Source organism: Raphanus sativus, chromosome 5, assembly GCF_000801105.2.
Source record: "Raphanus sativus cultivar WK10039 chromosome 5, ASM80110v3, whole genome shotgun sequence".
Lineage (NCBI taxonomy): Eukaryota > Viridiplantae > Streptophyta > Magnoliopsida > Brassicales > Brassicaceae > Raphanus > Raphanus sativus.
Genome location: NC_079515.1, coordinates 39,180,658 through 39,247,052, shown reverse-complemented (window position 1 = coordinate 39,247,052; position 66,395 = coordinate 39,180,658). Strand labels below are relative to the sequence as shown.

General features: G+C 34.6%; 13 protein-coding genes, 2 long non-coding RNA genes and 2 pseudogenes across 21 annotated transcripts in view; 10 read left to right on the top strand and 7 right to left on the bottom strand.

Moving 5' to 3' along the window:
• Positions 1 to 1,843, top strand: part of LOC108863062 (serine/threonine-protein kinase WNK1) — a gene marked incomplete at its 5' end in the record, with an annotated part of 2,810 nt that extends 967 nt beyond the window's left edge. The window contains 4 exon segments of the mRNA XM_057011270.1: positions 61 to 218; positions 300 to 444; positions 447 to 755; positions 836 to 1,843. Of these exon segments, the coding sequence (XP_056867250.1) occupies positions 61 to 218; positions 300 to 444; positions 447 to 755; positions 836 to 1,638 (1,415 nt within the window). The 3' untranslated portion in view covers positions 1,639 to 1,843.
• An 8,110-nt stretch (positions 1,844 to 9,953) lies between these two features.
• On the top strand, positions 9,954 to 12,440 carry LOC108835881 (bifunctional L-3-cyanoalanine synthase/cysteine synthase D1). Of its 2 annotated transcripts, none has more exons than XM_018609103.2 (11): positions 9,954 to 10,048; positions 10,445 to 10,500; positions 10,587 to 10,696; positions 10,786 to 10,843; positions 10,919 to 11,182; positions 11,263 to 11,400; positions 11,488 to 11,539; positions 11,668 to 11,747; positions 11,847 to 11,906; positions 11,982 to 12,062; positions 12,185 to 12,440. In XM_018609103.2, exons 2-11 carry the CDS (start codon positions 10,468 to 10,470, stop codon positions 12,272 to 12,274), a joined length of 966 nt encoding a protein of 321 aa, XP_018464605.1. In that variant the 5' UTR covers positions 9,954 to 10,048; positions 10,445 to 10,467; the 3' UTR covers positions 12,275 to 12,440. The 2 variants fall into 2 exon arrangements, with proteins under 2 accessions (XP_018464605.1, XP_018464606.1); XM_018609104.2 differs by having other exon boundaries at positions 10,019 to 10,110.
• Positions 12,441 to 12,463: 23 nt separating this feature from the next.
• On the bottom strand, positions 12,464 to 13,597 carry LOC108835882 (uncharacterized). The gene is made up of 3 exons (XM_056985912.1): positions 13,579 to 13,597; positions 13,237 to 13,510; positions 12,464 to 12,760 (listed from the first exon to the last, which is right to left on the bottom strand). The coding sequence occupies exons 1-3, from the start codon at positions 13,595 to 13,597 to the stop codon at positions 12,478 to 12,480; spliced, it is 576 nt and encodes a 191-aa protein (XP_056841892.1). The 3' UTR covers positions 12,464 to 12,477.
• Positions 13,598 to 18,659: 5,062 nt separating this feature from the next.
• Positions 18,660 to 18,988, bottom strand: LOC108860976 (putative defensin-like protein 184; annotated as a pseudogene).
• Positions 18,989 to 23,524: 4,536 nt separating this feature from the next.
• Positions 23,525 to 25,384, top strand: LOC108834600 (uncharacterized). The gene is made up of 5 exons (XM_018607926.2): positions 23,525 to 23,955; positions 24,194 to 24,342; positions 24,459 to 24,620; positions 24,869 to 24,984; positions 25,112 to 25,384. Exons 1-5 carry the CDS (start codon positions 23,721 to 23,723, stop codon positions 25,128 to 25,130), a joined length of 681 nt encoding a protein of 226 aa, XP_018463428.1. The 5' UTR covers positions 23,525 to 23,720; the 3' UTR covers positions 25,131 to 25,384.
• An 884-nt stretch (positions 25,385 to 26,268) lies between these two features.
• On the bottom strand, positions 26,269 to 27,281 carry LOC108834603 (uncharacterized). Its single transcript, XR_001946856.2, has 3 exons — positions 26,906 to 27,281; positions 26,729 to 26,794; positions 26,269 to 26,527 (listed from the first exon to the last, which is right to left on the bottom strand). It is a non-coding gene; the product is annotated as an uncharacterized LOC108834603 (long non-coding RNA).
• Positions 27,282 to 27,380: 99 nt separating this feature from the next.
• Positions 27,381 to 29,489, top strand: LOC108834601 (protein CANDIDATE G-PROTEIN COUPLED RECEPTOR 2). Its single transcript, XM_018607928.2, has 6 exons — positions 27,381 to 27,805; positions 28,265 to 28,456; positions 28,589 to 28,751; positions 28,855 to 28,957; positions 29,042 to 29,123; positions 29,235 to 29,489. Exons 1-6 carry the CDS (start codon positions 27,518 to 27,520, stop codon positions 29,310 to 29,312), a joined length of 906 nt encoding a protein of 301 aa, XP_018463430.1. The 5' UTR covers positions 27,381 to 27,517; the 3' UTR covers positions 29,313 to 29,489.
• LOC108834602 (acyl carrier protein, chloroplastic) lies at positions 29,477 to 30,727 on the bottom strand. Its single transcript, XM_056986622.1, has 4 exons — positions 30,573 to 30,727; positions 30,121 to 30,225; positions 29,919 to 30,041; positions 29,477 to 29,833 (listed from the first exon to the last, which is right to left on the bottom strand). The coding sequence occupies exons 1-4, from the start codon at positions 30,618 to 30,620 to the stop codon at positions 29,708 to 29,710; spliced, it is 402 nt and encodes a 133-aa protein (XP_056842602.1). The 5' UTR covers positions 30,621 to 30,727; the 3' UTR covers positions 29,477 to 29,707.
• Positions 30,728 to 30,878: 151 nt separating this feature from the next.
• LOC108863376 (uncharacterized) lies at positions 30,879 to 32,273 on the top strand. 3 transcript variants are annotated; one of them, XM_018637779.2, is made up of 5 exons: positions 30,879 to 30,962; positions 31,146 to 31,291; positions 31,525 to 31,657; positions 31,743 to 31,854; positions 32,092 to 32,273. In XM_018637779.2, the coding sequence occupies exons 2-5, from the start codon at positions 31,164 to 31,166 to the stop codon at positions 32,139 to 32,141; spliced, it is 423 nt and encodes a 140-aa protein (XP_018493281.1). In that variant the 5' UTR covers positions 30,879 to 30,962; positions 31,146 to 31,163; the 3' UTR covers positions 32,142 to 32,273. The 3 variants fall into 3 exon arrangements, with proteins under 3 accessions (XP_018493281.1, XP_018493280.1, XP_018493282.1); XM_018637778.2 differs by having other exon boundaries at positions 30,951 to 31,008; XM_018637780.2 differs by lacking the exon at positions 30,879 to 30,962 and adding an exon at positions 30,987 to 31,037.
• A 143-nt stretch (positions 32,274 to 32,416) lies between these two features.
• LOC108863375 (uncharacterized) lies at positions 32,417 to 37,447 on the bottom strand. 2 transcript variants are annotated; one of them, XM_018637773.2, is made up of 19 exons: positions 37,143 to 37,447; positions 36,845 to 36,944; positions 36,558 to 36,719; positions 36,351 to 36,416; positions 36,148 to 36,237; positions 35,724 to 36,029; positions 35,516 to 35,613; positions 35,351 to 35,386; positions 35,133 to 35,253; positions 34,817 to 35,053; positions 34,637 to 34,732; positions 34,477 to 34,542; positions 34,344 to 34,382; positions 34,119 to 34,253; positions 33,657 to 34,009; positions 33,439 to 33,532; positions 33,178 to 33,357; positions 32,991 to 33,097; positions 32,417 to 32,679 (listed from the first exon to the last, which is right to left on the bottom strand). In XM_018637773.2, exons 2-18 carry the CDS (start codon positions 36,941 to 36,943, stop codon positions 32,999 to 33,001), a joined length of 2,277 nt encoding a protein of 758 aa, XP_018493275.1. In that variant the 5' UTR covers position 36,944; positions 37,143 to 37,447; the 3' UTR covers positions 32,417 to 32,679; positions 32,991 to 32,998. The 2 variants fall into 2 exon arrangements, with proteins under 2 accessions (XP_018493275.1, XP_018493279.1); XM_018637777.2 differs by having other exon boundaries at positions 36,558 to 36,716.
• Positions 37,448 to 38,081: 634 nt separating this feature from the next.
• Positions 38,082 to 40,134, top strand: LOC108856537 (uncharacterized). Its single transcript, XM_018630365.2, has 2 exons — positions 38,082 to 38,459; positions 39,213 to 40,134. The coding sequence occupies exons 1-2, from the start codon at positions 38,140 to 38,142 to the stop codon at positions 39,865 to 39,867; spliced, it is 975 nt and encodes a 324-aa protein (XP_018485867.1). The 5' UTR covers positions 38,082 to 38,139; the 3' UTR covers positions 39,868 to 40,134.
• A 1,127-nt stretch (positions 40,135 to 41,261) lies between these two features.
• On the top strand, positions 41,262 to 44,273 carry LOC108860651 (uncharacterized). Of its 2 annotated transcripts, XR_008945926.1 has the most exons (10): positions 41,262 to 41,717; positions 41,834 to 41,910; positions 41,992 to 42,109; positions 42,270 to 42,295; positions 42,383 to 42,459; positions 42,537 to 42,647; positions 42,747 to 42,868; positions 42,938 to 43,054; positions 43,159 to 43,242; positions 43,591 to 44,273. It is a non-coding gene; the product is annotated as an uncharacterized LOC108860651 (long non-coding RNA). The 2 variants fall into 2 exon arrangements; XR_001950725.2 differs by having other exon boundaries at positions 41,263 to 41,717; positions 42,270 to 42,459.
• A 1,964-nt stretch (positions 44,274 to 46,237) lies between these two features.
• On the top strand, positions 46,238 to 49,009 carry LOC108862612 (ABC transporter F family member 1). The gene is made up of 5 exons (XM_018636799.2): positions 46,238 to 46,393; positions 46,462 to 46,681; positions 46,775 to 47,059; positions 47,131 to 47,365; positions 47,642 to 49,009. The coding sequence occupies exons 2-5, from the start codon at positions 46,475 to 46,477 to the stop codon at positions 48,697 to 48,699; spliced, it is 1,785 nt and encodes a 594-aa protein (XP_018492301.1). The 5' UTR covers positions 46,238 to 46,393; positions 46,462 to 46,474; the 3' UTR covers positions 48,700 to 49,009.
• A 142-nt stretch (positions 49,010 to 49,151) lies between these two features.
• Positions 49,152 to 52,071, top strand: LOC108862613 (ABC transporter G family member 28-like; annotated as a pseudogene).
• A 300-nt stretch (positions 52,072 to 52,371) lies between these two features.
• LOC108860245 (probable pre-mRNA-splicing factor ATP-dependent RNA helicase DEAH2) lies at positions 52,372 to 56,077 on the bottom strand. The gene has a single exon (XM_057011430.1). It carries the CDS (start codon positions 54,546 to 54,548, stop codon positions 53,298 to 53,300), a length of 1,251 nt encoding a protein of 416 aa, XP_056867410.1. The 5' UTR covers positions 54,549 to 56,077; the 3' UTR covers positions 52,372 to 53,297.
• Positions 56,078 to 57,847: 1,770 nt separating this feature from the next.
• LOC108856623 (uncharacterized) lies at positions 57,848 to 59,130 on the top strand. 2 transcript variants are annotated; one of them, XM_018630472.2, is made up of 2 exons: positions 57,848 to 58,039; positions 58,464 to 59,130. In XM_018630472.2, exons 1-2 carry the CDS (start codon positions 57,925 to 57,927, stop codon positions 58,922 to 58,924), a joined length of 576 nt encoding a protein of 191 aa, XP_018485974.1. In that variant the 5' UTR covers positions 57,848 to 57,924; the 3' UTR covers positions 58,925 to 59,130. The 2 variants fall into 2 exon arrangements, with proteins under 2 accessions (XP_018485974.1, XP_018485975.1); XM_018630473.2 differs by having other exon boundaries at positions 57,877 to 58,039; positions 58,467 to 59,130.
• Positions 59,131 to 62,376: 3,246 nt separating this feature from the next.
• Positions 62,377 to 65,206, bottom strand: LOC108860206 (receptor-like cytosolic serine/threonine-protein kinase RBK2). The gene is made up of 8 exons (XM_018634108.2): positions 64,907 to 65,206; positions 64,716 to 64,828; positions 64,238 to 64,630; positions 63,811 to 64,062; positions 63,353 to 63,590; positions 63,136 to 63,271; positions 62,876 to 63,025; positions 62,377 to 62,785 (listed from the first exon to the last, which is right to left on the bottom strand). Exons 1-8 carry the CDS (start codon positions 64,957 to 64,959, stop codon positions 62,615 to 62,617), a joined length of 1,506 nt encoding a protein of 501 aa, XP_018489610.1. The 5' UTR covers positions 64,960 to 65,206; the 3' UTR covers positions 62,377 to 62,614.
• Between the last annotated feature and the right edge of the window lie 1,189 nt (positions 65,207 to 66,395).

Here is a 66,395-nt window from a genome sequence, read left to right as displayed (position 1 = left end):
AATCAAAACCTTTCTTCTCAGTTAATTTGTTTTGTTACTGATGGTGAAAGTGTTTTGTAGGGACGCCTGAGTTCATGGCTCCTGAAGTATACGAAGAAGCTTATAACGAACTAGTTGATATATACTCGTTTGGTATGTGCATTTTGGAGATGGTTACGTTTGATTACCCTTACAGCGAGTGTACACATCCTGCTCAGATCTACAAGAAAGTTATGTCGGTGAGACTCCATCTCCTCTCCCATTACTACTACATCTCTTTGCTGTTTCAAAAAGGCTTTCAATAAGATTGTTGGTTTCAGGGGAAGAAACCAGATGCATTGTACAAGGTGAAAGACCCTGAAGTTAAATACTTCATAGAGAAGTGTTTAGCCACTGTTTCGCTTAGAGTCTCTGCTCGTGAGTTACTAGATGACCCTTTTCTACGTATAGACGATGGTGAGTTTGATTGAGATCGGTTGATATGGATGGACCACTAGTTAGGCAGCAGCAGCAGCATCATCATCATCTCGGTGACTACTACAACTACCCTAGTAGCTCTTTGAACCGTCAGTATTCAAATGGTTACGAAGGTCACCATGAGTATCAGAACAGATGGGCTGAGACAGAGGAGAGTCATGGTATCGAGCTCTTTGAGTGTCGAAATGGAAATGATCAGGAAGAAGATAAGAGCTCTGCTAATGTTGATATAACCATTAAAGGCAAGAGGAGAGATGATGGTGGCTTGTTCTTGCGTCTTAGGATCACTGACAAAGAAGGTAAACAACAAGAAACTTTACTAGTACTACTCTTTACATGACCTATGAACAAAGAGTGTAAGAAAATGATTTGTTTGCAGGTCGTGTCCGGAACATTTACTTCCCGTTTGACATCGAGACAGACACAGCACTGAGCGTTGCAACAGAGATGGTAGCTGAGCTGGACATGGACGATCATGGAGTCACAAAGATAGCCAACATGATAGACGGTGAGATATCTAGGCTTGTGCCTAGTTGGAGACCAGGCCCTGAGTTTGAAGAATCTCTTGCGGCTGCTGCAGCAGCGGCTGCAAATGCAAACATCTGCAGCAACTGCGTGTCGAACCGCACCTCGATGGGGTCCGTGATGGATTTCTTGAGGACAAACCCTGGAGCAAACGTTGCGCAATGTTGCAGAAACGGGTGCGGTGAGACACACGGTAGGTTTGAGGAGATTACAATAAGAGAAACTGAGGTTCGTCTTAGAGAGATATGGAGGCTGCAGCAACAGCAGGAAAGCAGAGAGCTTAGCTCGATAGATTCAGGACAAAACCATTCAGAAGAAGAGGAGGAAGAAGAAGTGTATGAAAACCCTGAAATCACGTTTCCGTGTGAAGCAAGTAACACGCTAAACCATTTGACTGGCTCTGGATCGTTCTCGTTTTTGCCTTCTTTATACTGTGATGAGGTAGCTGAGAAGACTGAACATCAGGTTCAGCAAGAGTTGAGATGGCTTAAAGCCAAGTGCCAAATCGAGGTCAGAGATGAGCAGTTAAAATCTAGGTGGCGGCCGGGACAAAACCACTCGGAAGATGAGGTGAAAGAGAAGATGTGTGGAGAGAGATTGCTACCAAAATGTCTTAAAAGGACAACTTCACTTAGTGTTGATGACATTGAATCTTAAATTACGTTGTGTTTTTGTCTACGTATACATATTGTTTCGTGTTACAAGACTGTTACAGGGTAACCAGATGAGTATACTTAAGAGAGAGCCTCGTTAATTCTGTTGGGGTTATTCTTGCAACAATATACCACTCTGTCCACTCGAGAATTTAGTTTGTGAAAAAAATTGATAAGTTTTACGAAAATATTTGAATTTATTTAATTAATTCATTTCTAAGAGATAAATCATTGGTCATGCGCATAAGAGTTTATTAACTATAATTTTTCACGATAAATATTTTCTCAAAACAAAAGAAATTCACCACAAATACTATTATCTGAATAAAATTTTGAAAAAAAAAATTAAAGAGACAGCCAAAGTTTCTCATATTGAAAATTCTATTTTAGAAATTCCAGATGATATGTGTTCAAAAAAAAATTCCAGATAATAATATTTGAAGTTTCATATCTAGCAAGTTGTTTTAAAATACTTTTTAGAGCATAAATCAGTATAATACTCATACCAAGTGACTCACCAACAAAAAATTGTTCCTTAAAATTAATTGAAGTATTGCTATGATTTAAAATTAGTTTCATTACATTTGATAATATATATTTAGTTATGATCATTTTGTTTTCAAGGTTCCATTAAATGCATGTGGGGAGAGAAACAGGTTGGATATGAGTTGATTTTTTAGGTAAAAGGATATGAATTGATCACAACAGATAATAGAACTAATTATTGATTAATGTAGTTAAGCAAATTTACTAATTTAGTTTTCAAATAAAACTCGGGATGGAAAAATCAAATTGCTATAGTAATTTTAATAAAAGAATGAAAATAAATAAAATATATTTACAACTTTTTTACAACTTGTGTGTACAATTTCTTTAGGACGTTCGGATAATGTAAATCGAAATCGAAGGAATAAGACAGACAAGGCCAAAATAGTCAATTAAGAGGGCAACCCCACCGCAGCATATGGCCGGGACATGACCATGTTCTAATGCCGACCAGTCTACTAGAAAATTGGGTTCATCCACATGCGTCTGTATTTTTCACTTTATGTCTTTCTTGTTCAAGTATCTTTCAGTTTATTTTAACCCAAATCTTATGTGTGTATAAATATACACATAACATGGTTGGTCTGTCGTTACTATATGATTATAGTGTAAATTGTTGGACCTTTTCAATAAGACTTTTATTTGTTTGCCAATATCTACACTACAACACGAGATTCTAAATTAAATTCCACGCCTGATTTAAACTTTCAATAGCGACTCAAAGTAAAGTCTCAACTCTCAATCTCTATGACAAAACTATTACTATCAGCCTATAGATATTTTTTACATCAACTTCTTATACTAATTAAAGGTTCAAAAGACTTAATTGATTACAATCTAAAATACATGCAACGGTAAGACGATAAAAGAACTACAATATGAGAAAAAGATATATGTGACAATGGAGAGAAGATACCTGTATCGAAAAGTTCAATTGAATTCTTAATCATATATAAGTTATAGATATATGTATATACAAACATCCAAAAAAAAAACCTCACACGCATCAATTATTTTACAATATGTGACGCTGATCATGTGGCAAGCCTATATAAACTATAGGTTTTATTCTACCAAAAAGTTCGGAAGGTCATCAGATCATATATTGGAGATGTAAGATACATGTAGACGATGAAATATCTTCCAAGATATGTTAGGTGATATCATTGTGACCGTTATGATTAGTATTATTCAAATAATTTACGTAGATGGGTGGTTTCATGTTTCTTGTGCCCTTCCCATGCAATCACAAGCCATCAATTATCATTTTGATAGAAAGCTAACTATTACAAGCTCTTTTCTGGCAGTAGTTAAAAACACTCGAAGGAAAAATGGTGAAACTAATAATATTTATGTAAAAACTAAAGTGGATATATTCATTTTAATTCCACAACTCTAGTTTTTTTGGCGATATTGATTTGTGAAATATATTTTCAGAAAATAAATATTTCATATACTATTTCTGCCAAAGATAATGTAAGATTTTGATTAGTCACATAGAACAATACCAAACAAAAACTATTAAACGACCCTTCAATTAATGTTGAATGCCAAACTAAACATATTTCATGATGTACATACCATGTCCAAATTCAAAAAATAGAGTGAGCGAATAAAAGAGATATGAAAAATGATAGGGACATAGGCCGAATTGAATAAGGTTGACCACCCCTCATTTAAAGAAGATAGTAATAATTGATCTTAAAGGAGCCTTATGAAGAAAAATCTTATAAATGATCGTTCTATGGATGACATGTGGTATTGAATATGTACAGATCAAACGTACCCTTTTCGTACCCAGCTCCACTTCAGTGCCAACCATTTTTCTCGCATCTCCCTCCACTTATTTTTCTTGTCGGTCCCTTAAATCTTCTTCCTTCCATATTAATTGTTACTTATTGAAATTTCACCATTTGATACATACTATCATATAAAGTCGTCCATTATTATGCAACATAATGCAAAGAGGGTCGTCACCGGCAAGCAACTAACTAATAGTTAAGTAGATGCTGTTGTTTTTGTCCTAATATAGATACGACACTACTTGTTCTGTCGATCTTAAACTTGTGGTCGAATCGGAATACAGCCTTCAATTATCTTTTGGGTGGAAAGCCATCTCATCTAAACATTCGTGTGTTTGTGGCTAATAAAAGACCAACAAACATATTTACTAATTAATAGTTTGATCTATAATTAGTTACTCACTTACTCTTCTTCCCAAAAGTTTGAACTTTTTCAGTATGTCAAGTACAAAATTCTAGGATTGTAAATAGCTAGGATAGCTACAAAAAAGAATTACCGGGTTGACAGAAAAAAACAAATATCAAGCTGTAAATAAATAGGCCTATTAGAAAAATGCTTAGACCCACTGGGCATATTTTGTCATCTTCCATGTTTTGTTTATAGATATGACAAATGAAACTCGAAGTGTGCTTCTTCGTTTAATTAATAAAAACATGTAAACCCACTGGGCTTTTCTTTTGCTACGAAATCAAAACATTTTTCGTTTTGTAGACTTAGGATGTACCGTAAGCCCAGTAAAGTTACGGCCCATTTAAAAACCCTTATTAAAAGGATCTTTACTGGCCGAGCTTTAGCACGAGACCGTTTGATCCCGGAGGGAATCGCAACAATGGCGGAAAAGGCAGTAACCATCTAAACACGAAAGTTCATGACCAACAGACTTCTCTCAAGGAAGCGGTTCGTATGTAGTTTCCATTCTTTTAACTCTTGCCTACTTGTCTATCACGCTACTCAGTATCATTGTATTTTAGTAACGAACACATTGCAAAGAGAATGTTTCACTACGTATATACAAGTTTCGTTCATTACAAGTTAACTGAATTTTTGGTTCGGACGGAGATACGTCAGGACACAACTGACCGCAATAATAAGCAGCAAGTGCTTGTATGAGTGGTTTACCACTTGCCTGTTCGTAACCGTCTCTGACCTATGAAATACCAAAAAAACAGATTAGAGTTGGTTGAAGAGCAGATTAAGCTACAATGCACGAGTTCAAGACGATGCGAACTGGTATATGGTGAAGCAAGAAAGAAGAATAAGACGAATAACCAGTTAGGTCGATATTTGATATCTCTGAGTGATAATCTTTTGGGGTTATGATATGATAGGTTTGAATCTTTTGAGCTAATGTATTGTGATCATTCTCTAGGTTCTTCATATTGTTTATTGTTTTTCTTATATTATTTGTCGATAGGGATGAATGATGGGAAATTAGGTTGTACAACATTGAAAAAAACATAATTCACTAGGTAGTCAATTTACCTAATGCACCAATACATATGATATTGCGACAATACCTTTTCATTCCACCGGTGAAAAACGTGGTTTTAGTTACTCTTACATATGCATCAAAGAAAATTTCCATTGGTAAAAATGGAAAAGTCTATTAGACTATCTTCTCCCAAAATCTTAATCCTCGATAAATTAATAAATCCTATAAATTAATAATTTTTTTCGTTCTGAGTTTGATTAGTTCAAAATATAATATCAATCGATAAAATAATAAGATAATATTTTTTAGAAAACTCTATATGAAATATATGATTCCATTAAAATTATAAATTAATAATTTTATATACAAATCAAACATTATTACTTTATATTCATAATGGTTTTATCTCTATTTTTCCTAATAATTTAATACATTTTGATAATATTTAGTAAAATTACATCTAAAACCACATTTAAATTCTAAAAAAAATATATTTATATACACAAAAATGTGAAATTCAAATTTCTAAAACTTATTTAATGTATACACAGCAAAATTAATTAATTTTCTTATTTTATATAAAATATATATTTTGAAATAGAAAAATCCAAAAAAGAAAAGAAATTTTCTATAAATTAATCTATCTATCTATCTATACTATTATTTGCGAAGTGATTTTTCGTAATGGAGCTCTCACGTTAAAAGTTAGAGCGGTTAATATCGATATTACCCTTAATGAATGATTAAATTTATTTATTAGATTAGATTAATGATTATAAATTAATATTATAAAAATTAGCCATACATTAAAACGAATTTTAATTTTTTTAAACAAGATAATTCAATAAACTGTCATACTAAAAGTTATTCAGAAATTAAAATATATTTTAAAAGTAAAAAGATAATTCTTATATATTCTGTGTTGTTATCAGAAAATAATATATTTTATCTATACTATTATTTACGAAGTGATTTTTCGCAACAGAGCTCTCACGTTAAAAGTTAGAGCGGTTAATATTGATATTACCTTTAATGAATGATTAAATTTATTTATTAGATTAGATTAATGATTATAAATTAATATTATAAAAATTAGCCATACATAAAAACGAATTTTAAATTTGTTAAACAAGATAATTCAATAAACTGTCATACTAAAAGTTATTCAGAAATTAAAATATATTTTAAAAGTAAAAAGATAATTCTTATATATTCTGTGTTGTTATCAGAAAATAATATATTTTAATGTATTTTGAAAATAAAAAATTAAGATCTAATATTTCTGGAGAACTTAAAAAATAACTTACTTGAAAAAATATCTCAAATTATATTATAAATATTATCTCAAAAAATTATATGAAAACGTGTTTGAAAAAAAAAACAATTCCATGTATTTATTTTTATGTTTATCTATATTTTTCTTTCTTATTTGTTAATTTTTATAATTATTAATATATATACACATATAATAATTGGATTTATCATTAAACTAAAATATTAAAATAGTTTAATAAAAAATATATTTCTATTTTTATAAATGTAATCTGTCATGGGACATTTTTTTAAGTTATTAAATTTATTAACGAGTTATATAAGCAATAACAATACATTTATTTATATTTGTTTGTTAAAGTGATTTTTGGGGTATTTTCTTTTTATTATTCAGTCGCAAAAAAAATTATTAGTTATTTAAGTAGAAAATTTAACATTTATTTGTCTTTATTTTTTCAAAATATTTTATTAGGAATGAAAATTATATTTTAAATATATTTTCAAAATATCTACCTTCAAAAGAAAATATTTTGAAATTATTAATTTTTTATTTACGACAAGTACCAAATATTTGTATTTTCTTTTCCAAACACATTTTCAAGAGTTCTACAAAATTATGATTTTGTTTAAATTAAAATTCTTTTAAAGACTATTATGTAAAGAAAAATGTGATTCTACTTTTATATAAAAAAGTATTTCCACAAGTGCTTTTTATCTATAATTATTAAAGTTAAAAGACCATTATAATTATGATTTTATAATAAAAAATAATATTTTATAGGAAAACAGAAATTTCTGCATTTAGAAATGAAAATAACAATAGAAAAATAGATAAAAAATGTTCTTATCTTATACATTATACATTAATGTTTTGTTTGTCAACAAATTTTTTCTGTTTGAATATTATCTTTAATGAATTTGTATATATAATTAAAAACAAATTTATATTAATCATATTATTTTTTAAATAAAATAAGATAACTTATATACTGTATTGTTATCTTAAAATAATTATTTCTATTATAAAAGTTTTAAAATAAGATATAAAATAGTTTTAAATAAGATAATTCTTATATATTGTGTTGTTATCTAAAAATAATTATTTCGCTCTCACATTTAAATTTAGAGTGTTGAAATTTTGTATTATTATTAATAAATAATTAGGTTATATTAGTTAATATATAATTACCCATAAATTAAAAAATAATTAGTTTGGTATTCATCATTATCCACAAGATTTTATATTATATTATCCAAAATATTTAACATCATATATTTTAAAAATAAATATAATTTATTTATATATAGATATTTTAAGTTTATTTTACGTAACAAAAGATATTTTATTGGAATAAAAGATATTGAATATTAAATTACTATTTAGTTAGTTATTAAATATTTTAAAACATGAGAAATTTTTTTTAAGATTTTTGAATTTATAGTATATTTTTATATTTTTAAGACTATTGAGCCCGCAAGTGCGGGCAAAACACCTAGTAATCCTATGAATTAATAAAATTTATTAATTTCAATATTATTATTTATAGAGCTTTTAATGTACACACGAGCTCCAGTTGTCATTTTCACTTTGTTTAAAGCAATTACTAGCCCTTGACCCGTGCGACCGCACGAGTATTAATTATCTATTTTAGTTTTTATACTAAATAATATTTGACCGTTTTACATTGATTAAGTTAAGAATGGATATTTGATACTCACTCGGATTTGGTTCAAATATATTTGCGTTTCTGGTTTCCGCGACCGCACATGTGCTTATATTTGTTTAAAAACAATTATTAGATGAAGTTTAAAAAATGATTATAGTACATTTATTATTTGTTTTGTGTCATCAATTTAACATGTAACTGATATTTAGTATCATAAACAATCCAATATATATATATATATATATATATATAATTAGAGTCATGTTTATCCTATGTATAATTTTATATTTTTCAATTTGACAATATGAAAGAGAATATTAGTTAGTAAGGTATACAAAGTTGATAAATTAATTTTTTTATTTATATTACAAATATTAATACACTATGAAAAATTTGTAAAATTACTTTTATTGGAAAAATAGTTGTGAATCTAAAAAAAATCTATTGGATTAGCATATTTACATTTATAATATTAGCTAACATACATAATTCTCTGAGTTATTTTTAAGAATAACTCGTGTCCCTAATATCAACCCAAGATTTTCTTAGTAACGAAATGTATTTAATTTTAATGTACTTAAATTTAGATAGGTAGAGTTAATCATGGCGATATATTTTAGGTAATTAAAATCGACACTGATTTTTTGTTTGGAAAAATAAAGAAGATTCGCTTGTGATTTGGTTTGTTGACAAAACTTAGGTGGATTTTGTATTTGGTTATTGTCTTATTGATTTCGTAGTTTGATTTGAAGTTTATAATTTTTTAAAATGTGGTATTTTTTATACTAATGACCTCCATAGATTTTTTTTAAGGTATATCTTTATGTCTTATACAGTAATATTTCAATGTGATTTTATATAGATGAAGTGAATTTTATTTTGTAACATAGAACTATTAGTTCAATCACATAGAGCTATTCGTAAGAATCTTCCATTTAATTCCATAAATTTGGTAATTAAGATTTTATTCTGGTCAAAATTTGAATATATTATGTACTTAAATGTGATAGTTTGCGATATTTATGCCACTATATTTATAGTTAACATTCGTTTATAGATTATGAAAGACCATTAAAGTTAATTTCTTTTAATTTTAAATAAAAATTGATTTGGGAAAGCTTAGGTCTGATTTGAAGATTGTGAAGTTGGTTCGAAGTTTATACATAAAAGTATTTATGTAGATTTTTATATTAGTGACGTGCAATGATTTTTGGAGAGGTATGTCTTCAATTCTTCGTGGCCCAAAGATTCATACGAACAGCTCAATGTGAATTAAAGAGGGATTAAGTAAAAGTTTTGATTTAATATAGAAGTGAAGTTAAAATGAAGTGAGGCATAACTCAAGCCAAGGCAAAACAACATACGATACCTTTTGGGATTTTATGGCATTAATCGTGTACTTGCGATATTGTTTCAATTAGTCGAGGTTGTTAAATCTATTTTAGGACAGTATTAATCCATCCAAAAAAGACAAAAAGACAACCATTAAATTAGTTAATTTAATTAAATTCTCAGTGGCATTTGCTTGTAAATAATAGAAAAAACTAAGAGTATTTCTATATGTGTACTTCTATTTTAATAAAGTAGATTGCTCTGTACTTTAATAATTGATCCCGTTTATCTGTTTCCCTGGAGTCTTTTTTTTTTTCGAGAAAAGGCATTCTCTTCTCGTTTCCGTAGAGTCTTTGTCTAAGGCAAGTACCTTTTCACTCATTCGATCTTCAACTTCTTCTTCTCAGATTAGATCTCGTACTTGGTAAAGAGCTCTCCAGTCTCTTTGTACCTCTTCTTCCTTTGTTCCCTCGTAATTTTTCCAACTTGAATAGTTAGTTTCACCTCCTCATGTATAATTTCAGTTCAAGAACGCGAGCGTTTTGCATTACTCAGTCACTGAGAAACTCATTTGTTACATCTTGATATTAGTTCTATCTATAGTCATGTTTTCCAATGTTCAAATCTGTTTCTTAATCTTGGTTTGCTATCGAGTTTGACAGAATAATTCATAGACCTTTTGCTCTTAAAATTGTACTTACAGAATGTGTCTTTAATTCTTCAATTTTAATTTTTGTGGGGAAATTATATTCTTGTAGAAATATCAAAGACCATTATTAGCATGGAGTGCTCTATCAAGGATGACGTTACTCAAGTAAATCCAAATCTTTTGCTCCATTGAGAAAAAAAGGAAGAACATTGTCTTAGTTAGTCTCATGTGTTTTTGCAATTCTTTGACAGTTGATAGGTAACACTCCAATGGTGTATCTGAACAACATCGTAGATGGTTGTGTTGCCCGTATCGCCGCTAAGCTTGAGATGATGGAGCCTTGCTCTAGTGTCAAGGAACGGTATATCTCACTTGCAAAACACTCTCTCTTGTTTAACTCTATACATTTGTTTTCTGATATTATTTTTTGTTTTTTCTTGGAATGAGCAGAATTGCATATGGCATGATTAAAGATGCAGAAGACAAGGGACTTATTACTCCCGGCAAGGTAACAACAATCCGTTTTCTACTAAAATCATCCCTTATTGCTAAAATCTTGGTGATATTACTACTACTACTTCAGAGCACATTGATTGAGCCAACTTCTGGCAACACTGGGATCGGTTTAGCATTTGTTGGGGCAGCTAGAGGCTACAAGGTTGTGCTCACAATGCCTGAAACAATGAGCCTTGAAAGAAAGGTCATTCTATTAGCATTAGGTGCAGAGGTTCACCTCACAGACACGAAAACTGGCGTTCCAGGATTACTCGACAAAGCCGAGGAGATATTAAGCAAGACTCCAGATGGTATCATACTACACCAGTTCAAGAATCCTTCAAACCCTCAAGTACGTACATATAGATTCTCTTCTCCAGTTATGTTTTCCTTTGATCTTCTTTTTGTTATACTAAAATGGTATTTATGCAGACTCATTATCGAACCACGGGTCCAGAGATATGGAGAGACTCTGCAGGGGAAGTAGATATATTGGTGGCCGGTGTTGGGACCGGTGGAACCATTTCCGGATCAGGAAAGTTTCTCAAGGAGAAGAATAAAGACTTAAAGGTACACAAATTAAAAGTCAAAAGTCATATATCAAGAGAAACATTTTAGTTTATTTTTCTTTCTTGAGCACTTGTTGTTTATCAACAGGTTTATGGAGTGGAACCTACCGAGAGTGCAGTACTCAGTGGAGGCCAACCTGGTAAAGAGTTTGTTTTTGATCTTTGAGTTTAATGTAAATACCTAAGTAGACCATCATTAGTTGGTGGATTTCCTTGCTGTTCAAGTCTCTTTCGTGGTCACTTAAACAACACGGTTCGTGGTTTCTAGGTCCACATTTGATCCAAGGTATTGGAGCTGGTATCGTACCGGACAATTTGGATTTCAACGTTGTTGATGAAATCATTCAAGTAATGTAGCTGAGATTTTATTTTTTAATCTCTTTTTTTCTTTTTGAGATGAGATGTCAGAGACTGAGATCTTTGTAATCTTCAAATTGTTTTCTTCAGGTTACAAGCGTGGAAGCTATTGAAACAGCCAGACTTCTTGCCCTAAAAGAAGGATTACTGGTACAATCTATGGTTAAATCGGTTTAAATAGTTATGTTTTGTTTAGCGTTTCTGATAAATGTCATCATCTGGTAGGTGGGTATATCTTCCGGAGCTGCTGCAGCCGCTGCTATTAAGGTGGCAAAACGGCCAGAAAACGCCGGGAAGCTTATAGTTGTAAGTGATAGAGTTTTATTACTTGCAACACAAATTACATTAGTCATATAGCTTTTTGTCATAATTGGTCTTCCTTAACCAAAAGTCAGACCGGTTTTTAAAGATTAGTGTCCGGTTTTCAGGTAGTTTTCCCTAGCGGTGGGGAACGTTACTTATCGACTCAATTGTTCGACTCAGTGAGACGTGAAGCAGAGAGTTTAACATTTGAATGAGGCTTACACACAACAAACATGACCTGGCTTGGTTCAGTTTGGTATTTATTTCCTCGCTGGTTTAGTTTCCCTTTAAACCATTGTTTCTTGATATTTCAAACGATTATCACCCAAACCATATTCGTTTTCAAATATATATTGAATTACAACATTATTAGTTATATAACGACTACCTATAATCTTAAATCCATATTACTTGAGGATTATGGAAGAGGGAGTAGATCAGAGGACAAGAGACTATAAACAAACACATCATGGATTTCACCTTTGACATTACTGTACTTCCTGAGCAAACCTTCTTTCTGAAACCCAACCTTCTCGAGAACTCTTCGAGATGCTTTGTTTTGTGTTTGCACAAAAGCTTGAAGCCTCAAAACATGAGGCAAGTCATTGAACACCTGTGGTACTGCAACTGACACTGCTCTTGTTGCTATTCCTTTTCCCCAATATTCATGAGATAATCCATATCCAATATGTGCTTTGAATCTTCAAATATGCAATTGTAAGAAGATATTTACATGTGCTCAAATAATGAAAATATACAACTTAAAAGCAATTGTTAGTGAATGTTTGATATAACTTTTACTCTTATGCTATATGTTTTCTCTTACATAGATCTGAAATTTTGTTGAGTCTGAAATGATATAATTCAGTTCATTTGGATCAGTGTTATAAGAATCGATTTAGTAGGAACTTAAGAATTTCTGTCTTAGTTGGTAAATATATTATAAACGAAATAATTTTTCAAAAACTATTTTTAAGAAATCGGTTTAAATGGCACCTAAACACCTACTTTTATTCACTAATTTTTTAAATAAAACGTCTAACTAACACTAACAGTTTCTTGAACATTGATATGGACCAAGGTCACATATGCCATAAAATGAAATCATATAGTATATCGGACTATATGTTTTAGAGAATATTAATAATCCAGTGGCTATAACTATAAGTAACTGTACCTATCATCGCCGGCCTCGGGGAAGATTGAGATGAATCCGATCGAACGGTCATCGATGCAGATGGAACGCCTCCATGGATGTGGCATGCATACGTCTCGTATAAAGACTAGAGCTTCCTCTTCCGATGTCAAAGTCTGCCAACGTAGATTCCCGGTCACTCGAACATCGCCGGCCCATCTCAAGAAATCGTGAGCATCCGTTAGAGCGAACGGCCGGAGAGTAATTCTTGAGAGATCAATATGTGAAAATAATACTTTTATTAAGATTGGACAATCTTACATCAATGGAGTGGAGGCTCATTATATAGAGACACTCCGAAGGATCTACACAAACCCTATTTACAGCTGTAAAGATAAAGCATCACACAACAACCTTATCCTACATCACTACACGTTAGAAGAGGATCAAAGGCGTTGTGCGTATGAACCAGCTGTGAAGCCGTACCGAGTTGCTCTGTTCTGCAATACGACAAAGGTGAAGAGGATGACCGTTGAATCAGAAGCGCTGTGGGCTTTGCTTCATCTGAGTCCATTGATGTCGTATGGGCCTTAGACTGGGCCTTATCTCCAATACCCCCCCTCAAACTTGGCGTAGGAGTTTCTTCTACTCCAAGTTTGCTTCGAAGATGTTCAAAAACTTTCCGCGGCAGAGCTTTCGTGAAGATATCTGCTACCTGCAATGCCGCCGGAATGTGCTTCGTCTCGATCAATCCTAGTGCAACTCTCTCCCTTATGTAATGCCAGTCGCGCTCAAAATGCTTAGACTTCTTGTGTAGAGCGGGGTTAGTACTCAGATACACCGCCGACAGGTTATCACATAAGAGAAGAGTGGCCTTGTCCTGAGGTATCTGCAGATCACGGAGGAGTTGAGAAATCCATGTGATCTCCTGAGCCGTTTCTGCCATGGCTCTGTATTCAGCCTCCGTTGAAGATCGAGACACTGTCTCTTGTCTTTTCGCTGACCAAGACACCAAGTTAGAGCCGAAGATAGTGCAGAATCCTGTTGTGGAGCGCCTTGTCTCAGGGCAACCAGACCAATCGCTGTCACAGTACGCCATGAGGGAGAAATCGGAGCTCTTCTTGATACGCAACCCAAACCCAACAGTACCTTTTATATACCGCAAAATTCTCTTCAGAAGCGTAAAGTCTGTAACTGTGGGGGCATGCATCCGTTGACACACAAGATTCACCGCAAACTGAATGTCAGGTCTTGTGATAGTAAGATACTGCAGCTTCCCTGCCAAACTTCTGAAGTAAGTTGGCTCCTCAAACAGTCGTGAGTCAACCTCTTCAATTCGCTGTGGCAGAGGGGTAGGCATAGGGTTGCATTCAGACATCGCCGCCATGTGTAAAATCTCCTTGATATATGCAGTCTGATGCAGGAAAATTCCGTCTGACACTGTCTGCATTTCAATTCCAAGAAAATACGTTGGAACTCCCATATCTTTCATGCTGAAACGGGAAGATAGAGCATCCACTAGAGCTTGAAGAAGAGCCTCAGTACTTCCCGTGAGTAAGATGTCATCCACATATAAGAGAAGAACCATAAAGTTGTTGTCTCTACTATATGTGAACAACGATGGATCAGACATACTGCACACAAAGCCAAAGTCAATCAAAAAGTTGCTGAATGTGTCAAACCAGGCTCTCGGGGCCTGTTTTAAACCATATAACGCCTTGGTAAGCTTGCATACGTAATCTGGCTTTTCTGCATCAACAAAGCCAGCCGGTTGCTCCATGTAAACAGGTTCTTGTAAATCACCATGGAGAAACGCACTTGACACATCTAGTTGTCTGATTTTCCAGCCTGTTGATACGACAATATTAAGCAACAAGCGAATGGTCGCTGTCCTCACCACCGGACTGAATGTCTCCAGATAATCCAGACCTTCCTCCTGATGACAACCCTTAGCAACAAGACGAGACCGTAGCTTCTTCACAGTGCCATCAGGATTATACTTGATGGTGTGCACCCATCTGTTACTTAGGATGTTCATGTCGTCTGTAGGTGGCACTAGAGTCCAAGTGTTCAACATATGAATCACCTGCATCTCATGTGAAACCGCAGCATTCCAGCCTGGATGTCTTAAAGCTTCTTCTATATTTTTTGGAGTGGTAACAGAATAGTGAGGAGCAAGCAAGGCATAGCGAGTGTTTGGTTTATGAATGCCAGCCTTCCTTCTTGTCTGCATCGGATGAATGTTGGACTCTTGAGGTGCCAAAACAGGAGGGATCTCTACTGGTGGTGGAGGTGACTGAGCTACCGGAGGTTGTTCTTCTACTGGAACCACAGGAGGAGTGGGAATCAGAAGCTGAGGCTGAGGCTTGGGGAACATCTGCATCCGCTGAGGTTCCAAGGCCGGAGACATATCCTCTTGAGTAGCCATCTGCCATGCTTTCAACAATCTTGAATCATACTTGAGGACTAGGTGCTTGTACTGAGCTTTGAAGGGAAATAATTCTTCATCAAAGATGGCATGTCTAGAGATGTAGACTTTGCCTGTTGGGGGATACAAGCACCTGTAACCTTTATACGTTGTACTATAGCCAAGGCACACACACTGCAGAGACTTCGGCTCAAATTTGTGTTCTTGCAGAGGCCGTAGACAGGGATAGCAAGCTGAGCCAAAAACGCGGAGAGCAGAGTAGTTTGGCTTCTCTTTATACAACATCTCATGTGGGCTGTTATTGTCGAGAACAGATGATGGAAGAAGATTGCTAATGTAGCTTGCGGTGACAAACGCTTCTACCCATAGATTTAATGGAAGGTGGCTGTGAAACATCATTGCCATTCCCAACTCTGTAAACTGACGATGTCTCCTCTCAGCAAGACCATTCTGCTCTGGTGTATATGGACAAGACACACGATGAATAATGCCATTGTTTTGCAAAAACTGCTTCATCTGACTGTTAATGAACTCTCCTCCCCCATCAGACTGAAACTCCTTGATGCTGCCACCAAATTGGTTCTCAACCATCTTTTTAAACACAGTAAAGACTTGAAAGAATTCAGATTTATTACGAAGTGGATAAAGCCACGAGTAACGAGTACAATCATCCACTAGAACAACATAGAACCGGAATCCTTGACTAGACATAATTGGAGAGGGACCCCATAGGTCACAATGAATCCTCTCCAAGGGTTTAACTACATGAGACTGAGACTTAAAAAACTGAAGTTTACTACTCTTCCCCATCTGGCAAGGCTGACAAACGAGGGTGGTTCTGCTCTTATTGACTTGAATTTCCTTGCAGGTTTTGAGATGCTGAAGAACTTTGAAGTTGGCGTGACCTAATCGCAGATGCCAGAGATCTTCTGAGGTTGCTTTCTGACGATCTGAGAAGAGTGCTTCAACTCCTCCATCCTTCAACACATACAATCCTTTATTTCTGGTTCCCTTTGCCACCACTTTCTCCTTGAGGAGATCAATCAGATACACACTTTTAGCATCAAAGAATACACCACAAGGATAATCCTCACATAATTTTGAGACTGAGAGTAAAGATTTTTGTATGGAAGGGCAAACCAACACTTCATTCAATGAGATCGTACCTGCCGAAGAGGAAACAGTGGCTGACCCAACATGAGTGATAGGCAGGTAAGCTCCATCGCCTACCATTACAGCATCAGAACCCTCATACGGATGAACACCTTGAAGATTGGTTGCAGAGGAGGTGATATGGGCTGTAGCTCCAGAGTCAGGGTGCCAATCACGATCATCAGAGACACGCAAAGCATTGAAGGCTGCAGCAGGAGGTTGATAGTTGTTGTCAAACCTGTTGTAACACTTCAGAGCTGTGTGTCCCACTCTTCCGCATATCTGACACAGTGGCCTCTCAGACTGGTTTGTATTCGTAGTAGGCTGATGCTGAGAGAACCCACGGCCTCGACTGGAGTAACCACCTCGACCACGATAGAAGCCACGCCCCCTTCCTCTGTGATAAGGATTCTGCACTTGACCGGTTTGTTGAGCTGCAAAAGCCATATTAGGATTCACCGTAGAGTGGTCTTCATATGACTTGAGCTTAGCATCGAACCCTTGAACTTCAGAAATGACATCATTGAATGTAGGAGCAGGGAACTTTGTGAGCGAACTCTGGATGACCGTTGTGATTGGATCAAACTCTCTTCCCAGGCCATTAAGAAACCCAAAGATCTTCATCGAGTCGTCCACCGGTTTCCCAATAGCACTGAGCGAGTCACAGATCGATTTGAAATCTCTGCAGTACACCGACAAGGACTTATCTTTCTTCGTCAAAAGTTGAAGACTCCTGCGCAAAGTGAACTCGCGTGAAACAGAGCTTTTGTTGAAGTTGTCAGCCAACGAGATCCACACTTCCCTTGACGTAGGAAGCGTATGGACAGAGCCCAACACTTCCTCCGATAGAGTACCAAACAACCAGGAGCGAATCAGCTGGTCCGTACAGAACCACGCTTCAAACTGAGGATTGGGTTCTTCAACTTCCTCTGTTCCTCGAACCACCATACGCATCGCCGGAGGGGACACCACCGCACCATTAACGAACCCCAACAGTTTCTGACTAGACAAAAGAGACTCAAACTGAGTTTTCCAGAGTAGATAGTTGCTGTCATTGAGCTTAAGCGTAACGCAGCTCAAGACATGAACTTTACTCGGAAATGGGTAGGTAGCCGGATCTGCCATACCTGTTAAGGTTTAGACAGCTCTGATACCATGTGAAAATAATACTTTTATTAAGATTGGACAATCTTACATCAATGGAGTGGAGGCTCATTATATAGAGACACTCCGAAGGATCTACACAAACCCTATTTACAGCTGTAAAGATAAAGCATCACACAACAACCTTATCCTACATCACTACACGTTAGAAGAGGATCAAAGGCGTTGTGCGTATGAACCAGCTGTGAAGCCGTACCGAGTTGCTCTGTTCTGCAATACGACAAAGGTGAAGAGGATGACCGTTGAATCAGAAGCGCTGTGGGCTTTGCTTCATCTGAGTCCATTGATGTCGTATGGGCCTTAGACTGGGCCTTATCTCCAATACAATATCCATGTTCTCTCTGCTTCAGTGCTTTGGTTGGTGGGACTTTGACTTTGAAGGACTATTATACTACTATATATGATTCACATATCTTTATGTCCTAGTATCATATTTTACTCATTATTCTTATCATATATAGCGCATTAATTTAATTAAATGATGGTAATATATTTAAGACTTTCTTTTTGATAAAAAATAACATATATCTCTCGATTTGTGCGTGTTATCGTTTCAATTTTATCGAATGTCGGAACGATATACCCTTAAAATTTAGATGAGTTTAGTCTTCTTTTTTTGACTAAAGATGAGTTTAGTCTTTTGATCACATAGATGTGGAACGGAATAAAGGTTTACCCATTACAATATAAGAAGCATTATTTTGTATAACATAGAGAGAAACTAGCAATCATATTGGCAAAGACATTGCTTAGGAACCGGAAAAGCAGTGAACAAATCACATATTCCGTTTCATTTGTGATCAGCAATGCACTTTTCTCTGCACTTGTCTTCTCCTTCACATGTCCACCTAACAAAACACTTCTTTGCTTCTCCTACCATTTTGTTATTTCCTATTCATATAATCAGAAACAAAATCACGTTGTTTTGAGTTTCGGTTATTCTCAGTTTAGCCCCAAAAAATAATCAAACTATAACTAATAATTTACCTGAAGAAGTGATGAAAATGACAATTTTAGTATGAGGAGAATAGTAGAGAAAGAGATCTTCATATTTTTTTTCCTGGTGTTGGGAAGATTGAAAGTAGGCTTTAGAGTTTGGGCTTACAATATCTATCTTATTAAAGTAGAAGTACTTTAAGCTTTTGTTTGGTAACATGGATAGTAGTCTTTAAAAAAATTAAATTTTGTTTGGTAACAAAGATAGTAGAGAATTTTGTCTTTTCTTTATTTAAATGATAGATTTAAGTATTTAATATCTTTTCCTAATTTAAATAATAGATTTTTTAAATAGAATGAATCTTAAACAAAATAAATTTCCTAATAGATTTTTTTGTTAACATTTAATAGTTTTCAATATTTATTAATAAAAATAATAAAATAAAAATCACACATCAAAATCAATTTATATATCATATAGATAAAATATAAAATATTTTATTTATAAATTTTTAGTATAACAGTTTTATAATATAAGTCCAATTAGTTATAAATATTAGATTTTTATATGATACACTGTGATATAATAGACGATTAAAATCACATAATATAATTATTTAAAGTAATATATAAATTTTTTGTTTTAAAATGTTATAGCAACAATTATGTAAAACATATTAATTTGCACGCACACACACACACACATATATATATATATATATATACGGCCACGGGTAAAACTACAGAAATAAACAAAAACTAGATTTTGACCCGCACACCCGTGCGGGTGTATATTTTTATAAAATATGTTATTTTTCATGTCAATATTAGAATTGAGCAAAAATCCGAATCCAAAAAATCGATCTGATCCCGATCCAAAAAAAGTTCCAAACCCGGATCAAAATTGATTTAATATCAAAATTTTGGTATTTAGAGAATTAAAACCAAATATGATCTAATACCAAAGTATTTTCAGATACCTGAATGTATTCGAAATAGATTTATATACTGATATATATATTATTTTTTAGATTTAATGTATATAAAAACATTCAGAATATATATAGTCCTTATAAGTTGGTTTAAATAATTGAAAATATTTACAAATAGTCAAATGTAAATATCTAAAAAGTTAAAGTATACTCAAATCACCAAAAATATTTAAAATAATTATTGATTGCCTATCCAAATATTTAAATGAAACTAATTTATATGTTAAGTTCATGTATTCTGATAAATGTTATTCAAATTTATATGTAATATATTATTTTGTTTATATATTTTGAGAAATTTAAAATATATAATAAATTTTAAAATAACTTAAATGAGTTATCCGAACCCGAACAAACACGCAAAGATCAAAATCATATAAACAATCAACGTTGCCGTATATAATTTTATTTTTAGTTTAATCTGAAAATAAAAGACTGTCAATATGATTTGTTGTTTTTATTTTGTGGTTATCTGGAACTGGCTCATTCCAGAAAAAAAGTTATCTAGAGCTGATTAATTAATAAAAAGTTCATGTTACACCTAGAATAAGGATTTCGTACAAACACTTATAAACGTAGATGAGTTTTAAAGCAAGGTGATATTACCCTAATCCTAAACATGAAATTATTTTCACAAAAATGAAAATCCCGATAGCATATCTGACCCTGATTATAACAAAGTGATATATTTCCAATTTCCTAATTCTGGCGTATTTGCTATGTGAATAAGAAAAAACAATGTGACTAAAAGAATGATAAACAAAGCTTCAGTATGTTGCTAGAGTATATAGACGGCTCTTAGAATCTATCTTATTAAAACAGAAACATTCGGTTGGACCTAACATTTATTTTGTAAGTTTTTAAATTAAATACACCTTTATACTTTATAGTTAAACATACATTAAATCACTAATGTTCCTTTCTTTATACTACTATCTATGTTTCCAAACAATATATTTATTTCTTTATACTACTATCAACGTTTCCAAACAATATATTTATTTCTTTATACTACTATCAATGTTTCCAAACAATATATTTTTTGTACTACTATCAATGTTTCCAAATAATACAATAATTAATCTTAATTATTTTATATCTATCATTTTCTCTTTAAAATTTTGTAGAAACGTCATAATTTCATAAATTGCAAAATAGTGAACTTTAAAATTTCGATTATAAGACTACAAATTATGAAACTATTACAATTTAAATCCAATTAGATTACATATCGGTCATCCATCAGTTCAATCGGTTAGTCTCGGGTTTTAGTGATTTTTTAATATGAATATTCTAAAAACATAAATTGAATTGTCAGATCTCCGGATTAACCGGTATAATCACAATCGGGTTGAATTTAAAAATACTGATTTAAATGCAAAAATATTTTAAATACACACTCTTTAAAAATTACCAAAATATTTATTAAATTATTAGTGAAATTTTTCATGTTAAAATATCCCGCGCTTCAAAAGCGCGGGTCAAAATCTAGTCTATATTATTAAAGTTGAAGTACAAAACAGAGTTGTTTGGAAACATGTATAGAAATTAAAAAAAAAGTGTTTGGTAACATAGATAGCCTGTAATTAATACTATTACTCTTTTTTGTTAAGAATATGCACGCCATAAATTTACTAACAAGCTAATCTAATTAAATTCTTACGTATACAAAAATTGACTCTGATACCTCACTCTACTTGGTCGTCTTAAAATTAAAAAAAAAACAGAATTTCATAACATGATAGCCAAAAGACAGAGCTTAAACAATCGTGTTTGTCATCAGAGTACTGTTTCAAATACTTTGGTTTGTGTTTTATATATGATGTATAAGTGCTTGAATAATCCTGCTTGATCACGAAAATGCCATGTCAATCCGAAATAATTAAAGATGAACCAATTTGATAATCAGAGTGCATCAACAAACATCTCTGCTCCGCAAATGTGTAATTAATAATCCAGATAAAAATCTATAATTGTTCAGATGATGTTTACACCAAATTATCAATTGATTATAGTGAAGTTTTATCAACACCATTAAAACATGATCATTCCTAAATTATACCCTTAATGAATATTTTAAGTTTTCCAAAATACCCTTATTTTTACAAAGGATTAATAAAATTCATTAATGGCATTTGAGTCTTTTAGTTTTGGGCCTGCAGAAATATATTTTAATGGATCAACAAAAATGGGTTTACACATATTTATAAAATATGTTACTTTTATTTAATATAAATATTTTATGTTCAAATATTAGACATATATATTCTGAAACTAAATGAATAAAAAAACATAATGACACTATAATGTTATTTTCTTAAATCTATGAATCATAAATTTAATTTTAAATCTAAAATAAAAAATAGAAAAATACAAACTTATAATAGGTCATTAATAACAAAAATAAACTAATATTGTCATATTAATAAGTTTTTATATTATCTTTTTTATTTGGATGACATAATAAAAATATCATCAAAGTTTAAAGACCACAAATTTATGTATTATTAAAAAGTATATGATTAATTTAATAAAAAAAACAAAATACTATAAGATATTTTATGTTTTATTTGATCATTTGGTATTAGATCACAGGTTAATAATGAATTTTTGGGTTTTACCGGGTTTTATCGGATTTTTAATTAACGATTTTTTCATTAAATCCGAACTAGATTATATACATGGTACGGGTCTTCCAGTTCAACAGATCTAGGTCGAATATGAAAACACTTCTTAAAACTCAACATTATTTTCAAAAAAAACTTTTAAATTATATGTTCTTTAATAAAAAATTATAAATTCATTCGAATCACTCTTGACCAAATATTTGTTTTATTTATTTTTATTTTGAAGAGAAAAAACAAATAATAAAAATATAAAAATTCAATTGTTATGATTTGAAACAAAAATAATAGTAATTTGTAAATTAATTTTCGGTTAATAAGTGAAAACAACCCGCGCTTTTTAGCAATATTTTATATAATTATAAATCTTTAAAATTATATAATAGACCAAGTAGAATTTCGGATAAAACATTGTTTAATTTATTACAAACACAAAACGGTTGTATGACGCATTTTAAATTTCGCCATACTGTACACACTATTACAAACCCGCATAATTGAAATTTGATCATGTTACGGTTTATATAATTAAAACGAATAATAGTTAATCTTTATACTGAAAAACAACAAAAAGAAAACCCCGTCCTTTCAAGGGCGGGTCAAAATCTAGTTATGTTTATAGACAAATTGCAAATATGTCATTCCTATACATATATTCCTTACCTATTTGATGAGTGAGTTTCTTTTTCTCAATCATTTGATGAGTGTTTATCTTCTTGTTTCTTATCTAGAAAAATATCTTCAATTTGACTAGGAACATTAGATTTTCTGCAAAAACTACAACTCTACTTTTTATTAGGCCTACTTTTTATCAGTGAAAATATATACTTATTCTGTTTTACAAAAAATGCCAATGTGATATATTTCACAAAACTTAAAAAATGATAAAATATAGTAATATATTTGTATCCAGTGATTAATTAAATAAATGATAATAATTTATATAAATTTTTATCAATTATTTAATAGGAAAAAATGTAGAATAACATTCTTTTTTTTTAAATATATGAATGCCAATTTACAAAAAAACACTATTTTTAAAACAAAAAATAATAATTTCAAAATGACATTGACAAAATATAAAGAATAACTTTATCTAATCCTCAAAACGCTGCGTTTTACATTCCGATACGGTGAGGGTTTTTCTCCATCTTCATTCTTCATCCTCTCGACACCTGAGAGAAACTCTAAAACCCTAATTGTTCAGAAATCAACCTCCATAGACACCAAATGTCATCGTATTCGAGAGCCCTCAAGTACATTTTCGGGTTAAGATCCGATCCAATTTTCTCTTCGAATTCTCTCTACTTCTCCGGCGGTCCTCCGATCCCGTCTCAGCACCGATCAATCACCTCCACAGCGACGCGTCACGGATGGATGGATTCGATCAAAGGCGTCTTTACAGGAAACAAGGATACTCCCGTGGAACAATCCAATCTACCCGTTGAAGACTTCACTCTTCTCCGTAAGTTAGTTATTACATTTTGAGTTAAAACTGATTGTACTCATCAAAGGTTGTCTCTTTTGGATGCAAAAGATAATCAAAGGTTGTCTCTTTCGATGCAAAAAAATGATTCTAAGATTCGCCAATGAATCGAAGAATGCTAAAGTTATTACATTTTCTCTAAAAGTTGGAACTGTGTGTTGGTTTGAGTATGGACTCATATCAAAGGTTGTCTCTTTGGATACAAAACTGATTCTAGGGTTCGCCGATGAACTGAAGAATGCTAAGAGGTTAGGGAAGTTCAAGCAGTACATTGTGGGTCGAAGCAGTGAGGCCACTTTTGCAGATGCGTTCGAGAAACAAGAAACCATTATGAGGTACCTTGGAGCTCGTGATGCTACAGGAGAGGTTGGTTTCTTTCTTTCTTTCTTTTAACATCAAATGTCCTTTACAAAAAGGCAAAAAGATCATCTTTTTAGTCGAGTCTATTGACTCTGGCAACTAGGTTTTCTCTTGATGTGTAGAATCTGCAACCGAGTCACAAGCAAGATGCGGCTAAGCATTGTAACTGCACCATAGCGGATGTGGAGAATACCCTGTCTAAGTTTACTTGGGCTAGGCAAGCTCACAAGAAGATGACGGAGTTGAAAGATGGAGGCAAACCATTACCAAAGAATATGGGAGAGGTACTTTTTTAGCTCCATACCCTTTTTTATAATAAGAGTTGGTTTGCTTTGTTGTAGCTTGGTTGTTTTGCATGATCTGTTGGATTTGATGTTCATTGGTTAGAAACTGGAGTATCTTCTTGCATTATCTCGGTTGTTAAGATATTCGTTTACAATCAGACAGATCATTGTTTGGTTAAATATGCTGTTTACCTTTCTGTTACACCTATTTAGCTGATACTGAATTTGATATCTTGGGTATATTGAAGCTGCAAAAAATGATGGGGTCAACCCCAATGGATATGGCGAGATCAAACTTAGCCAAGAGTGGGCAGATCAGCAGGAATGCACTTTGTCCCTGTGGTTCCAAAAAGAGATATAAAAGGTAAACAATTTTGAAGGAGCTTTCCCCTTTTTCTTTTCCAATACGCAAAAAAACTGTTAATGAAGAGCTGCATAATTAGCACCTAAATGCAATTCATCATCTTGCTTTTCTTTCTTCTTCCTTGAAGATGCTGCGGAAAGGATTGAGGAAGCAGTAAGTTGAACTCAAAACATCCAGAGATCGAGTTTGATCGATCATCTATTGGAGTTTGTTTGTTTGATTAAGCCACAGAATCTTTATGAGTTTTTTACTTTTAGCTCTTTCTTGACTTCATTTGCTTGTTATGGTGTTTACAGCTTCTGCTGTTAATTGGATTCTAGACCATTCTTAGTGTTGTATGCAGACTTATTTATTTTTGTTTCGGAGCCTAAATAAAATCTACAAATACAGTTTCTGTGTTCTTTTTTTTGTTGCTTTAGTGACTGTTTATCTCTAAAGCTACCTTATTTATTATCCTAATTGTTGAAAATTCAGTAGTCATTTAGATGAAAAAAAGAGAACAAATGCATACAAATGAGAAGAATAGAAGGGTTGGATTCAATGGTCATCATCAAGCCCTTTTCTTGATCTTTGCCACAAAGCTGTGACTCTTTATGTTTAGCTTCCTCAGCTCCATTGAGTCCTCTAATTTCTACGGCATTTCACTTTCGCTTGCATTAGATCTTATTGACAGTGAGAGTGGTGAGAGCGTCCCATCAACAGCGTCTTGTGTATGAGTTTGAAGAGGAAACTTTAATTTCATAGCAGCGAAAATTTCGCAGGAACGATCAGTTCGTTAAGGCAGAAATGGCGCGTGGCTTTCAACGGTCTGACTAGAGAAGGGTTTCTTCTACTTATTTATTTATACTTTGTCTCCCCAATATTAAACTATATTTACGAAAACTGCCTTTAAGTTATTTATTTCTACATTCCTTCCCCAGTATTTATTTTATTGATTACACTCAAAACACTTTTTGTCTTTCCTTTACATTGAGAGTCACTTCTCACATGTGAGATACTTTTTGGTGGAACCTACAAGTGTTTTTGACAAATTTATCCTTTGTGAGAAACAAATTGTGGACGACTAATTATGGATGACCAACTAGTGATGCATGATGATTTACTTCCACTATTACAAATGTGAAACTTTTTTAAAAAAAATTGATATGATATCATTAACACCATGTGGACACTAATTTAAATGAGTGATGCAGTCCACAAAACTTGCAACCACAATGCTTCGGTACACAATAATACGAGTCTTTGCGAAGATTAAGTATGGACATGGACTAAGGCTCATGTGGATGGGTGTAACTAAGGCTTAAGAACATTATACATGAAGCTTGGTAACTGTCAAAGAGGTTAATGATTTGAACAGAAAAGACAAACAAGAACGTGAAGATTCACCTAAAAACAAACAAATGAAAACAGCACAAGAGCAAACATTTGTCGGGAGATTGTAGAATAAAGACAAAATTTACATGAGAGAAACTGAGATGATAATATTTGGCTAATCATCTGTATACCACCTTACTCTGCTCCTCCTCTGTTTCTCGTTCTAGCTCTGTACACAAAAACCACATCACAGAACCAAATCTTAGCTAAAAAACAGGAATCAAAACACAAAGGACAAAACGAAGGATTCTATTTTCCATAATTATCCACTGTCAGAAAGTTTATATGCACAATTAAGCTAAAATCTTGAAATCCACAAGAGCCACCCAACGAAATGAAACTAACATATACAAAAAGCTCCAAACTTTACCCAGAGTATCGTACGGGGACTTCTCGTCGCTCTAATTCGATGAGATGCCCTGACGAGATTCTTCCTCTGACTCACACCAAACCAAAAGTTCAAATCTTTAGACGTGATCCATGATGAAGATGGAAACGAATTCAGTACCCGATTTCTAAATCTGACGTTTTGAATCATAACCCTAACCTTTGAAGAAACGAAAATGGCGTTTGACTTGATTTCATGTGTAAGTGTGTCGGAATGCTTCATAGAGACGATTTAATTCGGCTTGAGACATGTGTTTTCGACGACAAACGCCTTCTCTAGATATTTTCGGGAATTTGAGATTTAAAATTAAAGCATAGAGAGAGAGTAGCACACGAGATGATGAAAGTATGGATGCATATTGGATTAGCACACGAGATGATGAATAGAATCGAAGGAATGTTGTTCAATCGAGTGAGATGAAATTGGAGATTTCTGGGTTTTTTTACGGCGTCTGAAGGTTTCGAAGGAAAAAGGAAGATGATTCAGTTGGGCTTTGTTTTGTTAAGGGGTATTAGAGTCTTTTTGATATGATAATGTGTGTCTCGAGCCCAATGTGGCTTAGAATGAAATAGGAAAGTGGAAAAGTGTGTCTGGATGTAATAATTTCTTTTATTATCTATTGTACCTGTAACTTTTGTATGATTAATATTCGCCTCACTGTATCCGACTTGGTCGTTAGCGTCTTAGCGAGGACGATCATACGTATTCGCCAAACAAATCTCGAACCGTTTGTCCTTTTTCTGGAATTAGGATTCCATACAATCGAGCCAGATGCGAATTCTCGGCGAGATCGCGGAGTCGCCTTTCGTGCCTTCACGGCTAAGCCCTAATCCGACGGCCGCCGCCGGAGGTTTTATCGGCGGATGGGTCGGAAAGTGCCATGGGTTTCTCCACAACACGGTACTAGTCATCGCAGCTATTCTATTCGTCGGTTACTTAGCGTACGAGGCGAAGAAGAGTTTGTCGAAGCTCTCGAATCGGAGATCTTATATTATGATCGCTTATTACGGATGCCTTTGGCTTGTCAGCTTGCTCAATCTTGCTTGGTGTTGCCTTCAGGTTTGTTTAGGGTTATGTTACTTCTCAAAGATCAGAACTTTATATTGAAGAAACTGTTTTTTTTAGGATCAGTAAAGGTACAAACTTTAAGGTGTAGTGGTTAATTGGTTGTGTTAAGATGCTACCTAAGATGAAATGGTTTAGTCATACTATGTTCCCCTTCAGGTTCGTTGTTGTTTTTAATCATATACTATGTTGTTCTAGAGTTATGTTACATCTTAAAGATCAGAACTTCACATTGAAGAAACTGTTTTCTTTTAGGATCAGTAAAGGTACAAACTTTTTGAAAAGCTTCTGGATTTGTTGTAAGCTGTATTGTTAACTAATTGGGTATGCAAAGATGCTTTTACTTGGTTTAGTCTGTTCATGTACTTACTTTAGATTAGATTTCGTGTGTTAACAAGTTGCTCTGTTTTTTTTTCGATTTTTTAAGTTTTTTTACTTGATCTTATTGTTTAGGCATGGGAATGCACACCTGGGAAAGAAGGGATTTGGAATGTATTGACTCTGTTCACAACATCTGGAATGTTGTTTCTGGAAGTAAGCTTGGTAGCCTTTCTCTTCCAAGGAAACTATGCAAGTGGCTCTGAAGCACTGACACGGACTTTCCTCATCTCTGGGCTTGTTATAGGTCTTGATTTGCTTCTCAAGGTAAACCATTCTCTTCATAACTCTGAGATGTTACTTTGTAGATCATGTCTCTTCTGTAGACTGTAGTTGATGAGATATATGCGAACTTTCACTGTCTGGTTAATCCGTTAGAGCTTTCGTTATTCGTTTCAGGCGATCTATCTCTTTGGATTTGGGGTACAGTTGTTTATTGACAACAATGAACATATACAAAAGGTCAAATGGGGATTATGGGTCATCCACAAGCTCTTGCTTGCGGCCATTTATGGGATGATATTCTTCATGTACAACTCTAAGTGGAGAGAAAGATTACCAGGTAAAAATCACATCGACCACTCCTTATGGGTTGCTTAGTTGTTCTTTGGTTTCTGTCACTCATCCTATCAGTTTTGTTTTTTTTTTTCTTTTCGTTTTGACAGCAAGACCTGCTTTCTATAAGTACATAACTTGCATGCTCGCCCTAAATGGACTCTCCCTATTTGCTTGTACTCTTGCGGCAAACGGCGCTCACTTTGGATTGTGGTAAAAACCCTTAAACCTAGAAGCCTCAAGGTGAAAAAGAGTTTTGCTTTGTTTCTTAACGTAAAAGAATAAAATGCTTTGCAGGTTGTATGGGATCACAAGTGTTTGTTACCACGCCTTCTACCTTCCTCTCTTGTATGTTACTTTCCTTGCAGACTTTTTCCAGGTAACTCCCTCTCTTCTTCATCGTTACCATCACCTTAACACCCCCCACGGCCATACGATTGTTGCATGATCAAATGATTTGGTGCTGAAGTTAACTTTGGTTTTGATGCAGGAGGAAGATCTGAACTTGGAGAACGTCTACTATTCAGAGATGAAAGATGCTGGATTCTTTGATGCTGATTGGGAATAATTAAGAACCTGTAGATACAAGGTGGAATAGAAATGCTTATAAATCAAGCTATTGTCACTCACTTCCTTTAGGGCCTACGCTTCTTGTGCATGTGTAAAGACTCCTTGTACATTATATGATATAACAGTTTGCTTAATTCAGAAAGGGAAAAAAAAAGAAAAAACTTTCATATGTAAATGAGATTTTCATTCAATGTTATTCTGAAATTTCCAAACACCAAAAGTTTCAGGAGAAGAATAGCAATGCGTGGATACAGACACTACTAAAACAACTAGGACAAGGACAAAGTAGAAGATTCTTGAGACATTAAAAGAAAACGACAGAAAAAATATGAAGACAACAAACACAAAGCCTTATGGTTTTAACTTTCATTGAGAGGTGGCTATTATACTAAATTACTTCTTCAGTCCCACGAGCTCTTCAATGAGTTCAGCAGCTTGCTCCACAGTTGCAATCTTCTGTGCTTTCTCTTCCGCCATTTCGATATCAAACGCTTCCTCTAAACCCATCACTATCTCAACCTGCATGCAGAACAGTCGGTTAATCAGTATTAAAGAAAACTCTACAAGTTATTTATTCACACAGAGAATGATTGTATGAGTTTACCGTGTCGAGAGAATCTGCTCCAAGATCAGCAAACTTGGTTTCCGCAACGACTTTTTGATCTTCTTTGAGTGATAGTTGCTTCTTGACAATCTCAGACACTTTCGCTACTGTCTCTGGTTTGGCCTAATAAACCAAAATATCCTTTTAAGAATACAAGAAAATGAGAAAGAATCCGAACAGGGGTGTGTACAAGAGAACATACTGCGCAAGAGACTGAGAGGCGAGTGGGGATTGAACGACGTGGGTTGAAGGAGAGATTAGTTCTTACCAAAGCAGGCTTCTGGAAACTAATCCTTGATGGTGTTGCCTGTTGTTCATCACCACAACAACAAAAAAAAACATTTACATATCAAAACACAACTCAATGGACTATTGTTCTGTTTTAGTATTCATAGCCAAATCTCGGAAGATGTGATTCAAATAAATGAAGGCAGATCGAAAAATTTTACAGCCTCAAATGAACACAAGTTGTCTGAAATGTAACAGATTAACAAATAAAAGGAGATTCATAAAGCTAACATATTTTAATCCTAGATATAATCAACAAACAGCAAATATATAGAATCGGATGCGAAATGATCTAAAAACGTAACGATCAGAGCGATCTGGTAAATAAAGTGACGATTTTTTAGAAGAACAAGAAGATGTTATTACCAGAGAAGTGGCTTGCATGGAGACCGAGGCGCTGAAAGTGGTCGCCATTGTCGTTGTTCACGAGAGAGATCTGCTCGAGAGAGAGATGGGAAAGATGGCGGAGTGTACAAAGAGCGTGTTGTCCCGAGGTAGCTGGCTTACATTTATAGCCTTGACGCACTAGGAACGACTTCGTAAGGTGATAATGTGGGCCTTGTTAGGCCTGTTAAATCCTTAAACCATGCAAGTATTCAGCCTCATCAATACTCAATGAACCGGACTATATAATGCAACTGAATTTCAGCCTATCAATTTAATTGGCCCGTATAAAACTATTTAAGCGACGATAATGATTTATATGGGCCCAAGTTAGTCCTATCTTTAGTCTCCTTCGCTTCTGTGTGTTTCAAGGTACCCATTACGACTGTTCACTCGCTGATTTGCCTTAATTTTCTCGGTAGAAAGCTATTTGGTTTGATTTGATAGGTTTATCTAATGAATTTTGCTAGATTTGAAGCTGATTCGTATCGATTTAAGGTTTAATCTTCATGAGTTTTGTGATTTGATAATTTTTTTTTAAATTTTTGTTTGCAGGAAGTAATATAATATCAAATGGGTAGCGAACGTGATTCGGTAGAAGATAAAGCTGCTGCTCGTAAAGAGGCACTTAGAGCTCTAAGGGCAGCTCAGGAGCTTTCTGAGAGCAAGGAAGAGGAGGAAGATGTTGCTGGAGACGAAGAGTGAGTATGCTTTGTTTGTTCTTTGGCATCAATCATTGATATTTAGGAAAGGAACGATCTGATTAGCATGTTGTGGTTCTTGTTGTGTGTTTGGATAGAGCTAAAGGAGCTTATCTATTGCTTTGAGATTGCCTTCTCGTGTATACTGTGCTTAGGTGATTGGTTTCGTTGCTAGACTGTTTTTTTTATTTTTTTTTGCTAAAATGTGCTTATTGCTTCTTGGATTTTGACAGTGGTCCAGCGATGAAGTTTAGAAATTATGTTCCTCAAGATAAGGAGCTTCAGGATGGTAAAGTTGCACCACCGGAGCTACCCAAGTTCGAAGATCCAATCACTGCTCTCCCACCTTCAGTGGAGAAGAAAGAGGTTTGTGATTGCTTTACTTTTTTAGTTACTTGGAATCGTTACTTGTGAGTCCGCTTAACTTACGTTGGATATTTATCAATAATAGGACGCGTTTGTAAACATTGCTCCAAAGAAACCCAACTGGGACCTCCGAAGAGATGTCCAAAAGAAGCTTGATGAGCTTGAAAGGCGGACTCAAAGGGCATATAAACTCATGGGTACGTGTGGCAACTTCATCTACATGCTTACTTGATCTCATTCAGAGAAGTTTACTTTAAGTAGAGCAATGCATAATGAATATATGTAGTAGTACTAGGAACATTCAGTTTTATTCACACTGATCTCTTGAAGGCTATCAATAAAAATAGCCATCTTTGTTATTATTTAGAATTTTATTTTGTATCCTACTCTTTAAAACTCTATCATGGGCACTAACATTCATTTTATTATTGCAGAGGAGCATCGGAAAGAACGTGAAGCTGATGAAGACGTAATAGAGAGTTAAAGACCTGATGATCACCATAAAAGAGCATTGCTACTCATTTTTTGTATATCTGACTATTAAAGCTTCTGTCCGAAGATTGAACTTTAGTTTAAATCGTGTTTAGATCGTAAATGGAGCTGTATTTGGCTGATTCACTTTGGTCCAGTTACTTTTAGTCTATGTTGACCAGTAAATCCCTTTGGTTTAGGCTAAGGTCGGTTTAGTTTACGTCCAACCTAAACATAGTGATTCCTGGAGCCTGTGAATGTTGGATTTTAACTCTTAAAAACAGAGCATTGGTTAAAATTTAGTTTATTGTTTCAGCCACAATTAAAAACATAAGTCAGTTTTTACTCTTTTCTCAAAGCTCAAAATGTACAAATATTAGTAAAGTTTTCAACACCATCTCATCTAAAGTCTTGGGCCTTCTATCGACCGCTCTGCATTCACGTCCAGTTCTCCATGAGTCCGAACTCCAAATAGAAGCATTATTCTCCAGCAGGAAGCTCTGAGTAAACTAAACCAAGATTTATGCTTTCGAGATGAACAAACATTGAAGCTGTAAGGCAATAAAAAGGAAATGGTGATATTCATCACCAACATAGTGTATGTTCCTACCGTTGTTGCAATATATTAAAAAAAAATAGCAATCTACAAAGGCTTCTGTATCAGGAAGAACATATGAAAATATCTACCAAGGTTTTTCTAATGTCAATTCTCTCTATCTTCTTTCTGACTAAAATCAAATCATCTTCTCAAAGTTAAGAACCATCACGTCGATGAATATTGGTGTTTCACAAATTTCAACTTGACAAACACATTCACATAATGCATTCTTTCATGAGTTTTTCACCTTTTCGAGTAATTTACCTCATAAGTTATCTAGCTATAGCCACCCTGTAGTTGAGGATTAGATCCTCAGGTTTCTTCCATATAAACGTCCGCACAGTTGCCAAACTCCACTCTGGAGATAAGACCTGATGTAATCACAGAAAAAACAACCTTGTTCAACCACAACTGCAAACGTTTAGTTAGACCAGTAACGAGCCAATTTTACCTGGTTATTACATAAGATCTCAATGGAAGGTCTGAGTTTCTGCCAAGGCTTTGATCCAGACGTTAGCAATCCATTTCCTGCAAACAGTTGCTGTGGTCCTCCTGAAACACTTGCTCCATCAACAGCTAAACTATCCAACGGACTGTCAAGGACCATCTTTTCCACAACGTAATTGGTAACCTGCAGTTGCCCAAAAAGAAGCCACTAAATAACAGAAAGTGCAAGCATAACTTGTAGGTTTTAATTTACGGATAATTTCACCTTGTGAACTCTTAAGATCCGGGGTGCACTAAGTTTCCCTAGTGTGACCACCTGCACATTTGAGCCTTCACATGGATGCAGAAAGAAGCTTAATCTGAAAATTTAAAAGACCTTTCAATGTAAGATACGGTGTGCTTTATCTATTTATAACATTAGTGAGTAAAATTCTAAAAGTCCTAACTAATTTTTTTATTAGAGAACAAGATGGTGGCGTGTACTTTGTATTTTCTCTAGGTGGAAGACGATTGTTCAAGATAGCGTCCAGGGACCACAAGGGGAAGTCCTTCTCATCTTCAGTTCCAGTAAACTCAGTTATCTTCTTTCTCCATGGACCTCCTTGAGAACCCTCAGTGATGATGGACGGAGGGGAGACAGAAGGAAACTCAAATGGAGGATACACCGGATCATTTGCAGCACTGTTGTCTTCACTTTTGGAAGCAATCAGATTCTTTTTGGTATCTTTTACGGATAGAATATCTCCAGAGGCAAGAACTTGGGGTTTTGGTTTGTGCTTCTTCTTTGCCAGCCAATGACCCAGCAAGCCTTTCAGTGTTTCACGACCTAGATTAATCTACAAATCACACAATCGAATGACAAAAGATTCATTAACGCTGTGTAACAGTAAGATCAAAGTCTTAGGTTAACTTCAACATAAGTAAAGATGCAGGAGTTTTATCAACCTTATCATCTTCAGGTCGCCCAGAAATTTTGAGGTCTGCTGAATACATCTCAGCAGAGAAGCATTGTGGAGTCTCCAAATGTAAGGACAAGCATCCAAGTCGTGTATCCACAGTAAACCACGATGGAATGCTTACCTGAAAACATATCATAAAGGTACACAAATCTGCTAGTCCTTACTAAAGAAAAAGTATCATAATCCTTGAAAATGTATCAAAGCGACTTACCATTTCAGAAAGTTCTTCTTTCTTCTCTTCAAACGATATCTGCAAACATGGGAACAGATGATTTCAGGATTACAAAAGCGTGTACATATAATCTATCAGAAACTCAAATAAGAAGACTAAGTTTCACAGAGACCTTCCCATAGTCCTCTACCACAACACCCTTAGTTATATCCCATAGTTTCACTGAGTCACCTGCGTCCTGCAAAAGAAAAAAAAAACAGCAGATATAATCGACCCTTCCATTAGTCTATCAACGATGGTCTTACCAAAGCATTCAGAAAAGTTTATTTCACCTTGGTTAAGATTTGCCTTTTATTATTCAAAATTTCATGCTGCACAATCGGCTGGCTTCCTGGAATAGTCATTAAAGGCTCCTTGTAGGCAGGGGGCTGCAGACAAGCCAAAAATTAGACACGTTGACTCGAAAAGGTTAAACGGAAGCATTTCAAGGAAGAAACTATATATTTTATTACCGGATTTAGTCCTTCCAAGGACACTCTCGCCCTATTGAAAGACAAATTCCCAGCCAAGAACGAGCCACCTCGTTGAAAGACCTTTTGAGGACTCTGTACTTCGGCGGGCCATCTCTCTACAGAGGAGTCTATTGTTGCAATCCATATACTATCATCTTGCAACGCTAATTGCTGAATCGGATGTTCTTTATTACACATCAAAACGCTTTCTCTTGTTGCCAAGTCTGTCAAGTATAACTGACAGAAACAAAAACCACATAAATGAAACTGAAGAAAGGAAGTTATACTTTGGAGGAAATTTTTGCAGTCTACTCACAGATTGGTCTCTTCCACCGCTATAAACATGAGTAAATGATGGGGTGCATGCAAGCGCCCAAACAGAATCTGTATGCACCGCATAGGTATGAAGACATCGCTGCTGACCTAGATCCCAAAGTCTAAAAATAAATGATGAACCAGTTAGAAGAAATGAAATGATAACTACAGCTGCAGCCACAGGGCTCATAGTTATGAAGAAATTAAAGAGATAAAGACCTTATCATAGAATCAGAGGACCCAGACAAGCAAAACCTGAAGTATCAAGGTGAGAAACACAAGGGAAATATATCAGACAGAGAAGAAAATAGACACTTGAAAGGACCCAAAAGAAACCATAGCTGGAGTGAACATTTATATAAAAAAAAAAACAGGAAAACTCACCTGCCAGTTGAGTCTAGAAGCAGCACTCTGACATTATCTGTGTGCCCCCTCAGCTTCATAGTTTTTGAACCAGTTCTAGGGTCCCAGACACGCAAAACCTGCAATAAACAGAAAGAACAGAGTAGTATTCAGAAAACATAAACCAAAATATTGTCTGTGTTCTTGTTATTATCAGGTATGTTCCTTGCAGCCTAAATTGTTTGAGTACCTTCTCTGTTCCACCAGAGACGAGCATCGTCCCTGCATCATTCATCGCCAAAGCATAGACGGACTCCTTATGGCCTTTGGCAATTGTTGGTGTGTACCCATCGGATGGTGATGACTGCACAGAGATATTGTTGCTCGAACCAACGTTTCTTAAACTTGCAACGGGCTGAGAGTTCCCAACGCCATTTGCACCGTTTGAAGAACTATCTTCCATTGCATCATTAGGTTTCGTAACTGGTGATAAAGCAGCTTCGATATCCCATATGAAAACCTCCCCGCCAAGGCCACCAGATGCAACAACATTGCTCTAACAGTTACGACATCAAGAAAGTATCAGAATGTGGTAACGAGAAGTTCATATATCATACAAAATGCGCACCAGGTGCAACAATACATTTAAAAAGGCATGGAAGAATGAAAATTACATTTTTTGCCGCAACTGCCAGACAAGTAACATAGTCCGAGTGCTGACGGAGAGTCCTCGTACAGACTCCATCTGATAAGCTGTCCCATGTCTGGAGTGTGACAGAAAAATTAAGCCGCATTTAGAACCCGATTTGGTGGTATAAAAATAACATTGCAAAAAGAAGGATATCTACTGCTAGCAACTGTAACAAATTCAACAAACCTTGACGGTAGTGTCTGAAGAACAAGAAACAAGAGTGCTTTCACCAGCCAAAGCAGCGTCATTCACCTGAACAATCAACAAGTGAGATTTAAAAATGATAAAATGTACAACAGCACAAGATTCGCCTCAGGGAAACACATGATCCTAATTACTAATAATTCCAATACAGTTAAGACTTTGAGTGTCAGAAAAAAAAAGAGTTCATACCCAATCAACATGAGACTCAAAAGTAGCTGAGCAAAAGGACGAATCCTCATCAAAAGCCCATCTCTTGAGTGTACCATCACGACTCCCAGTGAAGAGGTAGCTCTGATCACTGGAAACAGACGACTTCAACACATCCAAGCAATTTACGCCAGCACAGTGCTGCTGCAGTGTGAAAAATTAAGAGAACATAACACACTGGTTGAGTAGTTGAGAGAATAGATATCAAAGGAAAGGTAACACAAGCATAGCAGCTATAGATATATATTAGTGTCAAAACAAGCTTTGACCTTTGAGTCGTTAGCATCATTTAAGACATAGGTAAGCTTTTTCTCTTTGCGAGTGCGGACAGAACCGCCATTACTCCCAGAACTTGCAACCCGGTGCATCCTGAGAAAGGAAAAGGAGACAAAGAAAAAAACAGGACGCAAGTGACTAAACAACCTACTTTTCAAACAAACTAGTGTTATGATCAGCAGCGCTGTTCCAATTATCCAATCCGAAAACGAGCCCAAATATTGCTAAGTCAATTTTGATCAATTACTATGCAATTTCACACCTTTTATATCGATAAAACAATCTAAATACCTTTATATGAACTTCCGATGTAATCGATGATGATTCACTACGAGACTCAGACACACTTTTCAAACCCTAGAATCGATCTTTCTTTCGCGCGGGAAGGAATCGAGATTTGGGGGAATCAGATTGATCTGAAAACCTCGAAAGTTTGCATAATTTGGGGGAAAAACAAAAATGAAAGAGTCTATACAGAGAGCAGCCTGTCTGTTGCAAGGCGATTGGCGGCGAGTCGGAGATTTTTTTTTTTTTTTTAATCGGAAGAGACGATATGATGAACACAAACTCTTTCAAGGCTAACTTGACTTACTTGAAATATTATTATTGTTTTTATTTATTTAAGGATAAGCTTTATATCAATTCCTTTTTTAATGTGTTACATTACATATACTGATACATATCGTTTAAGGTGTTACTGTTTTCCTATTGGTCGGATGACTTTGTTATTTAACTTCTCAAAATCATAGACAGGTAATTACAATTTACAAGACAACCAAATCCAAGTATAGGGAAAAACACATACAAAAAAATTATGTAAACTAAGGTGTAATAAAACCACGAATTATCAAATTTATAAATATTGTTTTACAAAGAAAAAACAATACTTTTTACACTTGATTCAGGATTTCATTATAAATATTATTTTTTGGCATCAAATATTCTTTATATATAGATATATACGTATAAGATATCATTCAATAGTTTAAACTTTAAAGCATCTTTATCTAAAATATTTCTAATATAAAAGTAATATATAAAATAAAATTGATAATTAAATACTGAATGATCCAATTATTCCAATACCATTTTGGAATATTATTTATTGATAAAAAAAAGAAAGAAATTTACAGCTTTCAAGATCAGTAATTACGATCTTAATCAATAAAAAGATTAAATCACTATATTACTAATTATAGTAAGTATCTCTCTCTAATAAAAGTGACAAACCGTCCACTAGTTTCCTTAACGACACAGATCTCTCTCATCTCATCAATCATCATCATCAATGATGTTTCTCTCCTCGCCGACGATGCAGAAAGGAATATTCGTGAGCGTTCCGGTACTCGTCCTCTCCGTTTCCTTCGCAGCTGCCGTCTTCTTCCTCCTCTCCTCCTCCTCCTGCTCATGTCCTTCTTCTCCGAACATAGCTTCCCTCGGAGGAAGCGTTAGTGACGTGAGATTAGAGGAGAGGATATCGACGACGCGAGAGGATATAGAGTGGGTTAGAGATCTGATTAGATCGAATGGTTTGCATATGCAGAAGAATGAGCTTAGGAAAGGCATCAATCCTCGCACTAGAGATCAACAACTCGCAGATCTAAGACAGTAAGCGCTACAGATTGATGTTAGCTTAGTGAACAAGTTTGTACGTGAAATTCACTAGCTATGCCTATGCCTATGTGTGTTTATGGTCTCTTTAAGTGATTGGAAAGTGAACATTTGATTGGATCCAACAAGCTCCGGGTCTGTGTCTTTGAGATTCAGCTGTTGATTGTTTCTTGTGTAGATTGGTTTTTAACCAAAGTGTAGGGCTTTTGATGAGATCTTATCATGTTCTGCTCTTGTTTCTTAGTTCTTAGCTGTCACCGTCTTTGCAGAGCTAAATCTATTGGTAAAGTTATGATCTTTCATTCCATTGCTCTGTTTCTAGAATATGAAAAGACTTGAGCTTTCTCTCTGTGTAGATTGGGGTTTTCACCAAAGTGTAGGGCTTTTGCGATGAGATCTTCGTCAATGTTCTGCTCTTGTTTCTTTGTTCTAAGTTGTCACTGTCTTTGCAGAACTAATCTAGTGGACCGTGAATCCGTTGCTCTGTTTCTAGGATATGAAAAGACTTGAGATTTCTCTGTGTGTAGATTGGTGTTTTTACCAAAGTGTAGGGTTTTTGATGAGATCTTCATCATGTTCTGCTCTTGTTTCTTAGTTTTTAAGTTGTCACTGTCTTTGCAGAACTAATCTAGTGGTAAAGTTATGATCTTTCAATTACATTGCTCTGTTTTTAGAATATAAAAAGCTCAAGCTTTCTCTGTGTTTAATCATTCATTACTTATCTGATACCATTAAGAGTTGAATATTCAGGTACAAGGGTATATCTCATTACGAAGGAGACGAAGCAAACAACCACACAGCTCTTCCATGCCCTGGTGAGTTACTAGTCGAGCAGCATCACAGCAACTACGGTGAGCCGTGGGCAGGTGGCCGCGACGTATTCGAGTTCTTGGCTCAATCATCCAATCTCAAACCAAACTCTCGCGTCCTCGAAATCGGATGCGGCACCTTACGAGTCGGTTTGCATTTCATCCGCTATCTCGATCCAAGACACTTCCACTGCCTTGAAAGAGACGAGCTTTCTCTAATGGCTGCTTTGAGATACGAGCTTCCATCACAAGGTCTTCTACACAAACGGCCTCTTATACTCAGAGGAGAAGATATGGAGTTCAGCAAGTTTGGCTCGGATGTAAGCTATGATCTTATATACGCGAGTGCGGTCTTTCTTCACATGCCTGATAAGCTCGTGTGGACTGGACTCGAGAGGCTGGTGGAGAAGTTAAAGCCTTATGAAGGGAGGATCTTTGTGTCGCATAATGTCAAGTTTTGTTCAAGGTTAGGTGGAGACGAGTGTGGAAAGAAGCTAGCGAGTTTGGGGCTTGAGTATCTTGGTAAACAGACACATGATAGCTTGCTGTTTAATCACTACGAGATCTGGTTTGGGTTTAGACGGGTGAAACCATAAAAAAAACAAAAATTTGTCGGAAGTAGTTTAAATATGGGTTTGGTGACACGCCATTGCTCTCCATTATCTGAGGATTGGATCAGAACTTGAAGGAGAGAAACGTCCACAAAAGCTTTGAAGTACACTCACTGGTTTTTTGGTCAGAGAGATACGTGTATTGTGCATGTAATAGCCAAATGATATAAGATACGAGAGTAGATTCATATTATTCTGTAACCAAAAAATATTGTTTTCATATTTCAAGAGTTGTTACCTTTTGTTTGTTTATCGTTAGTTTGACAAAGTCACTAATTCGACAAAAGACTAAAACAAACAGAAATAAAATGGACAAGACTTGGGTTCACCCTCTATGGTGAATCTTTAAATTCACCACCTCCTTAGTAAACAATCAAAATGCCAACTAGATTAATGATTAAAAGATATTAAATAATTTTTTCAAAACCAAAAAAAAAAATAGTGTCAATTTTAATAATGCTAATGTCACTATCTAATCCATAAACTTAAACTCTATACCCTAAATCCATATTCTAAACCCTAAATTCTAAATTATAAACCCAAACTCTATACCCTAAACCCAAACCATAAATCATAAACCCAAAAACCTGAACTCTAAACCCAAACCTATACCCTAGACCCAAATCCTAGACTCTAAATCCAAAACATAAATACAAAATCCAAACCCTATACCCTAAATATTTTAGATTAATATTGATGTTGTTCTTTTGAAATTTAAGGTTAAGAATTAAAGTTTGGATTTAGAGTTCATGGTTTGGGTTACAGTCTAGGGTTTGGGTTTAGGGTCTACGGTTTGGGTTTAGGGTTTATGGTTTGGGTTTAGAGTCTAAGATTTGGGTTTAGGGTCTAGGGTTTGAGTTTAGGGTATTGTTTTGGGTTTAGAGTTTAGATTTTTTGGTTTATGATTTATGGTTTGGGTTTAGGGTTTAAGATTTGGGTTTAGGGTATAGTGTTTGGGTTTATAAGTTAAAATTTAGGATTTAGAATTTGGATTTAGGGTATAGAATTTGAGTTCATGGATTAAATAGTGACATTATCATTATTAAATATGATATTATTTATTTTTAAAATTTTTTTGTTATTAATCTAGTTGGCAATTTGGTTGGTTATTAGGAAAGTAGTGAATTTAAAGATTCACCATAAGGGGTGAACCCAAGTCTTGTCCAAATAAAATTAAAAGAATACTAAAATTTCTGAAGACTCATAAGATGCGTGAATCAAGAACCAAAATGTTTGCAACTTGAAGGAAAGAACTAAACAAAGGTGATTGTTTTATTTAAGAAGCTATTATTAAAGCAACAAAAAAATCATATATATAATGCCTCACTTTTCTCTCTTTTCAGGGTGTACACGTCAGATTTTTATAAATGCATGTGGGACCCGCTAATGTTCGGTTTATTTTGGTCGACTGGATTATGAGTTTGGTCTGATTTCTGAGTTTAGGTTTGGTTTGATAAATTAGTGAAACTCTGAGTTTTGTGCTTCACCAGATTAGGGCTTCTATGTTATCCTCCATCCAGAACTGAACCTCGCCGTCTCTGCTTTTCATACTCTCATCTCTTTGCCTCCCCAATCGTTATCTCTTGGCCTTCCCTATGGTTCATTGTATTTGTTTTAATTCTGTCATAATTGTTACCACACTGAATCCATCCAGTATCCATGTCGACGCCTCCATTTCCTTCATCTCAAATCTATATGAGCGGATTGAGAGTACGACGGATGTTCAGAACCGCTTTCAGTTTGTCACTTTATCAAGCGTAGAAGATATATCAACTCATGTGCTAGGACACAGTCTATCATGATGGTCACCATTGTTAATCCTAAAATATTTGAAGGTTTGTTAACTTTAAACTTAGACATTATATTTACTACGATTTCTTCATTTATATATTTTTTTTCCAGATAAATCTTGGTCTAATATATGATCTACGAAACACTCTTCATTCCGCAGGTAACCTATACCTCAACTCCACGCCAGCAACAAAGTTTTATTATAAAACTTCAAGCCATCGCAGAATTTACAGCCAGGTACGAACTCATTAGGTGTTTTGGTTGAACCAAAAAAATTAATGCTGTGTTAGCTTATCATATTATACCTTCTGGTTCCAGCTGAGAAGGCCCTATTGGTCAAGCTTTTCCCTTTACCGATACCAAAGAAGGGATAAAAAAGAATGAAGTTGTTTCAATAGGAGGGCTAAACAAGTCTGTTTCCAATTCTGACGAGCAGGTAATATTTCCTGGATTCAAGAAAGTTTTAAAAGTGTTTAGACAGGCTCTGGAGCTTCAGTGTTACCTGGAAGTTGCAGGGGAAAACTGTTTGTGGTTTACTAATTTAGAAGTAAAACATGAGATTCTTGAACTTACTATTTTTTTGTAACTTCTTGCAGCCAAGTTCAGTGTACACCAGGCCATGGTATCCAATGATAAGCATCAGAAGGCTTTCCTAGAAAGTGCTAAAGCCCAAGCAGAACTCAAGTTCACTTATGTTTTTTCTTGTCAGGTCTATGGAAACCAGAAAAAGTCTGGTGATATCCACAACAGGAGTTGCTACACAAATATTCTGCAGCTCATGCTGAAGTATGATAAATTTTGATACATTTCAATGAAAGTTATCATTTGATCTATGTTCTCTAACTATGTCAATGTTTTTCTAGATATCCATCACTACAGGTTGCTTATGTAGACGAGAGGGAAGAGACAGCAGATGCTAAATCTCTCAAGGTCTTCTACTTTTTTCTCAAAGGAGGTGGCAAGTTTTATTTAAAGTATGTTATAAACAATAACACAAAGATATAAACTTGCATGCTGGTTATAGGTTTGTATATATGTTACTCTTCTTGACGTGAATATTTTTTCATCGTCAGGAAATCTATCGTATCAAGCTTCCTGGTCCACCAGCTGAAATTGGTAAGGAAAACCTGAGAAGCAAAACCATACTATCATACTTACACGTGGTGAAGCGTTGCAGACTATAGATATGAATCAAGTAACTCTTCTTCATTCTCATAACAGTAGATTTGAGTATAGTATCCTCATGGTTAGTCTCTCTGTGCAGGACAACTACTTTGAAGAAGCTTTCAAGTTAAGAAATGTGTTGGAGGAGTTTAAAGGAGCGTGTTGGTAGCCGCAAGTCAACAATTTTGGGTCTCAGAAAACATATATTTACCGGAAGGTACAACCTCCTTGCAAGATATCCGTTTCTAAAACAAGTCTAATCATGGAAGTATCAACTATGTGCATGTTTGTGTTCTTATGTTTCTCCCTTTCTTGGTATAGTGTTTCTTCATTTGCATGGTTCATGTCCAATCATGAAAGTAGCTTCTTGACAATTAGCCAAAGATTCTTGGCAAATCCTCTGAGGTATGTTTGTTTGCACGATGGTTAAATCAAGAATGAGTGGAGTCTCATTCAGAGACAGAACTGTGCTTACATATTAAGCTTTTCAGCATTGGTCCGCGTCGGTTGTCTATTTTTGATGAGTCCTAAAAGGGAATCATATTACTGATAATTTGGATTGGTTCAGGTTTAAACCTAAAAACCTGACAAAAACAGAAAACTTGAGTTACACACTACTTAAACACGAAAAAACAGAAAATATTCAGGTTTTTCATTTTTTAAAAAAAAATTATTTTTCTGTTTATAAATTATATTTTTAGTTATATAGTTCATATTTTGAGTATTTGGCTACACATTTGATTCTTGGTGCAGGTTCTGTTTTTTGGGTTGTTTAGAGAAATATGAACATTTCGGGTGTTTGTAAGTTCTGTCTGGTTTCATCATCAATGCAAACAAAACTGTCGACGTCGAGTATGGAGAAGCATCCACTTCTGTTTCTGCCACCAACACGGCAACAACTGAGGTCAAAGAAGGTGGCTCCAACGCCTCAAGTGAGTGAGAGTTTGAAAGCAACCCAAACGTGAACCCAATGCTCCTACCGTATCTTTACTAATTTCTCTACTACGATGCATATCTTCTTCAAGACTTTACAGTTTCTCCTTTATTTCCTGTTTTTTTCTTTAAAAAAATCACTCAAATATACCTCATCGGAGGATAACAGTTTCTCATTTTAATATATGAAAGAGGTTCACGTTATACTTACACTTCAATTACAAGTTGAGATATCCCAATACTAAACAAGAATAATCAACATATACGCCCAAAGACTTTTATTAGTCTTCGAATAAAATTTCCCCATATAAAAATTCACTCTTCCTCCTTTACATTTATAAGAATTGTAATAATCTCCACTCTTCTTTACCACATCTCTTCCCGCTTCTCCTTCTTAACACTTCTCCTTCTTATACATCTCTAACCTTCTCCTACACTCCACATACATTATCTACTACCACATTTGATTTTTCCTAACATCCCCGCGCTTGCGCGGGGCTCCGCCCCTAGTCTATATATAATAGCAAACCCAAATCTTGTACTTAGTGACATCATCTTTTTTATAGGAAAAAAAAAGTTTCAATCTAATGGTTAAAATTCTCTTTTTTATGATTTAAAGGACATAAAACATTTTTGATGATGTCATCAAAAATATTATATTTGACAACTCTTCTTTAAACAGTTATTAATTTAAACAACACAACCTTTAACAAACATATGTTTTCATTTTTTATTTAAACAATACATCTCATAACAAACATACATTTTCATAATTATAAATACTTTTTAAATGAATTGAAAAGTTACGACGTGACTGTTATAATTATTTGTTTTAATATCTAAATGTCCTAAAATTATTTTGGTTTAAATGTCTTAAGTCTTATCGCAACTTCCTCCGAAGAGTTTCCATCTCAAACAACACATACCTTCTAGAGTAGCCCTCGATATACCTTTTCACAATCTATATATTGAACCTTTTACAGCAGAACTATTTTTACCTTTTCACAATCTACATATTGAATTTTTTACAGCAGAAATATTTTTACAAAATATACTTGGTTCCTTTAGTATTCATCTTGTATCTCATTTTCTATTTTTTAGTCTCTGTTAAAGTATGTCATTTGGTATTTTCTTGTAACTTAACTATTGATGCTTAACTATAGATTGTATAACAGTTGCACAAAGTGTACAAATAATTAAGAAATATAATTTAAATTATGATAATGTGCACATAAATAGTCTTTCTTCTTCTCTTTCCGTCGAAGTCGAAATATATGCAGAACATAAGTTTTACCTAACCATCGTTAGTGTTTCACGATTTTACACATGACGGAGTTTGTATTAACATAAAACATAAAAAATTGGGTTTGACAGAAGTCATCTAAAGATACTATAATAATACTAGCAATTAGGATTACATACTAGACAAACATGATGACTTAAGTGTCCAACCAAAATATAAAGTAGGATAATAACTATAGCAAGCGACCTTGCTGTTGTTGCCACTAGAACGTTAGTAATAAATTTTAATATTTTTAAATATATTAATTATATATATATAGAATCAAAAGATAACTCATTAAAAACTTATGAAAATTTAGGATAAAAAGTTATTAAGATGAAAAACTACATACTTATACATTTTGGCAATTTATTTTAAACCAATGCAACTCTTAAGATGAAAAAAATACAGTGTTAGAGTGAAAGTTACATTTTAGCCATTTTGACAAAATAAAAATAAATTAATGCAACTCTTATGATGAAGAAACACATTATTAAAATGAAAAGACACATATTTCTATATTTTAAAACTTAAAAAAAACTATACAACTCTTAAAACGAAAAGACACAATTTTAAAATGGAAAGTTGCATCTTTAGACATTAATTATGATTTTTATTGATGAGTTATGTGTATATTAAAAAAAGATTGGTTTTGTTTTTCCAACATGCAACTACTAATTTTTTTTTTCCAAAAGTAGTTATAATATCTAAATAAGTATATTTGTACAATTATTAATTTTAAGAGTTGTGTCTTTTCTATATAAGAATTGTTTTTTCCATTAAAAATGAGATTAATTTTGTTTTTCCAATATACAACTATTGAAAAACTTTTAAAAGTAGATAAAATGTTTCAATAAGTGTATTCCTACATTTTTTTTCAACATGCAAATATTGGAATTTTTTTTTAAAAGTAGTTATAATATCTTAATAAATGTATTTATTAGTTTTAAGAGTTATCTTCACACTTTTTTCTCTACTCTTGTACTTTGTGAAATTTCTATTTGATTTGATTTGATTTGATTTCCAAAAAGAATTACAATGGGTGGGATTCCCACCGTGGGAAGATGATAAGGACGAGAACTTTTCTTTTCATTGGAAAAACATTCCACGTCCAATATGAAATTTCACAGCTTCAAAATGTCATATCAAGACATCTGGGCTTCTACTTCTTTACAAACAAATATTGAGCCTTTAATATAAAAGCCCATATAAAAACCCCGAATCTTCCGCCTCCCTCAAACCGAAACCATTTCATTAACCCTAATTCACACACCTCCATCTTCAAAACTCTGAAAGCCACAGATCTACACATCTCTCTCCAGCTCCTCCAATCTCCACCAGGTAAAAAATCCTTATCACAATTTCTAATCATTCGATCTGCATCCTGATTGGTCCGATTTCGATTCCAGGGAGATTCTGAAGATGGTGTCTGACGCTAGCAAGAAGAAGGCCGCTCAGAAGAAAGCCGCCGCCGCCGCCAAAAGAGGCGGTAAATCCGCCGCGTCCAAATCCGCTGCTACTTCTTCCAACGGAGTCGACAGCTTGTCGAGCGGCGTCGACGCCCTTCAGATATCCGACCGGACCTGTACCGGAATCCTCTGCTCTCATCCTCAATCGAGAGATATTCGTGTGAGTCCCCTTTTTAGTTAGTTAGAGACTCTTTTGATTCGATTCAGAAACGGTTAATTTTGATTAAAAAACGGTTATGTTTTTGAATTGCAGATAGAGTCGTTGTCTGTTACGTTTCATGGCTACGACCTCATAGTTGATTCGATGCTGGAGCTTAACTACGGAAGGCGTTACGGTCTCCTCGGGTTGAACGGTTGTGGGAAGTCCACTCTTTTAACCGCGATTGGACTCAGGGAGCTCCCGATTCCTGACCACATGGATATCTATCATCTCTCCCACGAGATTGAAGCCACTGACATGACTTCTCTCGAGGCTGTCATGAGCTGTGACGAGGAGAGGTTGAAGCTGGAGAAGGAGATTGAGACTCTCGTTGAGCAGGTTTGTGTTAAAAACTGGCAATAGGGTTTGATGTTTGGATGCTGATTATAGATTTTTTTATATGTTCTCAGGATGATGGAGGTGGAGAGCGTCTTGATACGATCTATGAGCGGTTAGAGGCTATGGATGCTGCTACTGCGGAGAAGCGTGCTGCTGAGATTCTGTTTGGTCTTGGTTTCGACAAGGAGATGCAGGCTAAGAAGACTAAGGATTTTTCTGGTGGTTGGAGGATGAGAATTGCTTTGGCGAGAGCTCTCTTCATTATGCCAACTATCCTTTTGCTTGATGAGCCGACCAATCATTTAGGTTTGTGATCTTACTTGCTTTGATTGGTTTCTGTTTTGTGATTCATTAGTATATAGTGTAGACTTTAAAATCTGTTTCATTATAAGTGTTCTATATTTTCAATGCATCTGTTTTATAGTTTTTCTACTTTTATCCTGACTTTTTAGCTCATTAATTAATAAAATAAAAAATTAATTAGGGGTATAATTTATTCTGATATTTATTTTCTTATCCATGGAGCGTATGTATATATTTATTTTGATATTTGTGCTGATTCTTATCTCTCTTTTGCAACAGATTTGGAAGCTTGTGTCTGGTTAGAAGAGAGCCTGAAGAACTTTGAGCGTATCCTTGTGGTGGTATCCCACTCACAGGATTTTTTGAACGGAGTGTGTACCAACATCATCCACATGCAAAGCAAGCAGCTCAAGTATTACACTGGTAACTTCGATCAGTACTGCCAGACACGTTCCGAGCTAGAAGAGAATCAGATGAAACAGTACAGATGGGAGCAGGAGCAGATCTCCCACATGAAGGAGTACATTGCTCGGTTCGGTCACGGTTCAGCCAAACTCGCTCGTCAAGCTCAGAGCAAGGAGAAGACTTTGGCAAAGATGGAGAGAGGTGGGCTCACAGAGAAGGTGGCAAGAGACAGTGTTCTCGTTTTCCGTTTTGCTGATGTCGGGAAGCTTCCACCTCCAGTGCTTCAGTTTGTGGAAGTGTCTTTCGGGTACACGCCGGACTATCTTATATACAAGAACATCGACTTTGGTGTTGACTTGGACTCGAGGGTTGCTCTTGTTGGACCCAACGGAGCTGGGAAGAGTACTTTATTGAAGTTAATGACTGGTGAGCTGCACCCAACAGAAGGAATGGTGAGGCGTCACAACCACTTGAAGATTGCTCAGTACCATCAGCATCTAGCTGAGAAGCTAGACCTGGAAGTGCCTGCGCTTATCTACATGATGAACGAGTTTCCAGGCAACGAAGAGGAGAAGATGAGAGCTGCCATTGGTAGGTTCGGTCTAACCGGTAAGGCACAGGTGATGCCGATGAAGAATCTTTCCGATGGACAGAGGAGCCGTGTGATATTCGCGTGGTTGGCTTATAAGCAGCCTAACATGCTTCTGTTGGATGAGCCTACTAACCATTTGGATATTGAGACGATTGACTCTCTAGCCGAGGCGTTGAACGAGTGGGATGGTGGTTTGGTTCTGGTGAGTCATGACTTCAGGTTGATTAATCAAGTGGCTCATGAGATATGGGTGTGTGAGAAGCAGTGCATAACTAAATGGAATGGTGACATTATGGACTTCAAGAAGCATCTCAAGGCTAAAGCTGGACTTGAAGATTGAAGATAAAGAGCCAAGTTAGAAGACTGTATTTGGGTCTTCGCTAGAGAGTGAGAGGGATGGTTTTGGGAATGGTTATTAACGAGTTCTGAAGCCAACACGTTAGAGAGAAAGAGACAACATGCTCGTAACCTCTGCAACTTCTTACTCATTAAGAGGTCAGTGGTTCTATATCATTATTAGTAATGTGCACTTTTATTATTGTTCTTGAACGTTTTTTTGAAGGCGAAACGGAGGTGGAAAAAAGTAATACTTTTGGTTGTATTGTAGGATTATTTGTTTCATTTTATAAAGACCGAGATGTTGACGATTATACTATTTATTTAATAGTATTATAAAGTTGAATAAAACAGACAGCTACATAAGATAGTCATCATCAGTTCCATGAACACAAAGCCATTCCACAGCTATGCAATAGCATACTAAAATAGGAAAAAAGATTTAGTTTCAAGGGGATTAAAATAAACATATTTTGACTTGTGATAGAACTTTATATTATTACCGCGACAGGAGTTGGGGAAAGTCCAACGATTCTCCGTCTTTCTTCCTCTTCCTCATTTATCGCCATGTCTTCCTCTCCACCATATTTCTTGACTCACAAGAAACAACACAATCTTCCCCCTCAAAAGAAAAATAAACAAAACAAACCCTAATTCTCTCTCTCCCCCCATCGTCTCGAATCTCAAAACCAAATCAATAATCTAATGTTTCCTTGATCCGTCCCGATGTCAAGAACAAATTATCTGTTGTATCACTGTATTTCAAGAAAAAATTCTGGAATGGGAAGGAGAAAATTATGTTTTCAAGAAACATTTGTTTCATTATTCGTTTCTCTTGTCTTTATATTTCATCAAGGAGTAATCTGTCAAGATGATAGAAGCTTGGATAATCCAGCAGCCAATCGCTTATATAACCAATTCGTCTTCGACAAAATATCAAATCTCACAGAAGCTTTTGAGGATGACATTAAACGAGAACTCGGTTTCTGCATTACCAATGTGTTAGTTCAAAATCTTGTTCTTATTGTTTTCCTTGTCAACAACAACAACAAACCAATAAAAGAACAATGTCTGGTTTGTTGCAGAAAAGAAGATTATAATGAAGCGTTTAACTTCTCTTCAAAACCAGGCTTCTTATTAAACGCATGTGGCAAAACCACAAAAGGTATATACACTTATCCTCTGTCTCATTGGTACAACAAAATAAGAAGAAGTTAAATTAGGTTTTATTCATTTTGTAACCTTTGTTGATGTATCTGTATATGAGAATAGGTGACATGATGCAGAGGATATGCACGGCTGCAGAAGTGAGGATATACTTCAATGGATTATTAGGAGGTGGAAAGAGAGCTACGAACTACTTGAAACCGAACAAGAACTGCAATCTGTCTTCATGGATGTCTGGATGTGAACCTGGATGGGCTTGTCGTACTGCTAAAGACGTGAAAGTTGATCTCAAAGACGATAAAAACGTTCCCGTAAGAACTCAGCAATGCGCGCCTTGCTGCGCAGGTTTCTTCTGCCCTCGTGGGATTACTTGCATGATACGTAAGTTAACAAAACATTCAAATCTGTCCAAGCATCTTTTCCTTTTTTAGCCACTTATAATGTTGTTGCCTCGCAATGTTATGAAGCTTGTCCTTTGGGAGCATATTGTCCAGAAGCTAAGCTAAACAGAACAACAGGATTATGCGACCCCTATGTCTTGTTTTTTTTTTAACTTATATGTTTCTAAGTTTTGTTTTGTAGTATTTGGTAAGGTTAGAAGCATGATTGTCTTCTTTTTTGTTGCAGATATCATTACCAGCTTCCTTCAGGACAGCCAAATCATACTTGTGGTGGTGCTGATATTTGGGCTGATATTGTTAGTAGCAGTGAAGTTTTCTGTTCAGCTGGATCTTTTTGTCCTTCAACTATTGACAAGCTTCCTTGTACTAGAGGGTAACAATGGTTTTGATATTTTTATTTTGAAGATTTCATCAGGTAAACTAATCTTCTATTTGCTCCTCCAGACATTTCTGCAGGACAGGTGTTCTACTGCTGAAAAAAGTGAGTGATCCTCTTTGTTACTATCAGAGATCCTATTATCTGTGATAATATAAGCTTTCATATTGGGAGTTTCGATGGTACATGATTGATATATAAAGGATTTGAGCAAAATTGATTTTAAGTTGGATGCCCATGAAACTTTATCAGTGTGAATAGAGAAAAACTTGACGTCTATTTTCTCTGATGCATGTGCAGATTGTTTTAAGCTAGCAACATGCAATCCAAGATCAACAAATCAGAACATCACAGCATATGGAATCATGCTTTTTGTGAGCCATACATAACCCAGTCTCTCTCATTAGCTCTTCATGTACATGTTTGTTTATGTCCAATGGGTCTGAGTCTTTGACTTATGTCTACATATGTAGGCTGGGCTAGGTTTCTTGCTTATAATCTTATAATCAAGTGCTTGCTACAAGAGAGAGAAGACAGGCAAAGTCCAGGGAGAAAGCAGTACAAAGCGTGCGTGAGACGCAAACGCAAGAGAAGTGGAAATCAGCCAAAGATATTGCAAAGAAGCATGCCACCGAGCTGCAACAATCGTTTTCAAGGACATTTTCTAGGAGAAAATCTATGAAACAGCCTGATTTGATGAGAGGTCTAAGCCAAGCAAAGCCTGGATCAGATGCCGCTTTACCACCAATGGCAGGAGGCAGCTCAGACACAACCAAAAAGGGAAAGAAGAAGGATAAGAACAAACTAACTGAGATGTTACAGGACATTGAACAAAACCCTGGAGACACTGAAGGTTTTAAACTTGAGATTGGCGATAAAAACATTAAAAACATGCTCCAAAAGGAAAGTCCCTGCATACTCAGAGCCAGATGTTCAGGTATGCTTATGGTCAGATTGAAAAGGAGAAAGCTATGCAGGAGCAGAACAAGAACTTGACATTCTCTGGAGTCATCAATATGGCTAATGACATTGAGATAAGAAAGAGACCTACCATTGAGGTTGCATTTAAAGATCTTACTATTACTCTGAAAGGTAAAAACAAAAATCTCATGAGATGTGTGACTGGGAAGCTATCACCTGGACGTGTCTCTGCTGTGATGGGTCCTCCAGGAGCCGGGAAAACCACTTTTCTGACAGCTTTAACAGGCAAAGCAGCAGGTTGCACCATGATTGGGATGATTCTAGTCAAAATAACAGATAAAATGCTAATCCCTAACTTATAACCTCCACTAAATAGATGAGACGTTGTTTCAAATTTTCCTTGTTAATTTTTTAGTTTTTTTTTTAAGTTCTGTCATTTGATACAAATATACTTAAAACAGTTCGTTGAATTAGATGTATTGTTTGATAAAGAAAGAACTTTATGTTCAAAGATAGTTTTTTTGGTAAAACCCAAAAAAGAACTAATCTAAAGGAAACAAGAAAACATGAAAATACCAATATTTATAAAGTCGGACCGGAAGCTGAACCGAAATTTTTTTGGGTGAAGATTCAATATCGTTCGACCGAATCAAACTTTTGGTTCAATAATCTGGTTTAATAAATTTTTAATATATAAATTTAAAAGTAATATTAGTAAATATGATACATATTTAAAACATAAATAACTTTTAAACATAAAATATTATAAATATAAACTAATTTTATGTTCATATGAATGATTTATAGATTTTTGATAGTTTTAATAATTTTAATAATTTTATAACTTTGAGATCTAAGCTGACTATGTGATCATTTCATGGTCGAACCAATTATTAGATCCAACTCGGCTATATATCCGGTTCATGGTTGAACCCGGTCTAACCACATGGTCGGTCCAGTTTTAAAAACACTATAAAATACTATGGATTTATCTAAGAGCTTTTTAGTTTAGTGTAGGCGTGGATATTTTTCCGGGACCGAAGATCCAACCCGAAATCAACCCAAAAAATCCCGATTCGGATATGGACCAAACCAATATTTTTACTCTATTGGGTTTTATTGTGGAAGACCCGTGGGTTTTAGACACAATCCAACCAGAACTCAAGACCCGATGGGGTACCCAAAATACTTGAAACTTGTTGTATATTAAGTATATATGGATGTTTCAACATATTTTTGATATTATGGGTATTTTTTAAGTTTCAGATTTGGATCTTCGGGTATGTTTTTGGGTTTCAGAATTTTTATATTATTTTCAAAAATACAATTTAGATAATCGGATAAAAGTTTGGATATCTTTTATGTCTTCAATTCATATTTTAGATAAAATTTTGGATATTTAAATATTTTCATATATTATGTATGTTTTTGGTATTTTGGGGATTGACGAGACAAGATTCGAACCGACCCTGACCCGGAACCAATCGAACCAAAAAAAGAAATTGTCTTATTAGGTCCAACTTTCTAATATCCAAACCGATTTGGACCCGAGAGAACCCAAACTGAATCCAAACCGATAAATTCTAATTATCCTATTAGATCTTCGTATCTAAGATCCGAAAGACACAAATCCGACAACATCTGATATGAAGTCAATCCGATGACCCGAATGCCCATGCCTAGATATATAAAAAGAAAATCAAAGTGCATAAGGAGCATTTTGTCAAGTTCGAAAAATCAATGATAATACAGAGTCACTTCGAAACTCTGTATCATCTGGCCTATCTTTGTCAAGTTACCTTCCTCATCCACAGCTCCCAGATGAAACAAATCGGTCAAGGCCATAAGGAGCATTTCAGGGGAAGGAGGAGGATGTCTAAATTCAAATGATGTCAAGTCCTTCACACCCATCTTTTTCAAAGTCAAAACAGTGTTAACAAGGTCTGATCTAAATGTCTCAGGAGTCTCCCGAGGGAAGTGATTGAATGTCTTCTCAGTGTAGAGCCTGAAACATTTTATACCTGCACGTCCTGCTCTCTGGTCAGCACTTGCTCGGGATATTGGGGACACCCCAGGATCAACCACGTAAGCAATCCCGTCAATGGACATAGAAGTCTCAGCAATGTTGGTGGAGACCACGATCTTTCTCACTGAATCTGGTGTAGGCTCTAAGATCTTGCGTTTCAGGGCTGGTGGAAGAGAGGAATATAAGGGCACAACTCTGACTTGATCTCCAAGAGTAAGGACAATTCGGCTGCAAGCTTGTTCAATCTCTTCTTTCCTGGTCAAGAAAACAAGAACATCACCAGGTGGCTCACACGTGTGAACCTGGATAACTTTGCTTATAGCAGACTCGAGATAGTCCATCACAGGTTCTCGAGTGTACAAGATCTCCACTGGATGGAGGAGCCTACCAGAAGTGACTTTGATGAGAGGCGCACCACGAAAATACTCTCTGTCAAAAGCCTGTAGGGTTGCACTCATCACAACAAGCTTAAGATCAGGTCGGCTTATCAAGGTGCGTTTAAGAATGCCAAGTAAATCTGTGGCGGCTAAACTTCTATCATGCACTTCGTCCACGACAATCACTTTGTATCTCGCTAATAGCGGATCCGCTCTGGCTTCCCTCAGAAGCATTCTTTTAGTCATGTACTTTAGCACCGTTCGGAAGCTACTGCAATCCTCGGAAAGGACTGTGTAACCCACTTCTTCCCCAATCTTTACGTCCATCTCTTCAGCCACACGACGTGCCGCGGACATGGCTGCAACTTCATGAGGCTGCGTCCACCCAACCAACCACTTACCAGAGGCGCTAGGTTTTTCATCCATCACTGCTTCTAAAACAAACTGTTGGATACCACTACCGGTCTCACCCGTCACCATCACCATCTGATTCTCCTTCAAAGTTCGGATAAACTCTTCTTTTTGTTCCCATACCGGTAGATTCCCACGTTCTTCAGCATCTGACTTCTTCTTCATCATCATCATATCCACGACTCGATCTCTTCAACAGAAAAACCTCACCAACTCTTCCTCTCCTCCTCCTCCTCCTCCTCCTCCTCCTTGTTGCTGTATTTATAGACCCTATTTTCCTTTTCAGTGTATTTTGGAAAAGAAAAAGAATTTGATAAAATTTCTAGAAAATTTCCTTTTAACAAAATTTTTTTTTCCTTTTCTCTTCATGCAAGTTTTTTTGAATATTTAGTCACCAAAACCCATTTTCCCCTTTAAATGTTATGTATGAGGTTTCTGCGTTTGTAAACGCTGAAAGTTGAGGTTAGTTAGCCAAGGAGAAGTTTTTACTACGAACAAGCAGGTTGTATTGCACGTGGATTCTCTTCGGCTAGTTTTTCTTGTGTTTAGTTTGCAAGTGTGTGGCGTGAGTGTTCAAACGCTGGACTCTGAAAAGCGCGTTCAGAGACTTGGAAAGGAACAAAGCATTTTAAGTAGTGCAGGTGAATGAAAAAGGTCAATAACTTATAAAAAAGTGTAGGAGCTATCGAACCTAGGTTGATAGGGAATTATGGGTGCAAACTTAACCAAATAGCCACATTCTTCTTATAAATCCTATGTAAAAAGTCAAATATTTAAAATATACCTGGTGCACTTGCACCCATTATGCTTGAAGTGGCTCCGCCAGTACTATCACCAAGGAAGTATGTAAATCCTTCATCGAAGGACCGTGCAGCTACAGGAGCATCTGGGGATGAACTTCTCTGGAAGAAGAAAGATGTCAGGAAAGAATCCAATGGTGACAAGCCAATGAAAAGCAGTAGCAGTAGCAACGGTGAAGATAGAGGCAGCTTAGTCAATGGTGAAGCTACAATCAGCTAGTGAATGCAAATAGGATCAGTGTTCTTATCTGTTTTTTTTCTGTGAAGACTCCTTATGAAAGGAAGAGAGTTTAATTCAATGGAACCCCATATGAGACTTGAGATCTTGATTCTTGTTTTTGTCTGGGAACTGCAAGGTGTGACACAAGTAGTAGATAGCTCTTCTTAATGTTTTATGGATATATGTTAGCAGGTCCGGACTGGAGGATAACATTTTGACGACAACATATGTTGGGAGATTCTCTTCGCAGACAGGAAATCTTTTTTTTTGTTGTTTTATATTCCGTTCCACAAAAATTAATGTTTTGATAAAAAATGTTTTTTATAAATATTTTTATATGTAAAAAATTAACTAAAATTAAATATTTGATATGTAAAAAATAATTAAAACTATTAATTTAAAGCTATAAAAATTATTTTTAGTCAAAAATCAAAATATTTAATGTGTGTCAAAAAAAAAATTAAAATCATGGAAAAGTATTGTTAATCATACACTCAACATGTACTAGAGCAGTGTTTAACTTGCTCCAACAGCTTAAATCAAACACAAAGATGTATCAAATCTCTATCCAAATTGTTCCCAAAAGTACTCATGGAAACCAGGCAAGGCTCAAGTTTTTGGGTTTTCAATACTCAGATTACTTATTTGCATACTCCCAACTCCCTTAAGAAAATAATACGTGATGTCATTCAAATTATCCTAAGTAATGAATTATTCTTTCAAATAAGATGTTTAGTTGTAGTACTTAGGGATCAAATCCACAGAGACTATTACATGGTTACACAATAGATTTATAGTTTTCGAATTAAAACTAGATGGTTATGACTAAAGCAGTAAATGAAATTAAGGTTGGATGAACAAGGTAGTTGTTCAGTTGATTGAATTGAAGTTGTAAGTAATTTAAGAAAATAGCTAGATTCAGATATTATTCCAGGTATAATAAGTATGCAAACTTATTAGGTTATTAAGGATTCATAGATATGATTGTTCTCGAACTCAAACTTAAATATAATCTATCAACTTTCGTTTGTTTAGATTATCTGATGTCTAGATCTCAGATTTCAATTTTCGTTTCTTAATCATAAGAAAGTGTCGATCGATGATTCCATATAAATATCGATCGATACAACTGTCATTTTGTCGATCGATGTTTCTTCAAGTAAGCTTTACGAACAAGTTTGATAAGTTCTTTAATCTCCTATACCAACATTCATGTGTATCTAGTCAATTAGATCATGCTAGTTTAGTTTCAGATAATAGACCAAACTTCCGTTTGCGCCCATTATTTCTAAGATCTAAGTTCAGGGTGATCAATCCTAGACTTACCATTAAGAACAACTAGATGAAAAACTATTTAAAACACCATATCAACAGTTCACGTTTAGCAATACTTAGATCGATTTTTGAAGAACCCTAAATATAACAATAGAAATACTCAGACATATTCATAAGAGACATTGTTATGATGGTCTGAATAATACTTCAATAAAAAAATAATAAAAAGTAAACATAATACAATAAGAAAATAAGGGAATTTAAAATCTTCTCTGGTATGAAGTTCAGATCTCTCTCTTCAATGCTAAGCTTTCTCTTTACCAAGGTATCAAATCTTGCCTCTTTCAACAAGCGTAAAAAGTAGTAGTAGAAGTCTCTTTGCAAAATACATGAAAAACTTTAATAAATAATCTAACAGACGGTCAAGGATTCAAGGTGCAAATCTTGGAACTTCATAGGGAAATTTGTAATTTTCTTAAATCATCATTAAACTCGTGGATGGATCGTCATCGATGCTTTGAATGCATTGGGACACTTGGTAGTTGTAGGTGCTCTTATTGCCCTCAGCTAACTCTTTCTTAATCAACTAATCAGTGTTTCAAAAAAAAAGGCTGGTTAAGTTTCTAAGAAACTCTACACGAAGCGGTCAACACGATTCTTGTGCCTCTCTTCCCTCGGAAATAAACTTACACATGCTTACACGTCACACATACATACGTACATATCCATACGCATACGAAAGTTAATCAGATGATGCGACTTCACAATTTGTTATTAGTTGTCATTGTAATCGGGCATTTGCAAACCTTTTGATCAGACACTTATCCTCCAACAGTTTTATGACATTTAAGTTTATAGATTAATCATGACAAATTAACTACTCTTCGAAAAACATTCCTTTATAGTACTATAACTATATATTAACGAACCTGACATAATTAGAACATGGCTATTATAAACTAGTAATTGAAATTAATGGCTTACACATGAATAGATTTGCTTTACTAGTATGCTAAATGGATGCAAGTTGACCCATTAAAATGAAATATCCTGGAAAATGAGTGATGTTAAGAAACTTCGCCTAAAACTACCAAAACTTCAAGACCCATATAAGTGACGTACAACTAAGTCTTCGATGGCTTATCTCCAGCACATATCACAAAACCTAAATTATTTTTCCACCTCTCCCTTCTATATAAATGCATACAAATGAGTTACTCTTATCATCCACTCATCAGTAAATTAAGAAAGAGAGATGGCATCTTCTAAAGTATCTTGCATGCTTGTCTCTCTCCTTCTTCTCGTTCTTGTACTTTCCGATATGGATAAAGCCCTGGGTGAACCATTTCAGCTCCGCAACCGCAAACTTAGTATAGTCTTCTTTTTTTTTTTTTTTTTGAAACTCTTTTTTTTTGGTTTAAACAAAATCATCAATATCTTATTTTATTAGCTTCAATTTTTTCACTTGAAAAAGGGAATTATAAAAATCCTAACATTTAAAATTTTGATTACTTCAGTTCATAACTTACTAAATTATATGTTAAAAAGAAGATAAAATCAGAAAGTTTTATCTACTGTTCTTTTTTTTTTGTTCAGACCAAGATATACTGTTAAAATGAATAAAATAAAACAAGTTTAGTCGTATCACGATCCAATATGGCCTCAAGTTGGGATTATTGGAAATGATCGACAAATGACCAGTTTACCAAACCTTGGCACTGTAGTACATATGATTAACTAATGCGTTTTTTTTAACATATGATTAACTAATGCGTTTCGGTGGTTTTGGTGCAGAAGTGACTGATCATCATGATCAAGTGACGACAGACCGACGTCTCGCTGTTACTACTAAGCGTGTTTTGTTCCGTAAACCGAATGGGTTGGTAGGGGTGATGCCGAAGGTGCCGGATTTGATGGCAAACCCGAAGGTGTTGGAATTCATGAAAAAAAACCCGACGGTGTCAAACCCGAAGCTGTTGGAATGGGTGAAAAAAAACCCGAAAATGACGTCGAAAATTTTGTCGGAATGGGTGAAAGAAAACCCGAAAAAGACGTCGGAATGGATGAAAAAAAACCCGAATGTGTTGGAATGGGTGAAAAAAAATCCGAAGAAGGCATCAGAATGGGTGAAAAAGATCCAGGACTTGATGGGCGCTATACCTCCGCCCCCTCCATCGTCGGAATGCGAGAAAAATGACGACGAATGTAAAAGGCTTGTGAAAGAGGCGAAGGCAAAATCCCCTCTACCGCCTTAAAGGTTTTCCAAAGGCGAAAGCATATGATTCCACAAATTTCTTGATGAAAAAATATTTTCACAAGTTGTCACCATAAATGTAATTCTGAAATTTTTTTGCAAAATAAAAGATATTATGCCACTTGTGATGATGGTATGATGATATGTTGTTACAAGTTTTAAGCTATTGTAGAACTGTTTTATTAAAAAAAAAGTGTTTTATTTTAATTTCCTTATAAATTATATAATCCCTATGCATCCTCTCTAATGTTATATGTAGTAGTCTGGGTAAAGCATATTAACTGCGACGAATTTACTAAACAGTTACTATATGATGTATAACCGAATACGTTAGAATAAATAAATAGGTAATCCATATCCTTAGACGTAATAAAATTTAATATCTATCTGGTCCAGTTCTATTTAGTATGAGGTCTTGTTGGAGTAATAATGACCTAAAAACAAAATAATTGAGAGTTTAAACCAAAAACAGATATGTTATCAACAGATGCGAATTAATTTTGAAGAAAATAAAAGAACAAAAAAACGTATTGAGCCAAATATCCGTTTAGGATTTCTTATTATTATGTGAATCAATAATTTTACAATTTTTTAGATCTATATTTATAGCAGCCTCAAAATCTGATTTCACTTTTTCTATAAGAGCATCTCTAAAAGAAAATTTATAACTTCAAATATAGAAGTTTTTTGCTTTCCAAAAAGAAACTTCAAAACTTCAAATTTAGAGTTTTGTGGAGTGAAACTTCAAATATGAAGTTTCACTACTCAAAGTTTCAAATTTGAAGTTTCATCTTTTTATTTACAATTTGATCCTTGTATTTAATTACATTTCACATTTATGATTCTTAATTATTATTTTTGTCTATTATTTTAATCCTTAAAGTTTTTATATCTCATAATTGTTACAGATTTGTTTTTATAAATTCAAGTTTTACACATAAAATTAAATATTTTTTAAAAATAAAATGTATATTATTTTAAAACTGTAATTAGACAACAAAAATATTACAAAAGAAACTTAATAAAAAACTTTTTTAAAAGGGTACATGAAGAAATAATTGTTATACATAATCAAATATTAAAACACAAACAAATACCGCATTGTATAATAATTATGTTTTCATGTACCTTTTAAACAAAATTATTAAGTTTCTTATGTAATATTCTTGGTGTTTAATTCTAGTTTTAAAACAAAATTATAAATAAAAATGCATAATTACATATTAAACTACAAACAATATATCACATTATTTCATAAAATTATTATGAAAATAATTTTATGAAATAATGTGGTATTTTGTTTGTAGTTTAATTTTTATTATATTTTTCTATTAATAATTTTATCTTTTAGTGTAAGATTTTACTAATTAATATTTCTGTAATATTTTTATATATGTGTTAGTTATTTATAAAAGTTCAATGGATTTATATTAATTATGATAAATACAAGGATCATTGAGTAAAATACAAATAGTTTTAAAGTCAAGTTTGAAGTTTTGCTTTTGGAGAAGAACACCTTGAAACTTCAAATATAGAGTATTTACAAACTCTAAAATAGAGAGTCTTTTGGAGATGTTCTAAGAATACATGTCTATCTAGAAAAAATAAAATTTTCTAAACTAAAAAGGCATACCGTACCGCTGAGATCTGCGGCTCCGCATTTCCCAGATGTCAACTTTGATACTTGATAGCGAATTTATATTTCTTGCGACTACGTCTGACTTCACGAATGCTGAGTTTTTATTGGTATATATATATTTTATTAAAACAGAAGTACACATATGAAAATACCCTTAAATTTACAAAATATTTATAATTCAATGCCACTGAAAATATCACTAAATTAAATAAATATATCTATACTATTAAAAAGGAAACAGTGTTGAAAAATCTACTTATAAAAGTTTGTTGGATATTCATTAACTATTTATTATATTTGGGTCCTACCTTTATTTTCTCTAACTATATAAATACTTTAGATAATTTAAATGGACTCATTTATTATTTTCCATAATATATTATGTAATTACTCTAACAATAAATTCCCATGAATATAGGACATATGACTCTAACTTGTTTAACATAGCCTTAATGTCAACTATTCAACTATGTAACATTGATTTAATTAATTACATGCAATCAATTATTAAGATTTGATCTTATATTTTTATACATGAATTAAATGATTAATCTTATTATAAACAAAGTCAAATGGGTCTATGGTTTATTTATTTTACAAATTCTAACAATGCATATGATAGGTTTTTATTGAATTTTTACAAATGTAAAATATCTAGCGTTTTAAATATCGAGTAATTTAGATTGTTTGGATAAAAATATAGGATAATTCGAATAATTTTTAATATTTGAAAAAATATTAGGAAAATTCATTTTTGTGTAATATGGTTTATAAATAGTATTTTAGGATATTTAGTTATTTAGAAATTAAATAGAATTATTATTTGAAGGTTATAATTTATATTTTAAAAATTCAAATACTCATTTGGTTTTCAGTTTAGTTTCTGTTTTTTCGGTTCTAAAGATATAGGATACGCTCAGTTATTTGTGAAATTTAGTTTAATTTTGTTTTTTTTCATTTTGTACGGTTCGGTTCACCTCGGTAAATGTATTCAAACCTATACATTATCTTATATAAAATTCATTTGAAAGAATTTATTTAATTTTGAAAATAAATCCGCACTTTCTAAGCGCGGATCAGAATCTAGTTATTTAGTTATGTTTACCAATGTATTGTGTATACTTCAAGAATGTATTTTTGTGATTTTGGTAATGTATAGTTAGTATTATTTCATTCTGCTATTTTTTAACATCTTATATATAAAAACAAAAATCACAACTTCAATTCATGTGTGATTTTTTTTTTAAAAATAGACCCTCACTAGAAATCAGTTATCAACTAACTTAACAATATATCATTCATAATATAACCATACTCCTACAAAACTGGATTGGGTAACAAACTAATATTTGGTTTTTATTATTATTTGAGTCCTTATTAAATGTAATCTTATTATTTTAATTCTGAACATTTGATTTTCTTTACCTTATCATCAATCCAAATCAATATCTGCACGGTTGTGCGGATCGAAATCTAGTTTTATTTTATTAATATTGGTTTGAAACCATTGCATTACATCATATAAATACAAGAAAACTAATAGTATATTCCAAATTAAGAATAGCAGAAACAATTTTTAATAACACATTAACAGTACTATAAAGATTTTATTAGAATCTAAGATAAATAACTAAACTTTTTTATATCAGTACTAGCAGGTGGACTTTTTAATCATGTTTTTTTTCTTGGTTCCTCTTTTTAATTGTACTCGGATATATATACAAGATAAGGATTGCACTTGCACTACTAAATTGAATATTTTCATTGATTTAACATGATCACTAGATCTTTAGAGTGTTTCAAAAAGCCAAGAAGACATTAAAAGGGTTTTTGTTTGGACCTGTGAGTCTTTGTACAATGATAAAGATGGAAACAAGAAAAAACGAAATAATTGGAGTCCACCTTAATGTCAAAGTCAAAGGCAGCTTCTGAAACTCGAAAGTCTCAACCTTTGCTTACTTTCAATTACAGGCCTAATCAACAAGTCCACACATGGCTAAAGAGACTCAATAGGTGCACATACATAGTTTTATACAATGGCATTGTTCAACTTCAAGAAGCTAAAGCAACCTCTCGAATGTGATCAAGATCTCTCAAGTGCCTAGTCGAGTTATATTCTATACTATCTAATAACTCTTCAGAATACGTTCGTTGCATCATCTTTCTCTTCTCTTCTCTTGGTGTCACAACGAAACCTTGTTGACCTGATAATAATTCCACAACCTGACATACATTTCAAAAAATACTATAACCGTTCGAACAAGAATCAAAATTGTAAACTAATAACGCAGGGGATAACTTATATCATTGTACCTGGCTCATACGGGGTCGTAGAAGAGAAGACTGCTCGATGCATAAGGAAGCCGTGGAAGTTAATCGGTTAAGTTCATCCCGATCATACTCACCTCCAAGCGATGGATCCACTAATTGCTTTATCTCTTTCTTCTCTAGTAAAGGCCTGGCCTGTGGCCATATAGAAAATGATACATTTACCAAAATGGTAAAAGGAATGTCCAATTGATCGTAAACCGGTTCGGTTAAGAGTCAAATGTCAAACCGGTATGTATACTTACCCATAAGACAAGGCTCTGCTGAGACTCGTCAAGAGCTGCATGGCCGGTTATGAGCTCCAAGAGAAGAACTCCAAAGGAGAAAACATCTGTCTTCTCATCAACTATGCCATGCATGAAATATTCAGGAGCAAAATACCTAATCAAAAACGTTAATGTACGTTTAGAAAACATTCTTAAACAGTTGAACATTGTTAAGCAAATAATAAACAAACGTTACCCGAATGTTCCTTCAAATTTGGAAACGTTGTGGTGCGTCAACTGCTTTGGTAGCCATTTGGCTAAGCCGAAATCGCAAATCTGCGGCTGAAAATCCTCGGTGAGGAGAATGTTGTCGGCTTTAATGTCTCGGTGGATGATTCTTCTTTGACAACCTTCATGAAGATACATTAGTCCATCTGCTGTTCCTAATGCCACCTTGTAACGTCTGCTCCAAGTAAGCTTATCTTTTGAAGGTCCTGCCAATATTAAACAAAAAGATTTTGACCCGTTACTACGGCCAGAGCCGGTTACTGGATGAAACATTCCACTTAACCCGGAATTTTAAGAATTTATTATTATACAGGTAGTATGGCTTTCAAATTGTTTTTTTTTCAATTACTAAATTTAACCTCGTAAATCTCAGGTCCGGTCCTGGATACCGTTTAATCAGTTAAGTTTAAGGGTGGACGTATATACCATGGAGGAGAGTGCCTAGGCTTCCAAGAGGAGATAGTCTGAAAACAAGATACATTCCACTCTCTGTGCAACAACCGATGAACTTGGCTGTGTTTGGGTGATCAACATGAGCTATAATCCCCAGTTCAGACAGAAACTCAGCTGTTTGCTCGTCTGGTGTGCCTTTGGTGAGACGTTTCACAGCGATTAGCTTTCCCTCTGGTAGTATTCCTTGGTAAACCTCTGCGTAACCGCCTCTCCCAATTATGTTTTCTGCAAAACGTGTAGTAACCGTTCTATAATCTCAGTCACAACAGCAACCAAACAATGCCTAAAGTACTAAATTAAAGAGGACTTGACTCGATAAAAAACTTTTAAAATATGTTAACACCCGATTAAAACACAGTTTATCAGTAGTATGTTATGAAGACAAGTTAATACTCGTTACCGGGGTTGAAATAGTCAGTTGCTATTTCGAGGTCATTGATTGAGAAGCTGTGTAGAGATGATTGGAAGTCATAGATATCATGAAGGTTCAGATCATCGACGTTTGGATCTGCGTTTTTATTGCGTTTGGAGATCACTGGGGCGCAGCTTAACGGGGGGAAAGAAGATAAACGTTTCACGGACCTGCGTTTCCAAAGTTTGAAGAACTTCCCCCAATTCGAAGATGCTCTATGATTCTTGCAACCCACGTCTGCGTCTGCGTTTTCAATAGCTTCTTTATTCTGAGGAGGATCTTCTGAGGAAGAGATGGAGCATCGGTTTAAGCATGCTTCTATAGTTCCTCTAGGTGATTCAGGATCTTGCTTCTCTTTTTCTACCTGTAGACATCTCAGATCTGAGAGAGAGAGACAAGACAATCATGAAACGTTTGGATAAACTAGGTTTCTTGATGTACAAGCAATGATATATATTAGGGTTACCGTGAGCTGAAGCAGAATTCATGAGCATAGCATTGGCTCTTTTGTGTTTTGTAGCATGGTTAAGATCGTTTGAATCTTCTTCAGTAGCATAACTTGAATGTTTTGAGTCGTACCTGCAAGAGTAGCAGGAAAGAAGGTTCAGACAAGACTTAACCAAATATGAGAAACATATAAATGATTTGAGTAATTACATTGGAAGAACACAACATAAGGGAGAAGCTATGTTGATTTTGTCTACAACCATGAAACTTTTAAGATTTTATCAGAAACCTCAAAAATTGAAAGACAGAGAGAATCATAGAAAATAAATAAAGGAAGTTTTGAACTTGGTGTTTGTCTCGAGACACCCGAAAGAAAAGGTTTTAGCTTTGTGTTTTAGATTTGATTACTAATTTAATTGCTTCTTTATTGACCAGTGAATATATCTAGTAGTTTTCTTGTTAAGCTATTAATTAGACTCTAATACGACTAAATCCTATATATAGCAATGTTTTTTTGTTTTCTCTTTTTAGGATAAAAGTTCTGAGTGTTTCAAGGGATTTATAGATTGTTTTAAAATCAAACTTGATTAAATCTATTTAAGTATTTTTATCGTTAATTTTTAGTTTACATAGTTGTAGTATTTTGAGCCTGATAATTAAGCTAATCTGCTTTTTCAAGAAATAAATAGATTACTCTGTTTTATAGTTTTCTTTTTGTCAACTTTCTTGTGAATGCCTAATTAGAATAATTTCCGTGTGCTTCAGTATATGGTGCAGAAAGCCTGCATTAAAACCTGTATTACTATTATTGCTTTGCACAAAACTAATTGTTTTTTGTCTACAGTGTACTTTATGTTTTAGTATTATCTGAAGAGCGTGTGTTGCTTTGAAGCAATCTGACATTTAACTAAAGAATTCAGAAATACATTCGATTTTGAAAATTTTGTACCACTTACTGATGAAGTTTTGTAGCTTTTGGTTTGTGGAAACTGTTGTACGCACTTGTGTGTGGTCTGTATATACATACACATCTGCTTGTGACACAAGAAACATTACAAGAAATTTGAAGAAGATCCTCTCATTGAGTAAGAGCATTTATCTTTATGGAGGAAAGTTAAAAGAACTTAAACAACAACAAAAAGCCTTCCTAAATAATCAGTTAACGTACAACTATATATATGCTTAGTTCTATATCTACCTAAGAGAATGTGTTGTGCAACAAATTGATTTGCAGCTTGAATGTAGTGAACTCCATCCCAGTTACCAAATTTGGAACTATCATTACAGCTTTGGCTGTTATTAACTTATTATAGCTATCGTGCCATTTATAATAGAATTTATATTGGATTTTGAAGAAGTTTATATTAATATGTGTAGAATCGCGGTGGAAATTTGACTGCGATTTTCCGCTACCACTAGCAGTTATCTTCCTTGTTTATTCAAATTACAATCAGAGGGGTCCAAACATTTGTCAAAGTCAATTGTGTTCGTTGTTTACGATTTATAAAGGCTTCATCAGGACCAAATGAAAAGTGTATTTTGTAAAAGCATCACTTGCTTGACACACAAAAACTAATGGTCTATAAATTTCCATGTGTGTTCTAGTAGTCGTGGAACCCGATTCTTCTGGAGTTTTATCGTCTATTTGCGTATCTTTTACTTAAGCGGCCAAGTAGCCTTTAAAAAAATTAGAAGATGC

Excerpts from the sequence above, each read along its gene's own strand:
- LOC108835881 (XM_018609103.2), top strand. The coding sequence starts at position 10,468 with ATGGAGTGCTCTATCAAGGATGACGTTACTCAA. Across the intron at positions 10,501-10,586 it reads TCAAGGATGACGTTACTCAA|TTGATAGGTAACACTCCAAT; the intron begins GTAAATCCAAAT and ends ATTCTTTGACAG. Across the intron at positions 11,401-11,487 it reads AGAAGAATAAAGACTTAAAG|GTTTATGGAGTGGAACCTAC; the intron begins GTACACAAATTA and ends GTTTATCAACAG.
- LOC108835882 (XM_056985912.1), bottom strand. Across the intron at positions 12,761-13,236 it reads CCCGAGGCCGGCGATGATAG|ATTCAAAGCACATATTGGAT; the intron begins GTACAGTTACTT and ends GCATATTTGAAG.
- LOC108834600 (XM_018607926.2), top strand. The coding sequence starts at position 23,721 with ATGTCATCGTATTCGAGAGCCCTCAAGTACATTTTCGGGTTAAGATCC. Across the intron at positions 23,956-24,193 it reads TGAAGACTTCACTCTTCTCC|GGTTCGCCGATGAACTGAAG; the intron begins GTAAGTTAGTTA and ends AACTGATTCTAG. Across the intron at positions 24,621-24,868 it reads TACCAAAGAATATGGGAGAG|CTGCAAAAAATGATGGGGTC; the intron begins GTACTTTTTTAG and ends GGTATATTGAAG.
- LOC108834601 (XM_018607928.2), top strand. The coding sequence starts at position 27,518 with ATGCGAATTCTCGGCGAGATCGCGGAGTCGCCTTTCGTGCCTTCACGG. Across the intron at positions 28,752-28,854 it reads GTGGAGAGAAAGATTACCAG|CAAGACCTGCTTTCTATAAG; the intron begins GTAAAAATCACA and ends TCGTTTTGACAG. Across the intron at positions 28,958-29,041 it reads GGCGCTCACTTTGGATTGTG|GTTGTATGGGATCACAAGTG; the intron begins GTAAAAACCCTT and ends AATGCTTTGCAG.
- LOC108834602 (XM_056986622.1), bottom strand. The coding sequence starts at position 30,620 with ATGGCGACCACTTTCAGCGCCTCGGTCTCCATGCAAGCCACTTCTCTG. Across the intron at positions 30,226-30,572 it reads CCATGCAAGCCACTTCTCTG|GCAACACCATCAAGGATTAG; the intron begins GTAATAACATCT and ends GATGAACAACAG. Across the intron at positions 29,834-29,918 it reads GAGCAGATTCTCTCGACACG|GTTGAGATAGTGATGGGTTT; the intron begins GTAAACTCATAC and ends TTCTGCATGCAG.
- LOC108863376 (XM_018637779.2), top strand. The coding sequence starts at position 31,164 with ATGGGTAGCGAACGTGATTCGGTAGAAGATAAAGCTGCTGCTCGTAAA. Across the intron at positions 31,292-31,524 it reads GATGTTGCTGGAGACGAAGA|TGGTCCAGCGATGAAGTTTA; the intron begins GTGAGTATGCTT and ends GGATTTTGACAG. Across the intron at positions 31,855-32,091 it reads AAGGGCATATAAACTCATGG|AGGAGCATCGGAAAGAACGT; the intron begins GTACGTGTGGCA and ends TTATTATTGCAG.
- LOC108863375 (XM_018637773.2), bottom strand. The coding sequence starts at position 36,943 with ATGCACCGGGTTGCAAGTTCTGGGAGTAATGGCGGTTCTGTCCGCACT. Across the intron at positions 36,238-36,350 it reads CTTCAGACACTACCGTCAAG|ACATGGGACAGCTTATCAGA; the intron begins GTTTGTTGAATT and ends GTCACACTCCAG. Across the intron at positions 33,098-33,177 it reads AGATCTTATGTAATAACCAG|GTCTTATCTCCAGAGTGGAG; the intron begins GTAAAATTGGCT and ends TGATTACATCAG.
- LOC108856537 (XM_018630365.2), top strand. The coding sequence starts at position 38,140 with ATGATGTTTCTCTCCTCGCCGACGATGCAGAAAGGAATATTCGTGAGC. Across the intron at positions 38,460-39,212 it reads CAACTCGCAGATCTAAGACA|GTACAAGGGTATATCTCATT; the intron begins GTAAGCGCTACA and ends TTGAATATTCAG.
- LOC108862612 (XM_018636799.2), top strand. The coding sequence starts at position 46,475 with ATGGTGTCTGACGCTAGCAAGAAGAAGGCCGCTCAGAAGAAAGCCGCC. Across the intron at positions 46,682-46,774 it reads CTCAATCGAGAGATATTCGT|ATAGAGTCGTTGTCTGTTAC; the intron begins GTGAGTCCCCTT and ends TTTGAATTGCAG. Across the intron at positions 47,060-47,130 it reads TTGAGACTCTCGTTGAGCAG|GATGATGGAGGTGGAGAGCG; the intron begins GTTTGTGTTAAA and ends ATATGTTCTCAG.
- LOC108860245 (XM_057011430.1), bottom strand. The coding sequence starts at position 54,548 with ATGATGATGATGAAGAAGAAGTCAGATGCTGAAGAACGTGGGAATCTA.
- LOC108856623 (XM_018630472.2), top strand. The coding sequence starts at position 57,925 with ATGGCATCTTCTAAAGTATCTTGCATGCTTGTCTCTCTCCTTCTTCTC. Across the intron at positions 58,040-58,463 it reads GCTCCGCAACCGCAAACTTA|AAGTGACTGATCATCATGAT; the intron begins GTATAGTCTTCT and ends GTTTTGGTGCAG.
- LOC108860206 (XM_018634108.2), bottom strand. The coding sequence starts at position 64,959 with ATGGTTGTAGACAAAATCAACATAGCTTCTCCCTTATGTTGTGTTCTT. Across the intron at positions 64,631-64,715 it reads GAATTCTGCTTCAGCTCACG|ATCTGAGATGTCTACAGGTA; the intron begins GTAACCCTAATA and ends TCTCTCTCTCAG. Across the intron at positions 64,063-64,237 it reads AACTGACTATTTCAACCCCG|AAAACATAATTGGGAGAGGC; the intron begins GTAACGAGTATT and ends CACGTTTTGCAG.